The sequence below is a fragment of the Eublepharis macularius genome, chromosome 2 (genome assembly GCF_028583425.1).
Source record: "Eublepharis macularius isolate TG4126 chromosome 2, MPM_Emac_v1.0, whole genome shotgun sequence".
Taxonomy (NCBI): Eukaryota; Metazoa; Chordata; class Lepidosauria; order Squamata; family Eublepharidae; genus Eublepharis; species Eublepharis macularius.
In genome coordinates, this window is record NC_072791.1 from 232,088,553 (window position 1) to 232,160,641 (window position 72,089).

Consider the following 72,089-nt stretch of genomic DNA (forward strand, 5'->3'; position numbering starts at 1 on the left):
TGTCTCACATTGTCTATACCACTTGCTCTTTTGCATTGCTCATATTATCAGTGGAGCGCATACCTAGCATTTGCAAATACATCTTGGTCATTTTACTGCTGTGTAAGATGTTTTTATTGTTCCAAGGTGTTATGTTATCTTGAAGCACACATTCCAGATTTAGTTTGTCATTATTCTGCCTTAGCTTTGCTTCTGTTCTCTTGTCATTTGGGACCTTTCCCTTCTTTTTTGGCTTTACCTGGATGGGCAAATAACAGCACCAAAACATACAGGTTACGTCATATTTTTCTCCTGCAGGGCAAATTACAATTTGGAATGGTAGATAGCTTTGAGAACTAGAGATGGGCCAGAACCAAAATACTAACCAACGTTCAGCACGAACCAGGCTGTTTCATGGTTCGCGAACCAGCAGTTCGTCAGAGCCCATTTCCAATGAACCACCACGAACTTTAGGCCGGTTCATTTGGTCCATTTTTCAGTTCATCACTGCAGACAGCCTGGCGCCGATCAATCAGTTTCCTAGGCAATGGTGGATGGGCTTTCTGGAGACCTTCTGCTGACCCAGAAGTGACGATTTGCTGATCCAGAAGTGACATTTTCACGAACCAAACAAACTGGTTCGCAATCTGGGGTAGGTTCGTGAAAGTTCGTGGTCCATGAAATGCGATGAACCACGAACCGCCCAGTTCATTTCCCCCCCCGGTTCATGCCCATCTCTATTGAGAACACAACAGATGGAAGGTTTCCCCATCCCAACAGTGCAAACCTGGGTTGCTTCCACATGTCCTTAAAGGGATGGTCCACATGTCCTTAAAGGGATGGCCCACAGACAGCTCTTCCCCTTCCCTCCACACATTTGAGTTAGCAAAACGGGTGCAGGGCGTTTACCTATCATTTTTTAAGCGTTTCTTCTGTGAACAAACTTTCTCCAGTCTTTCCTTTCGCCGGGGCTTGACAGAGCACCTTTTCTTCATTCCTGGGCATGTGATTGGTAAAAGCGCTCCAAGGAAACCTCCAGTCGCCACCCGGCTCCTCCCCGCAAGCTCTCAGCATGCGATCATGCATGCTCAGACCAAAAACATTATTTGAAAGAAAAGGGGGGACACTGACAAGTGCCAGACCTCCCCTCCAAACCCGCTTTTTCTAGGAGCTGCTGAGGCTGCCTACAACCACAAAGCATTTTTGGGGAGTGTGTGTGTGGATGCTGAGTTTTCAGAGCGACTCAGCAAAGCACACCCAATAAGCTGGACAAGGGCGGCAGTGTGGAAACAGGCCTACTTTAAAACACTGTAACTTTCACCTAAGCTAACATTTTGTGACTATCTCCACCCACTAAGAAACTATTTTGTGACTCCCAAGTCTCTTGAAAAAATAAAGTTAAAATTAAATATCACCCAGAAATAAATCCAGAGGAGTTAGCCGTGTTAGTCTGTAGTAGCAAAATAGTAAAGAGTCCAGTAGCACCTTTAAGACTAACCAACTTTATTGTAGTATAAGCTTTCGAGAACCACAGCTCTCTTCGTCAGATGCGTCAGCTTTCAAGAACTACAGCTCTCTTTGTCAGATGCATCATCAGCTTTCAAGAGCCACATCTCTCTTTGTCAGATGCATCTGACGAAGAGAGCTGTGGCTCTCGAAAGCTTATGCTACAATAAAGTTGGTTGGTCTTAAAGGTGCTACTGGACCCTTTGCTATTTTCCCAGAAATAAAGTCTGCCTTCTTCTGCTATCATCTAGTCCAACTCCTTTGCTCAATGCACGGATTCCAAAGCTGGCACATTCCCAAAAGATGGTTAGTCAACCTCTGCTTGAAAACTTCCAGGGAAGGAAAACCTACCCCCTTTTAGGTAATTGATCCCATTTCAACCTTCTTTCATCATTACAAAGTTTTTCTAGTGTTCAAGCCAAATCTCCCCTCGTGTAAGGCAATTAGTGTTTGTCTTATTACCAGTTCCATACATCTGTCCGTGTCTGAGCAGAAACATAGAACTGGTTGTAAGATAAATAGCACACGCACACACACCCCGGCCCTTCTCTGCTTCTTACAGTGTATGGAGTAGAAGGAGAGAATGAAGACACTCCAGCTGCTTCCATATGCACACAGGAGCAGATTTATACACACACAAACACATATACACACGTGCCCCATTTTAAAGGAAAGCTTCAGGTCATACCATAGAAGCACAGGGCCTTGTTTGTGGCATTGGTGGATCTAACCTCAGCCTTTGACTCAGGGCCAAGCTAGAAGTGACAAATGACACTTGAACGGCAAGTGAACAGACTCTTGTGTATTCCTCCCTGTTCAATTGTGCTCCACTTGCGCTCCACTTGATCACGTAGAGGAGCGCAAGTGAACAGGGAGGAATACATGTGAGTCTGTTCACTTGCCATTCAAGTGTCATTCGTCACTTGTGGCTTGTCCCTCAGTCAACCAGAACTGCCTATAGGCAAAATTAGCAGGCACAAACATGAACAAACACTCCTGGTTCCTGTTTCGGGAATTCAATTGTGACATATTTGAGAGAATTAAGGTGGGCCCTTCTGGCTCTTTAATGGAGAGGTTCCAGTTACTTGGGGGGTTAAACAGGAGTGCTGTCAGATAAACCCCAGCATACCTGCCATGATTGTTTCTGTGCATAATACTCTGATCCTCTGAGAATGTGCAAAGGGAACTCAGTTGCTGCTTGGCTCTTTTTTGCTTTTGCTTTCCCGGCTGGCTTGAGAACGTGGCCTTGGAGTGTCGGCCGGAGCCAGCCCTCCCCGAGAACCACAATGAACTCATTCCTCCCTGCTCCCTGCTCCCCAGGCCTGGACCCTTCGCGCCAAAACTCTAACAGTCCCCCATTCCCAAGGGCGGGAACGTTCCCGTTCTCACTGCTCACCCACCTTGCGTCACTTCTGCCAATGACCCTGTCTGAGTACCTTGATACTGATACATCTCTTCAATAAAGTAACTTTAAACTCTTACACCTGAGTGTCTGCAGTGAAGTGCTTGAGGGATTTATCTGGCAAGACCTGACAAGTGCATTCTGGTCCCACTGCTTTTCAACTTGTATTTAAATGACATTGTTTCAAGTCCATCAGGCCCTGAATTCTTTCCGCCACCCTTGGGCAGTTGTAAAATATTGATCCTTTTATACGCAGACAATATGATCGCACTGTCCGTAACTTGCATTGGTTTAAGACAGCTGTTGCATAAACTGGGCCCCTTTTGTAAGGATGCTTTAGTGGTGTAATCCTAAGCAGCGTTGCTCCAGGATTGCTTAGGATTGCACTGTAACTTGGGGTAACTTTGAGTGAAACCCAGTTGTGGAAAGGTCATCTGGCAATAACAAGATCTCTTGTTCTGAGAAATATAGGTGCCACCGTAATTTTATAGTTCAAAAGGAGAATTTTTGATTGAGCCGGCCCTGAAATTATTCCAAAGCAAGGCCATTCCACAGTTCCTCTGCGGCACAGAGATCTGGGGCTGGAATGAGCATTAGATCTCAACCTTAGAACCCATTCAAGATCTCTTCTTAAGGGGAATCTTAGCTTGGTTTACCTTCAGTCAGAGCCCAGTTGCACTTGGCTTTATTTAGATTCTGCAAAAAGCAAAAGAACCTTTGTCGGTCCACTTTTAAAGCAAAGTGCAGTGTTGCCACCTGCAGATTCCACCTGCACAGCTGGCTTTAATAATCGCCATCTACCCCCACCCCACCCCCAGCAGACAACCTGTGGGGTCTTCCCTTGCCTGGTTATAATAATCGAGATCTTTCAGACTCATACCATGCTGGACAGAAACATAATCTCTTGCTCCAGATTCTCTCCTAGGTTCAAACTGTTTAAAAAGGACCATGGCAGAACTTCTTATCTGTCCAACATTACTTTTCCCAACCTCAGAATGGCCCTAACATCTGCGCGGTTTCTAAGAATGCCCTCTGCTTTTCTAGATGGTCGTCGCGTCCGTATGGGTGCTAGTGAGTGAGGCTGGTGTCCCAGCAAAGAACACACAACACACAGCATGAACAGATGTAATGGGCTGCAGCTTTATTGATTACAGCTATTGGAACATTGGCAAGGCAATAGGTTCACTGCACTGGATGGCCCACTGCAATTCGATGCCAAGTTCCCCCAGCACGCCCACTGGGCACCGCGGGATGTCTGTCTGTCTGTTGCAGTTCTGATTTTAACATAACTGAAGGCAAGTAGCAGGACTGAACCTTATGCATCTATATCCAGAGGAGTTAGCCGTGTTAGCCTGTAGTTGCAAAATAGTAAAGAGTCCGGTAGAACCTTTAAGACTAACCAACTTATTTGTAGCATAAGCTTTCGAGAACCACAGCTCTCTTCGTCAGATGCATCTGACGAAGAGAGCTGTGGTTCTCGAAAGCTTATGCTACAAGTAAGTTGGTTAGTCTTAAAGGTGCTACTGAACTCTTTACTATTATGCCTCTAGGTTTTTCATAATCAGCTCAGAAGAAAGCACCCAGTATAGAAAAAGAACCACTGTGTTTTAAAATCTAGCCCTCCCTTTGCTGCAGGCAAATGCCATGCCCCCGTGTTATCATCTGACTACCCAGATGGTGCCTGAGGCCATGCAGTGAAAGGACTTGCTGCTCTTATCTTTCTTACAGAGGTTTAATCAAGAACCAGTGATACCAAAAAAGTCAGTGAACCAGTCTCTCTGCTTCATCTATGACTTGGTCAGGACTTGATGAGTCAGCAAACCTCAACACAGCAGCCGCGTACACTCCTCCTCTTCCAAGCTCTCCAAGAGGTCTCCCCAAGGACTGACTTACAAATCAGTTGCTTTAGTGGTATGGGGAATTTGTTTCTGGGGGGAGTGGTAATATACAGGATTCAGAAGCTCTGGTTGAATCATTTTACAAACTGGGCAAAGATATCTAGCTAATCACTCACTTCATTTAATGTTGCACTATATTCTTCATAATACTAGGCCAACATTTTCTAAAAGCTGGATACTTTTCTAAGTATTACCATTCAAAGAGACAGAATCTTTTTTTAAAAAAAACTCTTTGCTGGCAAATTTGTGAGTTTTCAAACATTCTTTACACATTCTGTGTAAATTATAAAAACTAAGAGCATGATTCGTCGTAAGTCATCACAAAAGGTAAGCAATTCAGATGAAATGCAGATGGGCTAGAAAGGGATATGCAGCCATGCAGCGGAATTCAATTCTCTTTTTCTACTGTCCATTTCCTACGGTAACCTGTAGTTCTCATCCTTTAGACTGATAAAAGCTCCAAGACATGTCCAAGACATTCCAAGCTAGAATGTTCTTTCATTCTCCCCACAGTCAAGAATACATACACCATACATGTTCCTAGACTGGTCGCTAAGTCATCATGGCTCCCAAAAGCGGTACGTAGTGTAAGTCCTTGCTGGAGCACTCGGTTGACTGTTCCTTTTCTTTGGACTGTTCGCTTGCCAAGAAATCATGTTGTGATAGTCATTTCGAGGGAGCCTCATCTTCTTGTTTCTTAACTGCAAAGAGAAAATGGTAGGAAAATATTAGGAGTGGGGGGGTTCACCTCCTCCTGCAAGAGGGATGTGCACAGTAGAGGAGGAGAAAAACAGTCTAGGCAAATTACTGGCACACATCCTTTCCCTATACTTCTAGGTACTGTGCAAATGAGCAGCTTGCGCATCTCTCCGATGAGGAAATGCGCACGCTCCTTATGCATGTTCAGTTTGAGCACCTTTGTATATGGGGTGCTCCTTTGCACAATAACAAGAAGCATGGACAGCAGATGAGCAACTTGTTTATGTTCTATCTCCACTTCCTTGTAATGAGTGAAACAGCCAGGAAGTATCATTAACAAATCCATTATCAGTTTCAGGTTGACAACCATGTTGATCCGCCATAGAGCAGCAAGATTTGAGTCCAAGAGCACCTTTAGGACAAACAAGATTTTCAAGGTATGAGCTTTCAAGATTCAAAGCTCCCTTCATCAGATACCTGATGACATCTGATAAAGGGAGCTTTGACTCTTGAAAGCTCATACCCTGAAAATCTTGTTCGTTTTTCAGATGCTACCGGACTCAAATCTGGCATTATCAATTTGAGTTTGCAGAGGATGCCACTCTATTTATTTATTCTTAAAACACATCTGTGAAGGGCCTTTCTAAACAGTAAGAAAATCTAGGTATTAATCTCGTCATACTCAGTAGCCAAAATCCCATTGTGAAATGGTGCTCTGGATCACATCCGCACCCTGCCGTGGGAGCTTGCTTGGGCAGTCTCTCTCAGCCCCGCTTCCCTGACAGAGTTGTTGGGACAATAAAGTGTAGGGGGGGGGGGAGAATGTTGGAAGCCACGCTGGGTCCCCGTCAGGGAGAAAAGTGGGGTATAATTAAAGTAAATGAAATTCCCATTGAAAGAGAAGATAGCTTTTCACAAAGTGTGCAATTATCCAGGTATTCATTACTTTTTACAATGAAAGGTTGGACTTTCATTGAGTAATTCAGCACTTATTTCGTAGATCCAGAGGGTACAGTGTCATAAAATGTAAAAGACTAGGGAGGGCAAAAATCACATGTTAAATTTAAATGAAAAATACAGGACGAATGTTCCAGCGTTGCAATGGCACCCCAAGGAAGTATACAGCCTCAAGCACTGTAAACCTGGGCACAGTTACACCCTTGTAACTCCATAGAAGTTGATGGGCTTAGAAGGGTTTAACTCTACTTAGGATTGCTGTGTGGGTTTTTTACAGTGTCGGTTTCTAACTAGCAAACAGAGAGATTCCGTAGGAGTTTCACTTCCATCTCTATCACTGGAGGAGGCCGAAAGAGGCCGGTCCAGCTGCCCAGGTCTTGAAACAGCATTCATCCTCCAAAATCATAGCATTCCTTTGTGTTATCTCCCCTTTTCTTCTTGCCAGCCCCACCCAGCCTTCCTCTCTCATAATCTGGCCAGATTTGAGCTACAAAAAAGTTCAACTTCCACCGAAACAGGCCTGCTTGGGCATGGAACAAATTCCGCCAGCCATCAAAAATCATTAGCAAATCGTTCAAGAGGGTAGAAAGGGAGAGATTTGCTTCTCTTTGCAAATTTGACAGAATGTTACACCTCCACATCAAATTGTACCCAAGGTACATACTGGTGGGGGAGAAAGTGAGTGCTTCTTACCCGACAGTAGATTAAAACTGCTGCTACAGTGGCTACTACGCTGTAACCAGTGGCAACGGCAACAGCTGCTACCATGGCGTTGGAATGTTCTGGGGCTTGTGGCGGCTTCTGAGGTTCTGAGGATTTAAAAAACACAGCTGTAATTCATTCATTCATATTAATGTCTTTGATGAATGAGGCAAAAGAAATCAACAGAGGAGACTGGCTACTCAGGAAACAGCAAGGGAAGACATCTTGGTAAGCTACAGGACAGCTTACGTTAAATACTAATTGCAATAGAAGAGAGCAGGGCTTTTTTTCAGCGGGAACGCGGTGGAAAGGAGTTCCGGAACCTCTTGAAAATGGTCACATGGCTGGTGGCCCCGCCCCCTGATCTCCAGCTCAGCACAGAGGGCAACCTAAACTCCCCTCTGGCTGGAGATCAGGGGGTGAGGCCACCAGCCATGTGACCATTTTCTCCGAGGGCAACCCACTGAGCAGGGCTTGCAGCGCACCCCCTCTCCTGCAGGGCAGGCAAAAGGCAGAGCGGGGGGCTGCGGGGCTGCCTGCGCCATTCACCTGCCCCGCAGGACAGGGGGCGGCCAGCCACCCCCTGTCCTGCAGGGCAGGCGAATGGCGTGGGTGGCCACGCTGCCTTTTGCCTGCCCTGCAGGGCAGGGGGCGCGCAGCAAGCCGGCCTCCCCCTGTCCTGCGGGGCAGGCAAAAGCAGCGTGGAGGGCTGCGAGGCCACCCACGCCATTCGCCTGTGGGGAGGCGAATAGCTCGGGCTGCTTCCCAGCCCCGCACGCTGCCTCTGTTCCGCCCTGCATGGGGAGTACGCGAGAGAGAGGTGGCCGGCCAAGGGTTGCCCCAGGCGCGGGCAACCCTAGATCCAGCGCTGCCACTGAGTTCCACCACCTCTTTTCCCAGAAAAAAGCCCTGGAAACTATTATTGTATAGTTACAGTTGCCAGGCATGACCTGGCAATCAGTGGGAGAGGTGGAGAGGTGGGAACTTATCAGGGGGCATAATCATTGTCCTAGAAAGATAATGCAACGTCCAACATGACCTAGAAGCAATGGCGTCGCACCTGCTTTTGTACTCAGCCAACAACAGAGTTGGGGGGTGAAAAACTCTATATGTTTTTTTTTTGCTGAGTGCTAATGCGTCATTCCCAGTAAGACGCCACTATATCTAGGTTGCACTGGAAGTTGCATCATTGCATGGGGACAATGATTTCTCTCTCACACACACACACCATTTGGCTGGCCTGCTTCCACCTGTGATCAGCCAAGCATCAGTGGGCAGTAACCTTTGCCAGCCATAAGTGGGCAAACGGGGACCATATGTATAGTGTAACAATAACACCTCAGCTTCCTCTTGCTCAGTGATTCATTTTTAACAATGCCGAGAAATCCAGAAGTGACAACTTGATTTTAAGGGGGGGGGGGATATAACAAATATTTAAGTAAGACTCTTCCATCTAGGCCCATAACTTGTGTTTGAAGAGTTTGTGCAGGCCTGCCACTCAAACAACTTACCAGCCACAGAAGTGAGAGTGGGTTTTCTCCCATTCTCACACAAGGCCTGTAGAGATGAGGCCTTTTGGGTTATCCTGTTAAAGAAGCCAATGAAGAAAAGAGCAGAGCACTTGAGAGACAGGCACTGGTGTACAGTGGTTAGAGTAGGACCTGGGAGAACCAGGTTCGAATCCCTGCTCTGCCATGGAAGCTTGGAGAGGGATCTAGGTCCAGTCACACACTCTCCGCCTAACCTACCTCACAGATTTGTTGTGAGAATAAAATGGAGAAGAGAATTATGTAAGCCACCCTGGGTGCCTACTGGGGAGAAAGGTGGGGATATAAAGGAAGGAAGGAAGGAAGGAAGGAAGGATTTGGTCTGGAATGGAGTTAACTGACTCAGTTCTGGCCAAATTGCAGCTTCCTGTCCACCATTACTTCTAGGCAATCCAGACAAGTGCTGCATATTCTCCCTTATGACTTTTTAATGAAAAGAGTTTTTTTTGGGGGGGGGGGTAATTAAAGCTGATACAAGTCTTAACCAAGTTGTGAATCTACATCCTCTTCCCCTAGCAGCTAAGGGGTCTGCAAAATAACAGACCTGTGATAAGGTAAGTAGTCGCTCACTAGGCAGGCTTACCATTCCTCACCATTTCCCCACAGCCAGCGGGCAATTCCCACGACTACTCGGTGGCTAGCATGGGGGGAAATGGTGGGGAAAGGGAGAGTGTCTGCAGAATCCTAACACAGAGATGTCCTTCCCCATATGACTATAAGTGACATCAGCTCTATGCAGGGCTTTTTTTCTGGGGAAAGAGGTGGTGGAACTCAGTGGGTTGCCCTTGGAGAAAATGGTCACATGGCTGGTGGCCCCGCCCCCTGATCTCCAGACAGAGGGGAGTTGAGATGGCCCTCCGCCCCGCTCAGCGGCGCAGAGGGCCATCTCAACTCCCCTCTGTCGGGAGATCAGGGGGCGGGGCCACCAGCCATGTGACCATTTTCAAGAGGTTCCAGAACTCTGTTCCCCCGCGTTCCTGCTGAAAAAAAGCCCTGGCTCTATGGTTAAACACCAGAACTTCCCCGACATTTCCTGGTGATGTGACATCACTTGTGGGTGCACGGGAGTGACATCGGTTCATCACCAGCAACGTGATGATGTCACTGCAAACCCCCCATGAACCAGTAAGTCCCCCCTCCCATCTGTTGCCACGGAGTCCTGGCAAAATTATCCCTAGCAGAGGCAGGGCTTGGACATCTGCTCTGCTGGATCTTCAGGTGCTGAGCCATTCTATGGGTGACATCGGAATTTTCCCCGGCCTTCACATTTCTAAGCAGTGTGAGTGGTTTGACAATAAGCATGGAAGGGGGTTCGTGGTATGCTTGCTTTTTTACCTTCTTTCACGTGAAGGACAGTCCCGTTGCTCTCACCATGGTGATACGGCGCTGGGTACACAGCCTCAATTTTGCAAACGTAAATATCCGTCTGGTTCACGCTGAGGTTGTACAGGTTGAACATCACCCCTGTTGTGTTGACCTCTATACGGCATTTGATTCCGCTCTTGTTGTCATTGTGAGTGCTAGCGTTGCCATTCCAACTAACTGAGCACACTTCCACGGCTCTGGCTGTTCCTTTGAGCATTGAAGCTTTGAATGTCCGAGTCTCGGGACTCTTGCACACATAGCTGCAGAAGATGCTGGCATTTTTGTTCTCTGCTACCAGTAGTGGAGGCTGCGACACTGAAATGACCTTTTCTGTAGGGGTGAGGAGAGAAGCATGTTGCCGTCATCACTCACAGCACCAGGAAAACCAAAGTGGCTGGGGAAAGATGGGTGGCGTCCATTCCAGGAGCAGGAGAGAGCAAGGTTTCACATACTACGGGTCTCTATATTTCACAATAACATGGTGCTCCTAAATATATTTTCTCATACAAATAAGTTATAAAGGTTTCGGTAAGATTTTTTCCTGTGGGGAATTTCAGAATTTTAATCTTAAAATCAGACCGTATGTAAGGATTTTTTTTTTATTTAGATGCAATCTCTGAGTCCTGCTAAACTGAATGTCCTAAAGAGCCTCTTTCTTCTCCCATGGTTAATAAAACAGCCTCAGCAGCTACTTCAGGTGAAGAAAAGTCTTAAAATGCACGAAAGAAAATGACGTCTACTGGAAGCTGGAGAACGGAATGAGGATGTGACAGAGCATCGGCTTTGCACTCAAAGGGTCTCAGATTCATTCCCAGGAACCCCAGATTTAAAAGTTCAAGGTAGCCGATGTGAAAAACCATGAACTGTATTCAGGCCGTTTCCAGACGGCTTACCTGGCTCCGGAATGTTGCGCCATCTTGCAGGGAAAACGCGAAATATCAGTTCCCCTGGAGAAAATGGCTGCTTTGGAAGGTGGGGTCTATGGCATGGTACCTCACTAAGGTTCCTCTCCTCCTCAAACCCTGCTGTCCCCCTCGCCGCCCCCAAATCCCCAAGAATTTCCCAGCAGAGTCGGCAACCGTACCTGAAACCCAGAGATCCTTTGCCAATCAAACGATATGCTGCTAACCTTGACAAATCAGTGGTCTTATGCAACAGAAGCCAGTTTCATATGTTAATTGTGAAAAGGAGAATTTGACCAGATATAATCAGTCATTTCTGCAGAATTGTGATAATATCAGCAATGAAAAAACTTTCTAGGCCCCATTGGAATTGTGAATGTGTATTGAATGTGCACTGGCATTTCCCCCCTCAGGGCTAAACCAGGAGAACCGAGTGGCTTTCTAATCAGAGACTGAGGATTCCTTCCTAAATTTAGTCTGGAGAAAAAGAATAGCTTTTAAGAGATCTGAAAGTACTTTGGAAGAGGCTCTGTTTGCTGTGATGTTTACATTGTTGTTTTTTTCCTCTTTAGTTACCCACAGTGAAATGAGGCAAAGCATCTGAAACAACACAAAAACCTGCAAAAACTATTTCCTCGCTCTAAAGTCAGATGAACATACATCTCCCCCACTAGGACCAACAATTTGTTTCTTGCCCTAGCAAATCTGTGAAAATTCTACTTTTCTAAAGGATGATGAACAAGTGTGTTCTCTCTCTGACGAAGAGAGCTGTGGCTCTCGAAAGCTTATGCTACAATAAATTTAGTTAATCTTAAAGGTGCTACTGGACTCTTTACTATTTCACTACTATAGACTAATACAGCTAACTCCTCTGGATCAATGTAAAACCAGGAATTATACATTGTAATATCACAGTAGTGTGAATTTACTTGCTTAGAAAAGGTTTATGTCTCCTATCTAATGACATGCCCTTCATTCATGCTGGCATAAGAGCCAGATTTAAGTAGCACTGGATACACTTTGTAGGGACTTTGTTGTTTTCTCTGAGCTCTCTCTGACATCAGCAGAGCAGACAGTCATGCTGGCAAAGGAAGTTTAAAAATGGACACTCAGATCAGTGGAGAGCCCCCTTCCTACCTCCACCCAGTCCACAGCCACGATGGAGTAAAGGATAATACCAACAACAACTACTACGCTGTTGTTGAGAAGAGCCTGATCTCATCAGATCTCAGAAGCTAAGCAGGGTCAGCCTTGGTTAGTAATTGGATGGGATACCTCCAACGAAGACCAGGGTTGCAGAAGCAGGCAATGGCGAACTGCCTCTGTTAGTCTCTTGCCATGGAAACCCCACCAGGGGTCGCCATAAGTCTACTATGACTTGAGGGTAGGATTTCATTTTTTAAGACCAATTAGTGCCCCAATCAGAGCAATGAACAAAGTCAGCGTGCTGCAGCTCAGCACAAACCGTCTCCTACATGTTGTCTCCAAGTGATTGTTATCGGCTGAACATGACTGCTGGGAGGAATTGGCTGTGATCAGCAACCTTCTACAAGCAGAGTCGCTGTTCGTGTAGAAGGATTGCATGCACGGCCACATCCTCTGGCGTAACTCTACAACGAATCATGGTGTGACAACAGCACTATACAGAACTTTTGTTACCCAAATGGTCTGCACGTGTCTACCCCTCGGCAGAAGGAAGGTTCCTCTGAGGGAGTCAAGAGGTGAAAGCAAATACATTTATTCTAGCATCTTGTTGGACTTTGTGCAAGTGTCCTATGCTCAGTCAGGAAAAGAGTTAAATTGTTGTTCTGTTTGTTTAGTCAGATAGCTAGTTAGCATAGGACCACTTAGGCTTCGAGAGAAGTTCCCGCCAGAGAAAGTGGGAGCCTTTAGTCTTAATGAGGGAATCCAGGATTGTCTATTGGATGAGCCAGTTTATTGGGGGGGGCAATTAGCTAGCAACATGTACTAAGGTTTTATTGCTCTTTGTTCATTACTCCTACTCTACTAGACCATGCAGTCTAAATTCAGTCTACTCCTCTTTGCAATCTAAGCTTCTCTCTCTCTAGGACCTAGTTGAGACATCAAGATGTAGTCACAAACTGTTGTTTTTCCTACCAAATGTACCCTTTTTACCCTATTATGTAGTAAAGTATTTTTACAGCGCTAGAATCACAGAAGTCTGTCTACTTATTTCCATTGTGCTATTATCAAGCTCTGCTACTCTGCAAACTTGTATCTCATTGCTGTGCAGCCCCCAACAGATCTTTTGCCTGTTGTATACCTGGGTCCCACTTTAAGAGTTAGAGTGGGCTAGTTCATAGAAAGAAACGGACATGAATAAAACAAAACAGAGGTTTATTGCAATATGATAAATGAATAGGGGAATAGCAATGACCGGTGCTTTTTTTCTGGGAAAAGTGGTAGAACTCAGTGGGTTGCCAGCACAGCAGGCAACTCTTGGCAGGAGGTGGTGCCCCTGGTAACACATGTGCGTGTGCGAAGTGCACGCATGCTCCCAGGGCCACTGACGTCACTTTGGGTCAGCTGGAACAAGAGGGGAGCTTTTAAAAGTTTAAATCACCCTTGGTGAAAATGGTCACATGGCTGGTGGCCCCGCCCCCTGATCTCCAGACAGAGGGGAGTTGAGATTGCCCTCCGCACTGCTCCAGCAGCGCGGAGGGCGATCTCAACTCCCCTCTGTCTGGAGATCAGGGGGCGGGGCCACCAGCCATGTGACCATTTTCAAGAGGTTCCGGAACTCTGTTCCACCATGTTCCAGCTGAAAAAAGCCCTGGCAATGACACAAAGTAAAGAAGAGAGTCACTATGAAAATGCAGAAGAACAGTGAAATAATGGCGAAACCGCACTCTATTTCAAATAAAAAAGATGCATTGCTCAAAACACAGGTAGTCTACAATTTCCCACTGCATACTATCTAGTGCTTTCCTGATGACCTAAGGATGTAGAAAAGTGCATAATATAAACATACAATGCTGTTGTGAAGGTCAATGTTTCTGACGGCGAAAGCAGTGCCATGAAGTTCTGCGAAACGTGTGTTTTCTGACACTTAGTAAACAACTCATGACAGGAGTACAGACTCGTGTCACCCTAGAGTTGATTAGCGAGGACAGACCCTTTTGATTGGTTGTCTGGGGGGAGAGGCCGAGGAGCTGGAGGACGCCAAGACGGCCGCATGGTTGGGCAGCAGGACGATGCCGCCACTACGCTGCCAGAGGAGCAACGAGGAGGCTGCCGCTGAGCAGGAGGGCAGCCAGAGGCATGCCGCCGAGCAGGCCACAGCAGTGGCCCAGCCTGCCGCAGACTCAAAGGGTGTTGTGCTGGGCTTAACAGATGCCAGGGTAGCAGGCAGGCCTGGCAACCCTCAGGCAGGGCCTGAAGGCGTAACCCACGCCGCCCACCCCACCTGCCTGTTGGCCCAGGAGTGGCTTCAGAGTCACCAACGCGGCAGCCACAGCAGAGAGCACTCAGGCCACCCACTGTCAAGGGGCAGCCAGGCCCGCCCTGCAGGGTGACGAGGTAGGCTAGAGGAGAGGCCAAGGGCCGGCCCACACCCCAGTGGAGGCCGGCAAAGGCTGGCAGACTGGGCCATTGGGGCGAGGGGGCGGGGACTGCCCTGACAGGGTGAAGCCTGGGGGAAGGGCGGGAGCTACCTCCAGGAGGGCTATCTAAGGGGCAGAGCTAAGGATGGCCAGTGAGGGTAGGTGGGAGTGGACAGAGGCTGGAGAGTGTGAACGAGAGAGAGCGAACGAGTGAGTGTGACAAGCCAGAAAGAAGGGGAAGAGCAAACCAAGCCAACCTCATGGGGAGGAGAGAGGGAGCAAGGGGGATACAACCCCCCCCTCCTCTCTCCGTTTCTGAGACCAATCCTACACCACGCGGTACACAGAGACCACGCTGGAGGGCAGACCCCCACCCTTCAGGCTCCAACAACCTTGAAATGGAGCCTCACATTAGTGTACTCTTCCTTTCAAAAAAAACCCTTCCTAAATCGTACTAATCCTTTTTGGTTTATTTGTGTGGGAAAGAAGGAAACACAGGAAAAGAGGTAAATAAAGTTGTTTATTGAGGGAAGTATATATTTATCAGTTAGTGCAGAGGGCGAGACGGATCCTTTTGTGCAATTGAGACCATGAACACATCAAAACAGCTAAAGCGCATCTGGCGCTGTGAAATGAAAACATTGGGGGAAGTGGAGAGGAACGGCTTCCCTCTTTCCCATGGCTGAAGTTTGTGATGCTCTTTGATCTGGATCTTTGGCCGTTCACACAGGGCTGGCTTCCCCTTACTTCTCTGAGTAATATAAAAATCATAACTGCCTGCTTGATTCCTATGTTCAGGTGAGTCTGAATTAAGAAATAAAACAATACAAGGGGGTTTCTCCTTTCACAGGGCTATACTAGAGGCATCTGCTTCCATACCAGCATACCGATACAGTAACATGGCTTCTTGCTACACCTTGGAAAGGAACTCTTAACTCAGGTGATATGGCAAGTGGCTACGTGTGGTTATATTACTCTGGCCTTATGACCACTTTGATGATGGGAATTCTGGTGAAAAGGCACATTTAACACAAACCACAAGCTGTCTTGCCTGGCAGCAAATCCTGGGAGGGCATATTTCGCTTCTGTTGTTGCTTTTCCAGGCAATGATAAACCATTTTTCTGAAATGGGCCAGGGAAGGGTAGATGAGTGGTAGAGAAGCCCTGGCTTTGCATAGAGGCTTTCTCAGTAAAAGGGAGCTAGTTCATGCTCCATTTCAATGACAAACAGCCCAGGAAAGAGAAGGCTACCAACCCAGCTGTCCTCTTCACTGGAGTCCACAAGTTCTAGAGTAGGGACGGGCATGAAACGGGGGGGGGGGGGGATGAAACGAGAGTTTCTTGTTTCGTCACATTCCGTGAATCACAAAACACGAACTTCTATGAAATTCTCCCATTTCACGATACGATTTATTAGTTTCACGTTTCGTCAGAATCCAGGTCATTTCAACGGCCTCCTTCATACTCAAAGATGCCAAACTTGCAGGGAGACTTCGGCCGGCTCTCTTCCACTCACCCTCCCAATTTGGCCAAGACTGCAAAACGTTGACCGGAACCCACAAAGCTGGGCCCCAGAACCAGGCAGTGGCCCTGAGACTGGGCTTGGGGGGAGGGCCCCAAAACCACCACACAGACACTTGCCCAGGAGGGAGATGTGCGCAAAATATAACCAAAGAAAACAACAAGAGTGCGAGCCCTCAAAAGAGCAGAGAAAGAATTAAGAAGAAACAAAGACAAGCAAAGAAAAAATAAGAGAGGCCTCAGTCAAGCTAGGCCCCAGAGCCAGGCAAAGGCCTGAGACTAGGGGGGTGGGAAGGCACCCTCACCCAAAGACCTTCCCAGCAAGGACAAAGGAGGAAAATAAGAAAGGCTTTTCAGTCTCTTTTGAAGTAGTAGCAAATCCAGCCAAAAGCTCCCAACTCCACTCTCACTCCAAATCCCACTAACAGATCCTCCCTCTCTCTCTGTCTACTGGAACTAAAAGCACAAGGCAGAGAGAGGTGCCTTATATAACAAATGCTCACATAGAGCAGAACAGGAGGTCTGTGGTTGGCAGAAAGACCTGCCTAACTGGGTTTGGAGGGATGAGATTGGTGTTCCCATGGCTACAGAAGGCCTAGGGGATTAACCCTCCTGCTCCTCGCTGTATAGGGCAGAATGGAAGCTCTCCAGTTGGCAGGGAGAGCTGCCTACCAAGGTTATGTGGGCTAAGATTTGGGTTTTCAATGGCAACAAAAGGTCTGCAGACATTCCTGGCCCATGTTGCCTAGGGAATCAATGTATCAGTGCCAGCCTGTCTAGCATCACGAATTTAACGAATCGGGCCAAAAAGTCATGAATTTTGTGAAAACCGCAGCCTCACAAAACACGTTCCCCAAAACACAAATTGGCCTGATTCATCATGAAATTTGATTTGTATTTCGATTCAGGCCCATGTCTATTCTAGAGCCATGTCTACAGGAAGACTGAAAGAACCTGCAATACAAGGTTCTATTTTCCCTATAAAAATATCAGAATTCGGAGTGGTTATTACTATTATTTCATTTGCTATAGTCACGTTATGTAATATATATTCACCAGAGGCATGAAATGACAAACCAGAGAGAAAACATTATTGTGGGGTCAACTCTTTTATGTAATTATCCTAGTTATGACAACAGAAAAAAAAAACGGAATTACATTAGGATTTTGCCTGCCAAGGTATGGCAAGGCTGCAAAATTAGGGTTTCCAAACTGAAGTTGGGCATGGAGTTTTCCCAGAATTACAATTTATCTCCAGATTACGAAGCTCAATTCCCTGGAGGAAATGGCAGCGTCTAGGGTCGCCATCCTCCAGGTGGAGCCTGGCAATCTCCTGAAATTATGACTGATCTCCAGACAAAAGAGATCAGTTCCCCTAGAGGAAATCTCTGCTTTGGAGGGTGGACTCTATGACATCACACCCTACTGAGCATGCCCCAGGAGCCCCCCCCCCAAAACCCTGCCCTCCCTGGGCTCCACCTCCAAATCTCCAGGAATTTTCTGTTGGAAGAGGGGGACTCAACACTGTCCCTCTCCTCAGGTTTCAGAGGGGGACAAACCAGAGTTAGAAAAATAGAGAGGTCAGGGCACTCTGTTTACTGCTCTGACTGTCCTTTGATATGTAGATTGCTATTCTCAGGATTTCCTCCTCCTGACTTCCTCCCTCTCACTCCTTTACTTCCTGGCATTGTTCCAGGCAACACCTCTCTCCTTCTCCTCCCTCCATCTTGGCAGCATGGATGCAGGCCCTGTCCTGGCATCCCTGTCCATTATTAGACTGGATAGGTAGTTAGGATCTGTCTCTCCTCCTTTCCTATCAGAGCATGGAGTTCCTACTATCAAGAATTCTTATTTCCTTTCTAAATATAAATCAAGTGTATGATTTTATTATTTTCATACCTACACACACACCAGCCAGCATAACCAGCTCACGACCACCTATAATCACGCTTCCTATGTCAAACGATAGACTGCTATGGCACCGTACAGCCTGGGGAAAATGACAGAGTGGCTGCAGGAGATGGATGCTTCAAGCCTTCTGTTTCTCCTATGGTATTGTAACACACTTGTAAAGGAACAAATGTGAATAAAAGATTTCCAAGTAGTCTCCAACTAGGGTTGCCAGGTCGCCTTACCCTCTCAGCGAGGCAGGGGACACAGCACTTAATATTTGGATGTCCTCAAATGCACCCAAAGTGCATGCGTGCTCCTGGTACAACACTATGATGCCACTTCCAGGAATGACATCATTGCACAGGCCCTGGGAGCGCTCCCAGGATTCTTGCTGGGCCGTTTTGGGCCCCCGAACAGGCCAACTTGACCAGTGCGAAGCCCAGGAGCATTCCCGGGGCCTGTGGGACGATATCACTCCTTGGAGAGACGATGTCATGCCGTGCCAGGAGCATGCCCCAGGAGGCCCGGTCCCATGCCTTTTCTCCTGCCAGCCAGATAAGTGGTGGTGGGGAGAGGAGACCGGAAGGGGGGGGTCCCCTGGCCCCACCGGGGGAAACCGCAATTCTATCTCCAACACAGATCTTAAAAACAGTTGCTACAGTTAATGAGTCAACTTCCACAATACAAAAACAACCCAAACACTCAGATGTGGAACACCGTCACACACATTGGTAGGGATAGCTATTAACTATTACGGTATACTTTAATGATCCCGAGTCACTGACTGTCTGCCTGTAAAGACACTAAAGGCCGGAGGGTGGTTGGGGATTGAAAAGAACGGAACTGCTGTTGGCTGGAATCTTCCCCTGGGACTTCAGGTGAATTTTTTCCCCCTTAACACTGAGAAAAACCTGAAGAGGATTTTAACAGCCAATTTGGTGTAGTGGTTAAGAGTAGCAGGACTCTAATCTGGAGAGCCGGGTTTGATTCCCCACTCCTCCACTTGAAGCCAGCTGGGGGGCCTTGGCTCAGTCACAGCTCTCTCAGAGTTCTCTCAGCCCCAACCACCTCACAGGGTGATTGTCGTGTGAGGATAATAACATACTTTAAACCATTCTGAGTGGGTGTTAGGTTGTCCTGAAGGGCAGTATATAAATCGAATGTTGTTCTTGTGATTTAGAAGCTTTTTTTAAGGCTAAATGGAACGTAACTGGATAGCAGCCAGTTCTAATAGCACAAATATTTAGGAATCATGTGACATTTACTGAGCACATGCCTGTAGAAGCCTACAAGTGATGTAAGTTTGGAGAAAAGAGGAGGAGAGAAAATTAAATTTAAAATCTGGATTTAAGTTGAAGGAAGTGACCTCACAGGAAGGAGAAGAGTTGGAGGAACTGACCTTTGAACTGGACATTATCACATATTCACTGTACTTCCTCCCCTGCCCAGCTCTGCTCTCACCAAGCTCCACTCCCAAGTAATAAAAGTTGGAGGAAAAAATAATATAAAATAAAACATGCCAATGCACAGAACAAATCTAAGCCAATGTGCATGATTTGTGCAGGTCATAAAATTCTCCTACTTGTGTCACAGGATTTGGGTCACCATGGCCCAATATTTTCCCCACATAACGCATGCAGTTCTTGCAGCTGCCCACTTTGCCAAGCTGAAGTGTTTCTCCTTAGTGCTCGTGCCAGAAGATGGGGGCAAGGGTACAGTCTGAACCTGAATCCCTTGAACAGCATCTGTATCTGGGGTGCCAGACAGGTTAACAAAAGCACCCTAAATAAATATGACATTTTTTACAAAATGCAAATTACCAACGTACACATTGGAAAACATCTTACGGTAAATACAGTTTAGGACTTGGGAGTCATAAAGGAGTTCTTCCTCAGTCAGAGTAACCTTTTGTGTCTGTTAAATGCAGAAGAATCCTAAAGTATATTTACGGCCTACTCTCCAAGTCTTAAAAGCTAAAGCCATCCCCCCAGCTCCATCTCATTCTCTTTCCATGCATGTAGTCGGTGCACTCAAGTTTGTAATCTAAACACAAAGTACCTTTTGGGGCACTTACCCTCCCTTGGTGTAATATCTCTGCATTTATTTTTAGCTCAGGAGTTCGGGAACTTGCTGCCTTGGCCAGAACTCGAAGCCACCTAGTTCGTAAAACTGGCATCAAGTACTACAGATGGAAAAGAAGCATTGCCTGTCTGCAGAGTTTAAGCCTGCCAGGACAGGCGGCTTATATGTCCCATTCTCTTCCCACTCCGTTCCTCTTGAGTTAGTTCAAAAACAATAAAACAGATATAGCATCTATGAGGCCTTTCAAGACAGAAGTTCTTCAATGTGTTAGAGGAGGACTTCACATAAATTGAAATTTAAGGGCTTTTGCCCCATATACATCTAAAAGGTTCTCAGGCCATCTTATTTCCAAGCTCATATAGCAGCTATTATAAAGGACTCATTTAGGGTTCCCCAGGGCTTTTTTTCTGGGAAAAGAGGTGGTGGAGGGTTGCCCTTGGAGAAAATGGTCACATGGCTGGTGGCCCCGCCCCCCGATCTCCAGACGGAGGGGAGTTGAGATTGCCCTCCACGCTGCTGAGCGGCGTGGAGGGCAATCTACACTCCCCTCTGTCTGGAGATCAGGGGGCGGGGCCACCAGCCATGTGACCATTTTCAAGAGGTTCCAGAACTCCATTCCCCCGCATTCCAGCTGAAAAAAAGCCCTGCACACGATGCATATTTACACACAGACCAGATATGTGCATGCCCCTCACCCAGGGGGGTCGAGCTTGGCAAGCATCAACTGGCTGAAGTTTCTCATTTAGAGCTATTTTGTCACAAGTTGTTTGTGCAGCTGCAGAAACAATTCCACAAAGACAATTAACATGATATGTAAAAACATCAGTAGAGTGTTAGTGTGAAACCCGTGCAGCCTGTATCCTGTAACTGTTCGTGTCTACAAAGGACAAAACAGCAATAGTTTACCGTAAACGAGTATGCTGAAAATCAGCATTGGCCCTACTTCCAAGTCATACATTTCTGATTACTACACTGAAAATACACAGGGTTGCCCAACTAGGTGCTCCCCTTGAAAATCATGAGAACATACATTTACCAGCAACACGGAACGCACTTCTGGGCTGTGTTGTTTATTTGGTTGGGTTTTGCAGTTAGTACTATCAAAATGAAGAAAATCTGATTAGTCTATGCCGATCGTCACATTTGAGTCAGGAAGCAATTTTCCCCAGGCCAGTTTGGCTAGGGATCCTGATGATGTTTTGCCATCTTCTGGGCATGGAGCAAGGGTCACTGGGTGTGTGTGGGGGAAGGGGAGGTAGTTGTGAATTCCCTGCATTGTGCAGGGGGTTGGACTAGATGACCCTGGAGGTCCCCTCCAACCCTATGATTCTATTATTACACAGCAACGACCTTTATTGGCATAAATAATACAGACGGAACAGAAGAAATGCTGTAGAATAAGTTCATAGGGCAGCACAATCGTGTCCCCAGACAGCAAAATTATCTCGAGATACAGCACAGTCGTAGGAGGCTTTATAAAATATTACCCTTCCACACATAAGCCAAGAATTCAGCAACGGATAGAGTTATTGCTGGACTCTTGTCTGCTAAGAAAAATTTTAGATCCTTATCCAAAAAATCCCTCTGCGCAGGAAAAAGGGGACGAATCAATAAACTACGCATAACAGAATATTTGGGGCAGCGAAAAAGAATATGTGAGATTGAATCGGGTTCCCTCAGAGCACAGTCACACAGCCTATCCCTATACGGAATACCCCCGTATCTGCCTGTGGCCACTGCTGAGGGAAAGAGATTGAACCTCGCTAACATAAAAGCCCTCCTGAACACTGGGTTTATCAGATCAGCAATATACGCCGCCATGGTGGTATGCGAGGAATAGAGGGACAGTGAGTGAGGGGAGCAGACTCCGGAGCTGCCGGCGTTAATAGTCTGCGCCTCAATATCCCAAATTCTCCTCTTGACCACCTGCAGAACTGCCACCCCACCACTATTATATAAAGGCTCCAAGTCGATTAATTCTATTATTATAATATGGAGAGAAAAAGTGGAGGCACTACCGATTACCATCCAGGAACGCCACGGCACGTACGACTCAAAAAAAAAAATCCCCAAGCCATATCACAGAATGTGTCCAGTAAATTGCTGCCTCCCAATAGGAAATCAGAAAATAAAGTATAGGGGGAACTCTATACAACTGCTTCCAGTTTTTTGAGCAGAAGATTTGATGGCAATGTGGAGTACAATACTTAGATTATTGACTTTCCATTCCAAGGTTTCAGGAAATAAATCCTCACCCATATGCATGCAGACAGTTTCAGGTGGTTAGTCATGTCGGTCTGCAATCAAAAAGCAAGTACATGTGCACATACATGTCAGCAACTGAAAGTCTGCCCCAGCACTTATTTCATAGCAGCTGTTACTCAAGTTCATAAAATATATTTCTTTTTTAAAAAAAAATTGTATTGGGTGAGTAAAAATTAATATTACAGATTTTCAATTAAAACCCTCACTTCCATGTTCTCCCACCTTTTCCCCTCAAGTTCATAAAATATATTTCTTAACATTGGTTCTCTCAGAAATCATTTTGCCCTGTGGCATAAAGCATTGGCAATGGTGGAAAGCAGAGCTCATTTGGAGGGGAACGCGTTCCGGCCCCATTCCGGGCCCAAAACGGCCATTTTCAGCCATTTGGGGCCCATTTCCACCAGGATCAGGGCTGAAACGGCTTGGATCGGGGGGCATTTTGGGCCCATTTTGGCCTAGATTGGGGCCAAAATGGTCCTGATCAGGCCACTGCCAGGTATGGGAACACTCCTTCATCTGTCAACAAGCGAATCCCAGCCATTTTAGGGCCTGATCAAACGAATTATGCTAATGACACACTTCCGGTGATGGTGAGGGGGTATGGCATATGCTAATGAGGTATGCTAATGAGTTATGCTAATGAGTTCCTGCAGCTCTTTTTCTACGAAATTACCCCTGGTGGAAAGTACCGTTAAGTTATAGCCAACTTATAGCAACCTCTGCTTGGGTTATCAAGGCAAGAAACTAACAGAGGTGGTTCGCCATTGAGGTGGTAGCATCCCTCGTCTTCCTTAGAGGTCTCCCATCAAATTATTATCCAAGGCTGACTCCGCTTAGCTTCCAAGATCTGCAGAGATCAGGCTTGCCCAGGCTATCCTGGTCATACAAAGCATAAATAGCAGAAATGTGAATCTAACGGATTTTCAAGACTATAAATTTACACATTTCAGATTGTAGTAGTTGGAGAAAAGAAGTATTATATTATGTAGTTTTGTAGATTTTTTTCCCAAGTTTTTCCATTTCTTCCATCATATTTTTTTCTCCAAACTAAACTGGATTTTTCATAGAGAAGGTGCTCTTGATTATTTTAGCAGTTTTTAAATGCTTTTTCCAGTATAGTGTGTACTTTCTGAGATGAGGTAGCCAGAGTTGGAGACAGCATTTTAAATGTGACCATAATGTAAACGTATCCAAATCCACACAATGCTTGATTTTTCAAACCCTTTTCTAATCAGTTTCCAGGACTAAGTTTATATTCTCAGTGCTGAAGAGAATACAGACCTAGCAATTTTTGTTAGCTATCTACCATAAACCTAGAAACTCTTTGCTGACAGGACATGGCTAGTTCAGACTCGATCTGCGTATAATGTTAAGTCAGGATTTTTATATCCTTCCCTGTTTCTGCTCAGGTGCCGTATTGTGCTGTCTTTACCGCAACTCTGAATCAGGCTTGCTGGAAGTCACTAAGGAAATTTACTCATTGAGGAAAACATTATGATACTTGCCTGCCATACAAGGACTGAAAATTTTTCTGTACTTGATAATGTAGTGAAATATGTCGACTACCCCAAAGTCCTTTGGTCATCTATTTGGCTCAGAGCTGAATATGTCTCACAAGTGAGGAACTGTTTTGGTTGCATTTGATGAAAGATATCTGTGCTGCCATTCCAAAGTCACCTTCTTTTACCTGACAATGCCCTGAACATTAATATATCTAATTCCCAACATCGCCAAATCTGTGGTTACTTAAATAGAGACTGGAACTATGACCAGACAAGACGGATCTTTCTACAAACCTGAAAAACGCCCCAGGTACGCTGAAAAATCTGAACTCTTTATTAAAAAATGGGAGTTACCCCCGCCCCCAAAGCAGCACCTGTAGCTTTAAGAAACGAATGTCCTCAGCAGCCATTGCTAGACAACCACAGCAGTATTGCCAGCCTTCAAACCTTGGTTTCTGTCAGCAAAAGGCAGGAGCGTCAGGGCACTTTCCACAGCTGTTTTGGCCTTTGAAGGCGGGCTCAAGAGGGCTAGGCCCGGCATCCTCACTGTTCAACAGCAGCCATCACAGAAAAGCCAGCTTGGTGTAGTTTTTAGTAGTTTCAGACTAGGATCTGGGAGATCCAGGTTCCAATATCCAGTCTGCCATGGAAGCTCACTGGGTGACGTTGGGCAGTCACATACTCTCAGCCCACCTCACAGGGTTCTCGTGAGGATAAAATAGAGGAGAGGAGAAAGATGTAATCTGGCTTGGGTCCCCACTGCAGAGAAAGGCAGGGTATAAAGGAAGTAAATATATAATAAAAATAGGTGAAGGGAGGACAGATAAAAGGTAGTTTGGTTAGTAGGTGGGAAAGAGAAAAAGAAGCAAGGACAGGTGAGGGTTGCCAGCCTCCAGGTGGTAGGTGGAGATCTCCTGGAATTACAACTGATCTCTAGGCAACAGAGACAAGTTCCCCTGGAGAAAATGGCGCTCTGAAGAGTGAATTCTATGGCATTATACCCCACTGAGGCCCCTCCTCTCCTCAAACCCCTCCCTCTCCAGGCTCCACCCCCAAAATCTCCAGGACTTTCCTGACCTGGAGCTGGCATGGGGTTTGCCAAGAGGAAGAGGAAGAAAAGAGGAAATAGCATGGGGAGTGGCCTATAGGGAAAAGTAAGGTACTCCTTGCAAATCCTTGCAGGTTCTCCACCAATTAACTGGGCCCAGCCCAGCGTCCGACGCCACACAACTGGGCACAGCACAGCAGCTGTTACAGGCAGACTCTTCCCAGGGAGAGGCTGTTAGCAGCAAGGAAGGCGGGAAAGCTGAAGGCAGATAAAGGTGGGTGGGTGGGAAGGAGAGAAGGAAGCAGGGAAGGGGGAGAGGCTACGGAGGCTGCTGTGGGAAGGAAAGAGGAAATAGAGGGGAGGGAAGAATGAGGTGCCCCCATGCAAATCTTGTGGATCCCCCACTTGCTTTACTATAATTTGGGAAATGGCAGGCTGTTCCACCAGTCAAAGGAAGCCATGATGCGATACGTGCTTGCTTGTTTATCACATGGCCATATTTTCAGGGAGGAGGGAAACAGAATCAGTGATTCAGGGTGTTAAAAACAACAGAGAATTCTAATTTCTTAGAATTTAAGCCTTATCACTGTTACCTTACATTGTATATAGTATTGTTATTTGGTTATGGGTTGTGTTTTAGTTATCAATTGTTACTTGTTAATCTATGCTATCTTGTAATGTATTGTCTGCTTTTTATTAATAAAATTTTGTTTAATTAAAAAACAACAACGGAGAAATGCTTAAGCATTGGTTTTCACTGCCATTTCCCCATACAAAAAGCAAGTATTTTTTTAAAAAAAGAATTTGGGGGTTGGTAAGACATATTTGCAAGAAAGGTGTCATTTTCCCTTGCTCAACTCCCATCCAAATCAATACTGACAAAGAATCAGCGTGGCTTTGGAGACTGTTTTGGCTAACATGTACATAAAAGCATATACGTAACATGTACAGATTTGCACTCCTGTATTTTATCCCCCATCAAAGGCTCCTAAAATTTCTTACAATGCAGTCCTAAACAGAATCACACACACGCCCTCTCGCTTCAATGGATTTAGAAGAGCGTACCTGGACTGCCTTGCAAGATATGGAATAGTGGTCCTTTACAAACTAGTAAAGTGGCAGCAGTCCCAGTACAGACCCACGGAAAATTCCCCTGCGCTGCTCCATTATGAAATCTGCCCTTGTATTCCAGTCTTTTACTTTTTCTCATCAGAAGCTATGCTTCAGCTCACACAGGACTTTGCAGTATACACAGCACCAGGGCTTTTTTTCAGCGGGAACACAGGGGAACGGAGTTCCGGAACCTCTTGAAAATGGTCACATGGCTGGTGGCCCCGCCCCCTGATCTCCAGACAGAGGGGAGTTGAGATGGCCCTCCGCGCTGCTTGGCAGCGCGGAGGGCTATCTCAACTCCCCTCTGCCTGGAGATCAGGGGGCGGGGCCACCGGCCATGTGACCATTTTCTCCGAGGTCAACCCTCTGAGTTCCACCACCTCTTTTCCCAGAAAAAAAGCCCTGCACAGCACCATTTCTCATTCAGCAGGCACCTTGTTTCGACGGTATCACCAGCATTCAGGGGTGAACTTCCATTGCAACACAGGGAGGTGATGCTGGGAGAGAAACGGAAGGGAAGCGTCTTTCCTCCCAGCTGTTCAGCACCCATCACTGATGAAGAGGGGGCTTCACAAAACTAGCTTACAGGTTTAGTGCAACCTAAAAGCCATCATTTGGCTATCATTGACTTGAGTAGTGTTGAGGTTTTTTTAAGCTCACGCTGCTTTAAGTATTCTACAAGCATCCTGCCAAACGTACAGAGTTGGTTCACTCATAATGGCCATTAACACAGCCTTGAGCTCAAGGCAGTGTGGGGTGGTGGTTAGAGTGTCCGCCTAGGATCTGCGAGGTGCTGCTCCAGAGCTTTGCTCTGCCATGGAAGTTTGCTGGGTGAGCTCGGACCCGTTACTCACACCCAGAGGAGAATGATGCAAGCCATTTGGGGTCCCCACTGGGGCATAAATGAGGGGCATAAATGAAGTAAAGCGCTTTGTTTTCATCCTTCCCTTTGGGCATGAGGATTCCCTTCTTTCTTTACAAAACTTTGCAATTTACATGTGAAGTGGGAAAAGAAGAGTTTGCTTAGAAACTGGATCTACAAACCAGTTTGATCATGACTTGAAACTTTTTGCCAAGGGAATGAGTGGGGGGGGGGCAGGGGCTGCTGAGCACACATGAGGAGGGAAATGGAGTTGGTAGGGAGTCAGTCCGCAGCATATTTCTAAACTCCTAAACCATGATTTGAAGGATCGAGGATTTTTTGCCTGAAATCAGCCCAAAGGGTATGTCATTACTCAATGGTTGTTTTCAGCCTTATTAAAATTATCACTGTGGGTGACTGAGAAATATTAACAACTGTCATGCTTGTGAAATATAAAAAATATGGCAGCCACGTAAGGTGATTGTAATTAATATGCTATTACACTTATTATTACAAGTCATGCAGAAAGTGGTTAACTGTGCGGGACTCTAATCTGAAGAACCGGGTTTGATTCCCCACTCCTTCGCTTGAAGCCAGCTGGGTGACCTTGGGTCAGGGCTCTCTCAGCCCCACCTACCTCACAGGGTGATTATTGTTGTGGGGATAATAATGGCATACTTTGTAAACTGCTCTGAGTGGGCATTATGTTGTCCTGAAGGGCGGTATACAGATCTAATGTTGTTGTTGTTGTTATATTAGTCTGCACATGCACCCTTGTAATTGTTCCTTTTTACATGAAGAAGCTCTTGCTCACAAGTAGAGATGGGCACAAACAGCAATATGAACTAAAAAAACCCCACGAACAGCCCAATCTGCTGCTCGCGAACAAGCTGTTCGTGAAGCCCCATTCTAAACGAACAGATGGTCGTTGCAAGCCTCGTTCGTTGCTGTTCATTGCTGTTTGTCAAGCCAGACAATCTGGCACCTGCAATCAATTCCCATGGCAACTCAGGCAGGGATTGTCTGAACTCTATCTGAACTCCTGCTGTTGCCCTGGAAACCCCAATCTAAGCTCAATTTAGCTTGATAGGCAGATCTTCCTTTCAAGTGTAGAGCTCCAAATTTATTACAAGAGGAAAAGACCAGGGGGGAGGGGGGCTCCCAGCTCTGACTTTCAGGGAGAGACAGCTGCTGTTAGAGAGACAGGGCGAGCACATTGGAGCTTGAATTTTCTTTGTGTGGGGTGGGATAGGGATCCATCCCTTCAGGTTCCAGGGCTGCTGCCAGGCTCTGGGGCCAAGCTGTTATTTATTACTGGTACATTTCCTGCTGCCTGCTCAGGTAGGGTTTCTGGGAGTGGTGCAGTAGGGACCTTGATGGCTGGAGGAGAGCCTGCTGGCCCCCACGAACAACGAACAACGAACATGTTCATGAATGGGATCAAGTTCGTCAATGTTCATTGTTCATGGATGGCAACGAACAACAAACACCATACTCGGGGGTGTTTTCTGTTCATGCCCATGTCTACTCACAAGTAGGCAAAAGCTTCTGACCTTAAAAATAATTCAATGCGTGCACATCTGTTGTTAATGTTTCATACATAATAAATAATAGAGAGGCAACAGGACAGACAGACATGGCTGTTTGTGACAAGGACCTCGCTGGTTCTTTGGATCCTGGCCTGAAAATGCAGTCGGCTCCCACTGAGCCAAGAAGGATGGCTCTGGCCCTGCTCAAAGAACTTGAAGCAAGTACTTGATGGCATTGGGGTTGGAACTTGGGCCCAAGTCCATGTGCCAATCCACTTCGCCACAAAATCTCTCCTTCAGCCACATGATCATGCTGGTGGTGGTAGAAAGTACTTTCAAGTCATAGCTGACTTATAGTGACCCCTGCTGGGGTTTTCAAGGCAAGTGACTAACAGAGATGGTTTTCATTGCCTGCCTTTGCAAAGCCACCTTCTCCCATCAAATTACCAACTAAGGCCAGCCTTGCTTAGCTTCCAAGCTCTGATGTTATCAGGCTTGCCTGGGCTATCCAGGCCAGGTTTATACGATCATAGAACATTATCATTATTTTATGGAAATGGAGCTTATTCCCTCTCTGGAGGTGTAATCATGTGTTTATTGTACCTCACAGATAAACAGTGCCATCCTCAGAATACTTTCCTTGGAGTAAGCTCCACTGACTAGACCTGACTAGGATTCTAAGAGCCAAGCTACAAGGGACTTTTTTCACGTGGAGAACACTTGATTATTTTCGCAAGTTACCTGGGAACTGAAGTCTTTCCCCTCTCTGTTAGAATTGCTGCCTGAAGAGCCAGAGAAAGCCAGCAGCAGCAGCAGCTTTTGAAAATCGTTCCTCCAGTCACAAGCCTGCTGGACAAGAGGGCTCTCAATGATCGTTTGGGGGTGGGCAGCTGCTACTTTCTCCCTGGGTGTCCTGCTCCTGGGGAGCTGCTCTGGAGAAAGCCGCCGTGTCAGTGAAGCTTCAGCCACAGTGACAGCAGAAGAATCTCCAGAGCAGCTCCCCGGGAGAAGGACACCCAGGGAGAAAGTAGCAGCTGCCCACCCCCAAACGATCATTGAGAGCCCTCTTGTCCAGCAGGCTTGTGACTGGAGGAACGATTTGCAAAAGCTGCTGCTGCCGCCAACTTTCTCTGGTTCCTCAGGCAGCAATTCTAACAAAGAGGAGAAGGATACTAGGACTTCAGTTCCCAGGAAAACTTGCGAAAACAATCAAGAGTTCTCCACGTGAAAAAAGTCACATGTAGCTTGGCTCTAAGTAGACTTGCTTTGGAGTAGCCAGGAATTCTAACTCTGGGTAAGGATCATAAGCAGATACGCTGTTTAAAAATATGGATGATCAAACATAAATTCACACAAAACCCTTCACCAAGAGATAAGGAACTGAAGTGTGTTTGAGAGTCAAAACATTCAACCATCCTTTTCAAAAGCAATAGCTTTTAATAACATCGGCAGGGAAGAGCTTGACATTCTTTTTTCTTGTCAATATTTATATTATGCTGCCACTTGGAACAAATCTGAGAAGTGAAATTCACACATAGATGACTTGAGAAATTTAAAATGATATAAACACAATGTTTTGCATTCTAATGTGGCCTTAGTAACAGAGTGAACATTAAGGCAACACAACCGTCTATTGGAGAAGTGATAATAAGGGGGAGAAGCTAGTTGTGTGAATAAATCTGAATCTGAAAGAGGTTCCAAAATCTAACATTTCTCACATAGATCATGGCTTGGATCACTAGATCTAGTGGTGCATGGAGAGAAAGGAAGACGTATTTAGCATATAGTTCCACTTGTGCAAACAAGAGAACAAAGTCTGCAGCAATGCATAGCGCTTGAATATTATTTTTATGAATGGAGAATGAAGGAACATACAACAAACAGTTCACATGATTTAATTGTTTTTTAAAGTATATTACAATAGCTTGTGCTGTATCCTACGCACATAGGAAAGCAAACAGTACAGGAAAAACTTTATTCCTTCTTGCACAAGAAGTGTTATGTGCAGGGAACCCTGCAGACTCCACCTCATATCTGGTGCTCAGAATATGCTTTTTGATCTATGACCAATAAATAATTGGCATCATTACCTGGAAACTTTTGATCACATTTTACACCTACTGTAACCAAGCTACACACTCGATAATTGTCAGTTTCTCAAAACATGACTTCCTGCCAACGATAACACTTCCAATGGAAACTAAGACCTCTATTTAGCCGGTATTTTTATACAATTTTAATAATGGGGGTGCTCTTTATAAACTCTATAGCAAGGAGAGAAGAAGCCAGGACAGAAATATTATTAACAGAAAAAGAAGACAAAGACATTAGCTATGTGCCCACAAGTTCTTATATACCAAGGGAGTCCATTCCTATTGGTATATGAAATGGAGATATCTGAAGGAACAGTCAACGCTAAAACGTAAAAACTGAGGCTATCGTACTTTGGACACATCATGAGAAGACAAGATTCTCTGGAAAAGTCAATAATGCTAGGAAAACTGGAAGACCTAAAACGAGATGGCTTGACTCAGTAAAAGAAGCCACGTCCTCCAGTTTGCAGGACCTGAGCAAGTCTGTATATAATAGGGTTTTTTGGACATCTTTCATTCATAGGGTCGCCATAGGTTGGAAGCGACTTGACGGCACATAACACAACACAAAGGAATAGTCAAATGCAACCCATTTGAGATCTTCATGCTGCTACTTATGAATGTACTTTTTATACTTATTGGGACATCCCAGAGTTTTTGTGGGTGGGGATGGGTGAACAAGATTTCCTCCTGTCATGCCGCTATTCCCTTGTGCAAGCACACATAAATAAACCCTTCTAGAGGAAGGAGCAGCTCAGGCCTTTGAAGCCAAGTCAGTGCTGGGCTTCAAATGAAATGAGAATGTCACACCCTAGCCCAGTACTGTACAGTGTACACTACTACCCGCAATAAGTGGAAGATCACCAAGAGGTCTCTGCAAGCTGGAACCTTCTAAGGAAGGTTGCCTGGTCTTGGCGGGGCTGTATTGGATAAAGGTAGAGGCTGGCTAGACCTTAGCTAGATCAACTCGTATATGACTCCCATCCAAGCAGTTAAGATGCAGTTAAGCTGCTCTTCAAGCAGTTAAGCTATTCTTCAAGAATACTGAATGGAGATTAATGCAATCCAAGTTGTTTGTTGATATTCAGGGATAGCACACTTAATTTAAATCCCATGTTATATTTAGGTTAGATTGCCCTTCAATCCATTTGCAAGCACCCTGCTCCTATGCATAGTTACTCAGATGTAAGTTTCACTAATTTACGTGGTGCTTACATTGCAATCCTAAATAGGTCAATGGGCTTAGAAGGGTACAACTGTATAACTTGCACGGCTAGTTCTCAGCAGAATGACACTTGGAGAAGTTTTCTCCCCAAGAATGTCGCTGAAAAGAAATGATTTACCTGTTTGATGGGCCAGCTGAATGATGCTGAGAGCTGTGAGGATCCGAAGTATCATGATGGAAGAGGGGGGTCTAGAACGCCGGACTCCCCAGAACCGAGCAGAAGACGGCCACAGGGTAAAAACAAGCCTACCTGTCAGCTGAACAGTCTCCTCCTTCACACACCCTTTTCTTTCTCATCTTTTCCACTCTGAATGACATGAAACGCAAAAGCGTCAAAGAGCTGGGTTACAAACAGGAAGCAGAGCTCTCTTTTTTTGATGACTCTTATTTTATCTTTGTTTATTCTTCATTTTCTATAGCTCTGCTGTACAGGAAGAACCCCGTGTCTGTTTCAAGATCAAATAGCGCTATCACCTCCTAACATGATCCCATCCTGATCTTCACAGGGAGGAAATACCAGATCCTTGAACTGTTCTGAGTGTGTTTGGAACCCAGCTGGAAGAGAATATCGATCACCAAGGGGCTTGTCTGTATGACCACAGGCATTCACATGCCTCTGCTTAGTTGCATTTCCACTAGAGAAAAGATGCACTTGATGACACTCGGCTCAGACATATAATTTCAAGGGCATGGGTCTTCAACGTGGTGTCCCTAGGCACCCTGTGGCCTGCCAATACCTTTCCTGGCGCCTGCCAAGTGTTTTTCGAAAGTGGGTGGGGCCAGATGGAGCTTTTGTCCAGCAGGGCTTCTGGTCACTGGAGATCTGATTGGCTTTACAGATTTTTTAAAAAATATTGCTTTGGCAACAGCTGCCACCACAGTACTGCATGACTGAAGCTAAGCTGCATGTATGCAAGCATTTTTAAACCATATGTTCATTTTAAAAGATGTTGAAGAGTTACTATTAGAGTTAAGCATCACCTTGCTCCCTGATGTTTTGTGTTTGCTTCTGCCTCCTGTGGCAGCCATTTTGTAATTGCACCCACCACCCTGTGTCAGAATTCCAAAGTTGCCCACAGGCTCAAAAAGTTTGGGGACCCCTAGGGAGGGAACTGGACGCTGAAGAACTTGAGCATCTCAGAGTCTTTCTACACAGGACATCTTATACGAGGACACTCAAGTGTAGGGAGACATAATGAGCAGAATCACAAGTGACAAAAGGCACAGATTGGACACTTGTCAGCTTCCCTCAAGTTTTGATGGGAAATGTAGGCAGCTTGGCGGAATGTTGGACAAGTGAGTTGAAAAGTCCATTGGACAGCAGTCGGAGAGCGAAGCTGTGAGACCAGGATGCCTACATTTCCCATCAAAACTTGAGGGAAGCTGACAAGTGTCCAATCTGTGCCTTTTGTCACTTGTGGTTCTGCTCAATATTAGCTGGGAAGCATAGTTTTAAAAGACAGAGCTGGCAGAGATCACTCCTCAGAAGGTTTGTTAATTTCATCTTCACCTCCCCAAAGGGGAAGTGAAATTGACAGAGCCTTCAGGGAGGGGAAGATGAAATTAACAAACCCTCTGAGGAGTTACCTCTAGCTATGTCTTTTAAAACTACCCTCCTGTAGAGAGGTGAAATTGACGCTTCCCAGCTAACATTGCGTCTCCCTATACTTAAGCATCCCCATGAAAGATGTCTTGTATAGAGAGACTCTCACTATAACAAATATTTTTCAGAGGCCTTACCAAAAGCAAAAACTAAGGTTAAAACTGTTGGAATAATATGCAACATCGGGTGTATAAGAAGCTCCTGCAGGGGGCGACATACGATAGCTAGTCAGAGACCTTCCTCCTGCTGCTTAATGTCTTTTCCTTGTTTATCCCCAGGACATTTTTCTCAGGCAGTTTCCAGCTTCTTCTGCAGGGATAAATAAGTATCTAGAAGGAATAGGAACAAATAAGAAAAGGCACTGCCAGTAATATAATTTCTCCTTGCCTGTGCCACCCCTGCATTGGAATCTGCTGAATAAAAATTCATCAAGGAGTTTGATACCATCTGCCAAGGCCTTAATAAGGATTTGGGTTCTTCAGTGTAGCAAATTCATTCCAATTACTTCTCTTGTGAATGGTCTCTTGTCTTGATTATATTTGAATGCTACTCTGCAGGCAAAAATCCTTCCATCCGAGAAATGTACTGTTGGATCCAATCCATTGATTTCAATGGGCCTAAGGTAAAGGTAAAGGTAGTCCCCTGTGCAAGCACCGAGTCATTACTGACCCATGGGGGGATGTCGCATCACATTTGCTTGACAGACTTTTTGCGGGGTGGTTTGCCATTGCTTTCCCCAGTCATCTACACTTTATCCCCAGGAAACTGGGTACTCATTTTACCGACCTCGGAAGGATGGAAGGCTGAGTCATCCTCGAGCCGGGTACCTGAACTTGGCTTCCGCCAGGATCAAACTCAGGTCGTGAGCAGAGCTTGGGCTGCAGTACTGCCACTTACCACTCTGTGCCACGGGGCTCTGCGCCACGGGGCTCTGCTCATGACCTGAGTTCGATCCCAGCGGAAGCTGAGTTCAGGTAGCTGGCTCAAGGTTGACTCAGTCTTCCATCCTTCTGAGGTTGGTAAAATGAGTACCCAGTTTCCTGGGGGTAAAGTGTAGATGGCTGGGGAAGGCAATGGCAAACCACCCCGTAAAAAGTCAGCCAAGAAAACGTCATGATGTGACGTCCCCCCATGGGTCAGTAATGACTCGGTGCTTGCACAGGGGATTGACTACCTTTACCTCAATGGGCTTAGACTGGAGTAAATCTGACAGTCTTCTCCCTGGAATTCTCATAGCTGAGGGGAGTAGAGATCAAGTGGCAATGGCATTAGCAAAAAGATAAAGTGGCTTTGTGTGTTGTCTGGAAGCACTCCTTGTCTTTGTGGCAGCTTTTAAACTCTTTCTAAACATGAATACATTCCCCTAGCCCATCTCCCACCAGAAGCCTCTCCTTCCATTTTGGGGGGGGAGGGGGGGTTACCATGTTTTGTTCTATGGTTTATCCTAGATCAAACACCTGCAAATAATGCATGAAGTATCCAGAAAACTGCAACAATAGGAAACTTGGATTATTTAGAAAAAGAGAAGTGAAGTGAGCGTGCGTGCGTGCGTGCGTGCGTGATTGGGTGGGATGTAGGCAACCTGTGAGGCCTTGACAGTGACATACTGACATCACTGGCAAGAAGTTGGCATTAGCCAAAACTCTACAGTTTTGCTATTGTGCTATTGATGATGCTTTATTGTAACAGTAGATCTTATTCAGTATATGCTAGAAACAGCTGAACAACAAAACACAAGAGGCTTTCCCCAGTAATAACCGTCCCAATACACAAACTATACATGGGGGGAAAAATTGACAGTCACCTGAAAAAATAATATATACAAATGCAATTCTTTTTATAAATATTTTCACATAATTAAAGATGAAAAAATACCATTAAGATTATTGCTCATTACACCTGATGGAGGAAACAAACAGCTCAGTCCACAGCGTCCTACAGGTAGAGTCTCTAAGTTCCGTATTAATTTCACTTGGATGCTGAAGATATTGACAAATAACCACTTCTGGAATTGACCCTCTATATCCAGGAATGGGAACAATTTGTCACAAGCTGTCCTCCACTGACCAGAGGAACCAACAGTCAAGGTAAGTATGTTGAATAGTGACCCTCAAATGGTCCTTTTTGAATTGTATTTTCTCTTTTTTTGCAGATTGGTAGAACTACGAAGATGTAAAGGGTCTCCCGAAGGGGTCCCCCCGCCCTACAAGTCAGCTTGTTTCGTGTTCTGTCCACTTCCTCAGGGGCCAGATGTTTCTCCACCAAAGGAACACTTTTCAAAGAATCACCACATACAATCCCTCGTGCATTCTTATTTAGCGCACATCAAAATGGTCAGTGATATAGAGGGTCAATTCCAGAAGTGGTTATTTGTCAATATCATCAGCGTCCAAGTGAAATTAATACAGAACTTAGAGACTCTACCTGTAGGATGCTGTGGACTGAGCTGTTTGTTTCCTCCATCAGGTGTAATAAGCAATAATCTTAATGGTGTTTTTTCATCTTTAATTATGTGAAAATATTTATAAAAAGAACTGCATTTGTATATATTATTTTTTCAAGAAACAGCTGAACAGCAATATGTTAATCCATTGTAATAAAAGCAGCACTCCTTTTTAGTAGCCCATACCACACTTCTTTTTGTAGTCTGGCTTTAGATTTTTTTCATATCTTGCATATTATACAGTCCATCACATGTCAGCTATAATTAAAATGGAGCAGATCTGGAAATATTCAGCTAATTGCATTGAATTGTGTTTGTTTGTTTGTTCCCAGGTACAAGCTCACAAAAGATATCAGCTCTACAAACTTGTTAGTTTCTCTCAAGAATTGCATTTGAAATTCTGTCTCAGAAATCATATTATTAAGTATGATATTATGTCATACTGTCCATTGCATTGTTAGAAGGACTGCAGAAGAGGCAATGGGAACTAAGGATACAAAATTTCAGGAGCCCAAGTTGTCCTGGTGTCCAGGGCTTTTTTTCTGGGAAAAGAGGTGGTGGAACTCAGTGGGCTGTCCTTGGAGAAAATGGTCACATGGCCGGTGGCCCCGCCCCCTGATCTCCAGACAGAGGGCAGTTGAGATGGCCCTCCGTGCCGCCAAGCAGGGCCACCAGCCACGTGACCATTTTCAAGAGGTTCCGGAACTCTGTTCCACCGCGTTCCTCTTGAAGAAAAGCCCTGCTGGTATCCCAAGGAGCTCAGCATTCTGGTCCTAATCAGGCATCCTGTGTGTCCTCTTCCAGATGGGAGAATGCCTCAGAGGAAATCCTTGTCTGGGGGGGAGGGCAGCGAGCGCTCTGGCCAGCTCTGTTTTTTAGCCCTTCATTTTCATGTTACGTACAACTGAGCTCTTTGAAGAGTTGTGGCTTTGCCATTTTGTTGGACGCAGTTCACTGTTTTTCCTAACCAACTTTGTTGATGCATAAGCTTTCGAGAACCACAGCTGTCTTCGTCAGATGCATCTGACGACGAGAGCTGTGGTTCTCGAAAGTTTATGCCTCGATAATGTTGGTAAGTCTCAAAGGTCCTACTGGACTTTTTACTCTTTTGCAACTACAGATTAACATGGCTAACTCCTCTGGATCTTTCTCTGTTTTTCCTGTAAGAGAAAACCAGGAAACCTGATAAATCCATTACCCTTAGCCTACTAAGGGCAAAGTCTGTGGTTCACCATCTTTTCCTACACAGAGCCAAATGTTTCCAAAGCGTCCCCTTCTTTGGCCGCCAATGGGCTACCAGCCCACCAGAGTGCAGACTGCAGCCTGTCTCCCACCAGGGGAACTGTGGAAACACCTGCTGGCTTCTTTACCAATAGATGGCAGCACTGCTAAAAGCTTTTGTTAGGAAGACGACGCATTCATTCATGCCCAGAGTTCAGTGCTAGAACAGTTGCAGGCTCTAAAGTGCACATTCACATCTCCCCGCCAAGAAGTTCAAACTTCTGCAAATCGGGGGCCACAGGCTCCCAAGACAGTCAAATTAACCTGGCTGTTTGGCATGCCTCTGTTTGTCTGGAGAACAATGAATAACCTTTTCTGTTCAGCTTATTTGGATCGTAAAAGTACTGAACTTCCTTTGGTACAAAATAGGAAACAGATCATAGATATATACACACATTCAGGCTGGAGATTTAGTAGCGCTACTGTGTCAGCTTTTCATACCCAACAGCAGTTGAGCAGTTGTGTCCTAGTTAGACCTCGATCCTCCCACAAAGAAGTAACTGCCTGAGTTTGTACCAAACACAGGCGCACAGTTCCATGTACCTGAAGGTTCCCCTTGGCTTGCTGCATGCTGTATTAATTTACTCTGCTCTGGCTTCTGACGGTGCCTTGTTAGTAAACTAACCATAACTGCGTTCGCCTTTAAAAAAACAACTGGAATGCGTAAGCTCAGAGTGGATCCGGTTTTCCTTAGGATAGAAGAGCTGCAATTCAAGCCGTTGCAACGACATTAAATATCTGAATAAGGAGCTATGGAAGTGAAAGAACACACCATGTCATGTGCATTTACACATGTGTACACTAGAGAAAGAATTTTCAATTTTTCCCCTGGGAACCCTTTTCCCATCAAACTTATTTGCTGAAGAATTTCTGCCTGTTACAAGCATTCTGTAATGGATACTCAGCTTAGGCCAAATCACAGGCTGGCCTGTTGAGTCTTACCAGCCTCACTGCAAGACAAGTGGGAAGACACAGTAAGCAGTTACAAGGACGGGCATCTGGGGGTGTATCCCCCTTCTCATTGGCTTTGTCACTTGGTTGGCAAGAACACACAATGACTCACAATGTGGATACGCCATCCATCTCTCCACCTTTCAGCCTGATAGAGCGTCTCCACAGGACACCAGAGCCAAGCCAGCAGTACCCGTGCATAAAACAGGGGTGTCTACCATGCCAGCTACTTCCAGAGGGAAGACCCGGCCAGATCAGAAGCCTCCAGAATGAAAACCTCCGCTGCAGCAACATTCAGAGCGGAAGTCACATGCATAACGTCGTCGCGATTCTTCTACCCTTTCCACGAAGTGCTGCACCCACTGACCTCTTGTAGAGCTTTCAGAGGACAGCCTCTGGTGAAGCGGAAAGCTTTGCTTGTAGAGTACAAGGTGTGCTCCAAGTGTTGTGAGTCCACTCTTCACACAGCTGCTGCTTGTACAGCCAAGGTCACATGTTCCATGTGCAGCAGTGATTAGCACCCTTCCACTCTGCATCCGGACCCTGCTTCACCGCAGCCACCCACACCTGGATCTCCTTTGGTTGTGCCCCAGATTGAGCCACCAGGCCCAGCTGCACCTGTCAGTGTTCACTGTACTCAGGTTTGTGGCACCATGGACAGTCAACGTACCTGCCACCAGATTTGTCTGGCCACAGTCTTCCCTACCAGTCGCCCTGATCTCACTGCAAAGATGGACAAAGCAATCGGACAAAGCAATCAGACAAAGCAATCGGTCCTTGGCCAGCCCAGAATTCTTCAACCTCTTTGACGTACATGGAGATGCAGTACATCCTGAAGATGTGCACTGGGGTACAGCGCACGGTGGGGAGGAGAGCTGTCGGGTTCCAAATCCAGTCCCTTGACATCAGTGTTCAGTCTTCTCTGCCACCACTGTTGGAGTGTGATGCCTTACCGAATGACTGCACCCAGATTCCCACACCAGACATAGTGTTACACCATCCTCATCTAAGACCCATCGCAAGTCAACTTCCAGCATTAGACCCTGGTGCACAAATCTTGCTTTTGCTGGGCATGGATATCTCCGATCTGCTGGCATGCAACGAACTGCTCATGGGACCCCCTGGCACACCATACGCTCAGAGATTAAAGTTAGGATGCGTCGTCATGGGGAATGTAAGTGTAGATCGCTTACAGATACCAAAACAGACAAGCGTCTTCACAACAAATGTCTTAGACAATGGGAGAGCCTCACACTTGAAGCCATGTGAGAAACACTTCACTTGACATGAAAGGGACTTTTTCCTGGAAGATACAGTGTTCTAAACAACCAAAGATGACAACATGCTCGCTTCTTCTTTGGAAGACAAGCAGTTCTTGCAGCTGATGGAACAGGAACTTTGGCAAAATGACTTGGGGAGTTGGGTCACTCCACTTCCTTTCCACATGCCTCAACAATGCTTACCCAACAATCGGGAACAGGCTCTATCTAGGATCTTCACCTTGCACAAAACTCTAGCAAGGAAGCCTGAAATGAAGGCCCATTTCGTGGAATTCGTGGACAAGATGCTGCAGAACAAGCATGCAGAACTCACACCACCGCTGAAGGCAGGTGAAGAATGCTGGTACCTGCCATTCTTTGGAGTATACCATTCTCAAAAGCCTGGTCAGATCAGAGTGGTCTTTGACTCCAGCGCTCAGTTCCAAGGCGTCTCACTGAACAAGGTCCTCCTTAGGGGACCTGACCTGATCAACAGTCTACTCAGCATGCTTCTCCACTTCAGGAAGGAAGCTGTAGCCATAATGGCAGACATCCAGCAGATGTTTTACTCCTTCCTTGTCAGAGAAGACCACTGCAACCACTTGCGATACCTGTGGTTCAGCGATGAACAGCATTGCCAGACGATCACTGAGTATTGCATGAGAGTTCATATTTTTGGAAACGGACCATCCCCTGCGATAGCCATCTATGGGCTACACCAAACTGCACGCACTGGAGAGCTGCAGTATGGTCTGGATGCAAGACTATTCGTGGAATGGGACTTCTACGTGGATGAGGGGCTCAAGTCTGTAGCCACACCAGCAGAAGCCGTGGACCTGTTGAAGAGGACACAACTGATGCTGGCCACAGCAAACCTCAAGCTGCACGAAATTGCTTCCAACAGTGCACAGGTGTTAGCAGCCTTCTATCCAGAAGACCACGCTAAAGGCCTGCAGGATCTAGACTTAAGCAACAACACCCCACTCCTCCAACGGAGCCTTGGACTGAGTTGGGATTTGAGGAAGGACACCTTCACCTTCCAAGTGCCAGTCCCAGAGAAGCAGTTCACGAGATGAGGCATCCTGTCAACAGTGAACAGCCTGTTCGATCCCTTGGGGTTTGCAGCACCAGTGACCATCCAAGGGAAGCATCTCTTACGCACACTCTCCTTAGGTGCCAAGAATTGGGATGAACCGCTTCCTACAGAACAAAGACAGTACTGGGAAGCATGGAAGAACTCCCTTAGCAGCCTGCAAAGCATACACATACACCACACTGACGTACCAATCTCAGCTACCGCTGCCTTCTGTAGAGAGCTGCTCATCTTTTCAGACGCATCAAGCCAGGCGAGAGCAGCCATAGCATATATATGGGTTGATGGCAGGGAGAGCCACATCCACCTCGCATGTCATCAGGACGCTGGGCCGATTTTGCCAGATGAACAACACCGGGCTGAAAGGCTGATTCTATGCAGTATACAACATGAGTCCTACTTGGAAGAGCTCGAGTGTATCAAGAATGGATCAGCAATTCCAAAAGCCAGCACTCTCCTCAAGTTGACCCCCTATCTCGATGATGAGGGACTGCTCAGAGTAGGAGGATGCTTGAATCAGGCCGCCATGGGACCCACAGTGGCGAATCCAATCATCCTTCCAGCACATCAACATGTCACTATCCTGTTGGTACAACAGCACCACGAGTGAGTCCATTACCAAGGACAGAAGGAGCTGTCAGAGCAGCGGGTCTGTGGATCGTGGGAGCAAAATGCTGCATTGCTTCTGTCATCTGGAACTATGTTCAGTGTCGGAAGTTTAGAGGCCCTGATCCGAGCCCAAAAGGGCCCCAAAGGGCCGAAAATGGCCCTTTGGGGCCCTTTTGGGCCAGGATCGGGGCCAAAACAACTGGGGCCGGGTCACTGCTGAGTGGGGGAGGTTTCCCCCACCCGGCACCGACCCAATCCAGGCTGTTTTGGCCCAGATTCGGGCCATTTTGGCCCCAATCAAGGCCTAAACGGCCCTAAAGTCAGGTGGGCGGGGCCACCTGACTTGGGGGAACTGCCAGAATGCCGTTCCAGTGCGTTCCCCCTCGAAAGGAGCCCTGGAGATAATGATTTATCAGGCACAAGACCCAGAAAATAGAGGCTGTCCCTGGTAAATAGGGGGCATTGGACAATATGTCTTCAGGTGGTTCTTGGGCCAATCTGTTGCTGCAAGATAAAAAGTTGGATCCGGGTTAAATTTTCCAGTAGCAGAAAGGAACATTCCTGCCTCCCTCTTCCCCCACTGACCCGGTCAGTTACCACCCAGTTTCAAACCTCCCGCTCCTGGGTAAGGTGATTGAGCAGGCAGTGGAGGAACAGCTGCAGGGATTTCTGAAGGATGCCTCAGCACCAGATCCCTTTCAGTTTGGTTTCTGACCAGGACATGGGATGGAGACACTGTTGGTCACCCTCACAGATGATCTTTGCAAGCACCTGGATCGAGGTGGATCAGCACTGCTGATATTATTAGATCTTTCAGCAGCATTCAATACGGATGTTTATGACCTTCTGACCCACCGCTTTGCTGATGTGGGAATATGAGGCCTTACAGTGGCTTGTCTCTTTTCTCCATGGTCAGGGACCGAGGGTGGCGCTGGGCAAGAAGTTGTCATCCCGCCACCCGCTGGTGTGCGGTATCCCACAGGGGGCAATACTCTCCCCACTATTGTTTAATATCTATATGCGCCCCCCTGCCCAGCTCGTGCAAAGTTTCGGACGTGGGTGTCACCAATATGCAGATGACACCCAATTGTATCTGCTGATGGATGGACGGCCTGGCTCGGCCCCAGATGTCCTGGAGCATGCTTTTGAAGCCGTGACTGGATGTTTGAAACAGAGTCAGCTGAAATTAAATCCTACAAAGACGGAGGTCCCGTACTTGAATCGCAGGTACGTAGGTTCAGGACTCCGGCTTCCAGCCTTCAATGGGGCGTTACTTACACCTGTTCTGAGGGTCAGGAGTCTGGGGGTGATCTTAGTCGCATCCCTGAAAATGGAGGCTCAGGTCGCAGCGCTTGCCAGGTCCTCTTTTTTCCATCTGTGGCAGACCAGGCAACTTGTACCTTACATTTTGACCCACGATTTAACTAGAGTAATCCAGGTAATGGTCACCGCTAGGCTGGATTACTGTTATGCGCCCTATGCGGGGCTTCCCCTGGGTCGGATTCGGTGATTGCACCTGGTTCAAAATGCAGCGGCGTGTCATCAAGTGGTACCCGTGTCAATTGGTACGCATATAACACCGGTATTGTGTCAGCTGCATTGGCTGCCAGTGGAGTACCAAATCAGATTCAAGGTTTTGGTACTAACCTATAAAGCCCTATGTGGATTTGGACCAGTGTATCCGCGAGATCGCCTCTCCCCATATGTGGCCCAGAGGGTGCTCCAATCAGGAGATAAACAACTACTGGTGGTCCCTGACCCCAGGGAGGCCCACTTAGCCTCAACCAGAGCCGGGGCCTTTTCAGTCCTGGCTCCAACCTGGTGGAACTCTCTGTCTAGTGAGACCAGGGCCTGGCAGGATTTACTGTCTTTCCGCTGGGCATATAAAACAGAGATGTTCTGCCAGGCATATGGTTGGGGCTAGACTAGGCCTCCACCAGCCTGGACAGAGGAGGAGAAGGGAAGATCGGAACGCTCCCTATTAAAGGCATCCACCATCCAGTAAGTAAAATGGCAGATGGATTGCGTCCAATTAGCTGATTGCTGCTATCTTGTATATTTTAAATTTATACTGTGCTGTTATGCTGCCCATTGATTTTAAACTGTTTTAAGATGTAACTTTTATTATAAAAGTTTTTACCTGATGTAATCCACCCCTGGGCCTGCTTGTGTGGGAAGGGCGGAATAAAAATCGAAAGTAATAAAATAAATAAATAAATAAATCCTCAAAATTATCCCAGCAAAAGAGCAATGTTCTTTCAAAAATAAGCAATATGTAGTCAATTGTTTAGTATATAGGAAACTATTCATTTTGTAGATATTAATAAATGCTGAAATACTAAAATATAGAATGTGCAATTTTCTAGCTATTTATGACTAGTGCGTTCCGTAGGCCTAGCCAAAACTGGCTGAGATCTGACTTCAACAACCTTCTGCTTGAAGGACACCCATTTTCTCAAATTTCCAAACCCCAACGCTACAGTTTTTGCCAAATACTATAGGGAACAGATGCTTCATTGTAGTTCTATGAAGGAAAAGTACTGAGTCATCACAAACCGTTTTTTTCTGAACTGGGATATGAAAACACTGTAAATGTTCTGACAACCCTTTCAGACATTTGCACAATCAGAGAGAGAAATTCCAAGTCCTGATTATTAAAAAAGAAGGGGGGAAATCACCAGAATTGCCAGATAGCTATCATTTCCTTGGATGAATTCATTGAAATAAGTACCCTTAAATCAAGAGGATTCCCCTATGTCAAGAATGAAAAACTCAAAGAAATATCAAAGAAAAAAGCTTAATACTTCCCAAATATTACAAAACCCAGATGTGAAAGCTTCATTGATTACTGCAAGTAATCAGGGCTTTTTTTTCTGGGAAAAGAGGTGGTGGAACTCAGTGGGTTGCCCTTGGAGAAAATGGTCACATGGCTGGTGGCCCCGCCCCCTGATCTCCAGACAGAGGGGAGTTGAGATTGCCCTCCGTGCCACTGAGCAGTGCGGAGGGCAATCTCAACTCCCCTCTGTCTGGAGATCAGGGGGCGGGGCCACCAGCCATGGGACCATTTTCAAGAGGTTCCGGAACTCCGTTCCACTGCGTTCCTGCTGAAAAAAAGCCCTGCAAGTAATTACATTGAAACAAGTGTTAATTGGCTGTTTCTCTCAATCAAATAAATTAAAGGCCTATTGGTATAACCCATGGGGAAGTTTTCCTATATAAACTCCACTAAAATTAACAGGAATTGCAAAAAAGCCCCACCAATTCCAGAGAAGTGTGCTAAAGAGACAACTTAAAAATATTTTAAATAGATAAATATATCAAAACTTCAACGAGATTTGAGCACAGATTTTGTTATTTTCCCTATTATTCTTGTGCTTTTTATTTTACTGTATCACCACGATGGAAGGAATGTCTATCAGTGATTACTAGCAGTGGTCGTTAAATGGAAAAGGCAATATACCTAGGGTTGCTCAACAGGGGGAGACGTGTTTTCCTCGTGACCTGCTCGTGAGCTTTCCAAAGGCCGCTGGAAAGAGTAAACTGGACTCAGTGGCCTTTGGGATGAATCTCTTGATTGTTGCTGTTTGGAAGATGTCTTTACGTTGTGAATGCTTCTGTTTAATTATTGTTTTTCCATATTATTTATATAAATGGATGAAAGTGCCATTGTCTTTTTTGTTCCTATAGAAACTGTGCTAAAACACACACACAGTACAAGAAACAAATTACACGCTGGAAGAAAATACAAGTCTGCAAAGCCACAAATCTGAGCACAATTATATGAGAGGAAATTAGTTATTTTCCTTCTTGCCCTTATGAGGAAAGGCAGGTTTCCTTAAAAAGAGTACTTCCTGTTCAAGAGAGGGCAGTCATAGAAGCAATTGACATTTTACATGTAATACCTCTTATTCGTAAAAAATGTTGAACTCAGTAACAGTCAATGTTCCAGCAACATGAAATTCAGGTGGGAGGAAATGACCTTGGTACTCTTTTAACTGATGATGAGTAATAGGATGTTTCACAAACAGAAACCAGCACTTTGGAAGGCAGCAGGCTTCAGAGTCTCCACTTTAATAGGGGGACAGGGTTCCTACTGTAAATTTCCACTGGCTGACCTTTGTCCAAAGAGTGCTAACATTTGCTCCAGGATTACTAGCCTCGGTCAACTCTTCCTATTCTCACTAACACTGAGCTTCGGATTAACTATTGCCACCAAGTTATTATTTCTGATTTTATCGTTTTTGATTCCTGCCCAACCCCAAGAACACATACTGATAAAGCAGGGAGTGGAGACCAGTGAACAAAGTTTCAGGGGCCCCATTATTGCACAGTTAAACATATTTTTAAATTAAATTTGATTAAGAATTTATAAAAGCAAAAGATAAAAATTAACAAGAAAATTTATATTTATTATTTTTATTAATTTATCTCCCCGCGAACAGCCTCAGGGCGGGGTACAATAAAATGCTCAATGAGCATTTAAAATAAATATACATATATAAATAGATTTTAAAATGCAGAAATCATAAATACATAAATACCTAAAACAGCATATCAGATGGCGGCCCCCTCCAATTTTCCCAGTCTGAACATAAACAAACCAAGAGGAGAGAGTGGGGGCCATAGTGTGATAATATTCTGGTGACAGCGCTTACAGGGGGCAGATGACTTTGTCACACACACACACACACCCGCTAGGAGACCAGTAGGGATGCTCCTAAGCAATCAAAACGTCAAAGACCGGCCTCAACCATATGCCTGGTGGAACAACTCTGTCTTACAGGCCTGCTGAAAGGACATAAGGTCTTGGTAGGCCCAGGTGTCCTCCAACAGAGAGTTCCACCAGGGCCGTTTCCAGACGGCTTACCTGGCTCCGGAACGTTGCGCCATCTTGCGGGGAAAACGCGAAATATCGCGTTTTCTCGCGCGAGTTTTGCACGACGTCGCTCGCGCAAGAAAACGTGATATTTCGCATTTTCCCCGCAAGACGGCGCAACGTTCCGGAGCCAGGTAAGCCGTCTGGAAACAGCCCTCGTTAGGGCCAGGACTGAAAAAGCCCTGGCCCTGGTCGAGGCCAGCTGGGCCTCCCTGGAGCTGGGCACCACCAGCAAGTTCTTATTTGCCGATCTTAATGCTCTCTGGGGTACATATGGGGAGAGACGGTCCCGCAGGTATGTTGGACTTTAAAAGTTAAAACCAAAACCTTGAACCTAATCTGGAACTCCACACAGAGCCAGTGCAGCTGATGCAAGATGGGAGTAATTATTGAGAGTATGGTGTGCCCATCAGGACATGTGCAGCAGTGTTCTGGACCTGCTGTAATTTCCAAGTTAAGCCCAAGGGAAGTCCTGCATAGAGCGAGTTACAGTAGTCTATTCTGGAGGTGACTGTTGCGTGGATCACTTGTAGTTAGGTCGTGGGTCGACAGACAGGGTGCAAGCTGCCTGGCCTATCGAAGATGGAAGAACGCAGACTGGGCAGTTGCCGTGACCTGGCCCTCCATCGATAAGGAGGAATCCAGTATCACTCCAAGACTCTGGACCGATGAGACAGGCACTAATGGTGCCCCATCAAAGCTTGGGACTCGGGAGCCAGATTCCCAAATCTGGCAATCCCCAGCCCAAGTACAAGACCTCCATATTTACCAGGTTCAACTTCAGCCAGCTGTGCTTTACCCATCCAGCCACAGCCTCCAAAGCTCTCACTATATGTGTGCATGGTATACACTGTCCGGGGTCTGGCTCCCAGCCCCCAGACTTGGTAGGAGGGAACAGCACGTCAGCCGGGCTGACGGGCAAACAGAGGGGGCAGCCAGCAGCCAGCAGGTCAACTGGTCAGCCAGCTGACAGCAGGTCAACTGGTCAGCCAGCTGACAGCAGGTCAACCGGTCTGACTGGCAGGCAGAGGGGGCAGCTGGGGGACAGCAGGTCAACCCCTCCCACAGGCAAATGGAGCCAGGACCTGCCGGTGCCAGGGGCAAGGGGCAAAAGCCCAGGGCCTCAGGAGGCAGGGGGAGACAGAGAGAGGCCAGCGAGTCCCACTCCCCTAGGGAGGGAAAGGGGGCTAGGCAAGGCGGAAGGGGGCAAGGGCAGAGGGATTGGAAGCCCAGCAGTCACCCACCCAAAGACCTTACCTGAGGAGGAGAAGCAGCAGCAGCCCCAACAACCCAAAGCCACGCCCCAGCTAGAAAATAGTAGCCTGGCCCAGGAGTTGCCAAAAGCCAAGCCACTCCAGGTGGGACTATTGGAGGCACTCTGCAGGAAGCCCTGGGCAACCAGCCAAGGAGCCGCAGCTGGACCCACCTTCAGCCATCAGCTCAGCCAGGGAGGCCGGGCTGCTAGCCAGGGGACTGCAGCTGGACATGCCTTCAGCAATCAGCCAAGGCAGGGAGGCTGGGCAGCCAGAGAACAAGGCACAGCTGGTGCTGGTCAGTGGGGCCAGATCAGCTACCCCAGCCGCAACTGCTTGGTGCAGCCAAAGGCCAGGCTGGAAGAGGGGTGGGGCAGTAGAAGGAAGCCCTATAAAAGCTGGCTGGGAAGAGCCCTGGGGTGGTGGGTGTGAGTGAGGAGTGATGATGTGGAGTGAGAGCAGTAAGAAGCAAGGGTGGAGGCTTGGAGGAGAGTCCTGGAAGGAGGAGATGAAGGAGGATGCAGGGGGTAAGCAGGCCAGGTTGAGCAGGCCAGCGAGTGGACTGAGAGGGAGTTTGGGTGAGGTATACCGCCCCTCCTTCCACAGAGCAGGGTCCTGCAGAATCCCTGGCCCCCCTGTGATGTCAGGAGCAGACCGCCCAGTGCCACGCCCAGCGGCAGCGGCGGCAAGCCCTGACATACACACTGAAAAATACATTTATTAAAATATTTACAAAAGTACAACATACCCATCAAAAGGTTTGGCTGATGTGTTCATCTGATATTTGAGGGTGGATCCTGAGGAGAAAGAAGTTTGGAGAGGGGAGGGACCCTATTGGGGCATAATGCCACACCCTCTGAAACAGCCATTTTCTCCATGGCCTGGAGATCAGATGTAATACTAGGAGACCTCCAGGCCCTACCTGGGAGCTGGCAACCCTAGTTCATCGGGGGTCAGCCTTAAACACGCAGAATCACAGGGATCGAGCATTACAACCAGTATATAAAAATGTCAAGCCAAGTCTGGCCTGTACATTATAAAGTAATAATAAACCTTATCCTCAAAGCTTTTTGTATATAATGCAAATGAAAAATAATGACTCAGCAACACAAAAAAACCTTTAAACCTCCTATGTCAGACTTGTCTCCAGAGAGACATTCCTTCCAAGATCCCAAGTGAAATTTCCCAAGTGAAATTCTAACCACTGATAAAGATATTTGTTGAAATGTGGTTTTTTAATCTTGTTTGCTTGCCATAATTAAAGGTGCATTTTATGTATTGTGCATGCATATAAATTTAAAGTACTTAGCTGTCGCGCCCCCGGGCGCCCCCTAGAGGTAACGCCGGGTATGGGTCCGAGAGAGACATCTGAGGCGGGTCCATCCTGGGTGGCCTAGGCGGGGCTGCCTGGTTGGCCTGGGCCGGGGTGTGGTCCGGGCCTGTGATGGCTCCCCCTTTAGGCCTCAGAATGGGTGTGCCGGTGACTGAGCTGGCTTGGCTCTCCTGCACCAGGCTCCACCCTTCAGCACCAAGGACAGACTGACCTTCTCCTCCCTGGCCTGGGTGTGGAGCCCTCCATAAATAACTCCCTCCCTTAGGGCCAGCTCCACCCCTTCTCCCACGACCCTGCCCCGAAGGCTACCCGCACCACCTGGGCCAGGTGTGGCCACACCCATTTGCCCCACCTGCCCCCAGGTGGTTGGCTATCCTACCTGGGTTCTTCCCCCTTCCTCCCACTGTCACCCTCCCCTTGCCTGATGGGCAGGTGGGCCCACCTCTCCTCGGCGAGGCTGGGCTGGGCTGCCTCTGGCTGACGAGGGAGCCAGGCTGCCCCGCCCCTGCCTCCCCAGTGGGCCCTCTGGCGGTTGATGCCTGCCCTGCCCCTGGGCACCTGCGCCGGTGTCCCATTGTGGTGCGGCGCCTCCTGCGGCTCTTTCCGGGCTTCTCTCCGTCCCCTCCCTTCGGTGTGGGGCCGCGTCGGCGGCGGGGCCGGGTGCCGGGCTGTCGGTGTGGCCGTCACCCGGCCGCACCGCCGCTCTTCTCCACTCCGGTGGCTGGCCATGGGGCCGCAGCGGCCACAGCGGCAAGCTCCAGCCGCACTGGCGGGCCTGCAGCTTGATCGCCAGGCACCGCAGCAGCTCCTCCTCGTCCCCCGTTGTTCATGTAATCTTTGGGTTTAGTCTGGGTGGCATTGGGGAGAGAGAGGAATCGCCACAGGCTGGGTCTGTCCCTGTCAGCTCTTGGATGCAGTGAGAAAATTCTGCCTCCTCCACAATGCAGCTCAGAACTATGGCTTCTAGATGAAGTATTTTCAGAACACATCTGGGGTCCTCTCAGGGCTGGTGCCAGGGTTTCTGGTGCCCAAGGCAAGATACCTACTTGTGCCCCTTGCCCTGTGCGCATGCGAAGCACATGTCACTTGTGCTGTCATTGCGCAGGAGCGTCCCCCTCACCTGAGGCGGGCGGCAGCGACGAAGGGGCAGGGAGGCAGCCCGCTTCCCCGCTCACTTCCCCACTTGCTGTCAAGCTGCCTGGGCACCCGCCTCACCGGGAGCTGAGCCGAGGCAAGCAGCAGCAGCAAAGGGGCAGAGAGGCAAGCGGGGACGTGGCTCGCTTCCAGGTTGGGGGGGTCATCAGAGGCCGGTACAGCACCTCCTTCAGAGTTCAGCGCTTGAGGAGGCTGCTGACACCGCCTCCATGGACGCGCCAGGCCTGGGTCCTCTGCTTCCCAGTGAATTCTGGGCAGGGAGGCTTACATAATTTTTGCTGACCTTCTCTTCCCTGGAGGTCTTCGAACACTGGTTAAGTCCTGGAACATGTATGATTTTTTTTTAATCCCACCACCACCACCACACACACACAGAAACACTTCTATTCTGTGGAGAAGTGATCCCTTAAGGGAAAAAAAAATAATTAAAAAAATTGACCTTTTTGTTTCCCTGGATGTTTGTCATTGCTGTTAGAGCAGAGCTGTTCCTGAATTTTATTGTGAAGACAGAGGGGAGAGGGGAATGACACATAATGACACACTTCTTTAAACTTTTTACATCATAACTTTTCTCATTTCAGCTTTTACCAGTTTCACCCTTCCTTGAGAGTTTTACCACAAGTGAGGGCTAAACTAAACACCACACAAACATCCTTCCTCATGTGGGAGAAAAGTGTCAGAGATGACATCGCATGAGAAAGTATGACAGGGAATGGGGAAAGTTAACTTCTCCTTATCCACAGTCCCTTTTTGATATCAAAAAATTACACTCCCAATCCTGCTTTATATGTGATTGGTGCAGCCAGATTTACCAACAAGCTTGGAGGAAAATGTCTTGTTCCTTTAATAGGAACTTTGTGAATGAAAATGGGCAGGTAAAGTTTTTCTTGGCATAAAGGTAAATAACATTACCTGGTAAATAAATCTCATTAAGACTCCCCCCCCCAATAGCTGGCAACCCAAGGTACTCCACATAAATAAATAAATATGGCTGCCCACATAACATCTGCTTTGGCCCTGAGTGCATTGTTTTCCACCTCTCCTTCTACCTGCTCTGGGTCCTATTGATTCCTCTTAGCATTAGAAGTTTATTAGACAAAGAAATGATCCCCACAGCTGTCTTGTGGTCGGCTTAGTTGAGGGAGAATAAAGACTGCCACCTCTCAAAGAACTAATTATCTCTTTGACTGCGCTAAGTACTACTGAATAAGAAAAGCGATTGTGCTTAATGTGGATTCGTCTCTTATAATGAGGTCCTATTCTATTCTAAATGGTCCTTGGCATCACCTTTCAGCACTTTCTTTAATATTTTAGTCACAAAAATATAGACTATGGTTGGCAACAAGAGCATGGGGCATCCCCTGGAGATCTGAGGATGGCACCTAGAGAGGGTGGGATCTCAGATGGGCATAAAGCCATAGAGTCTACCCTCCAAAGCAGCCATTTCCTCCAGGGGAACTGATCTCTGTCGTCTGGAGATCAGTTCTAATTCTGGGAGAGCTCCAGACCCCACCAGGAGGTCTGCAGCTCTCCCGTTCCTTTCTGTGGGGAAAGAGCGGACTAACAATTTTGGCCTCAAACGGCCTACAGTGAAGCACAGGAGTGCTCTTGCATTAAGTACCTTCTCCCTTGCATTGCATTAAGTATCTTCTCCCTTGTCACTTCTCTGCTAAAAGATTTTATTTTTTAAAAATCAGGACTTCTTGACAAACCTATGCATATACCAACCAGTTTAATCCTGAGTGCAAAATACAAGCATGCCCCATGAAGTGTGAAAAGCAGTTCCTTTTAAAAACTGAAAAGCAATGGAGTCATCCTGTTCCAGATGTAACTTCCATTAATGCATATTAGACCAGGCCATCCGTAATTCTTCTATACTTAACCAGATTTGTTGTTGTTGTTGTTATTCAAATATTTGAGAATAATTTCTTTTTTCAACAAGTTTATCTTGTGGAATCACTGCAAACTAAAATAACTTAAGAAAACAAGTTTAATACCAGAAGACGGTCAGGACAGAGGCATAAAGATCCTAAACAAAGTCCCTTGTAAGTCCATTGATGTGCATGGGTTTAGACGAGTGGAACTCTGTTTAGCCTTGTGTAACCCCTATACGCTGGTTGGTTTCGCCCAGCAGGGCAGAGTCAGTAGCTAGAGCCAGGCGGCTGAGGAAGAAGCTGGTCGCTGAGGAGCTTGATAATAATTAATGTGCTCTTATCACCGTGAATAAGGTAATTAGAAATGCTGTATGTGAACAATATGACTTAAAGTGGTGTATGTGTATTGTGTTTGGTTGGTGTTATTCCTGGGGTTGTATTGTTCTGGCAGGGCTGTAATTCCCCAAGAAGAGGACAGAAGCCTGGGTTCCAACTTCCAACTGCTTCATAATCGGAAGGATCGTGGCAAAGGACTCTTATCATTTGGTGGAATCCGATAAGTTGAACTATTTACCTTGAGTAGTTTTCAAAGATATTGTTAGTTAAAAAAAGTTTCTTTATGGTTGCACTTTGGAGTTTGTTTTTTCAAAAAGCTGTGTTGTATTAATTAACGGGTTTGGAAAAAAAATCTTAACTTAGATTTGTGTGAAAGTTTGCTTCCTAAGCCCCATAGAACTCATACAAAGAGAGGTTATAAGAGTCCTACAAAGTCACGTTATTACAAGAGGAAATGCCTTTCATTCATTCTCACGAGTAACATTGACCTTCTGAGCCTTATCATCAATCTGTCAGATACACCCCAGTATATCTGCCATGTTTGTTTCTATGTATAATGTTCTGATCTTCTAAGAATGTGTAAAAGGAACTTAATTGCTACTTGGCTCTTAGCTGCTTACCTTGCAGGTGTTTTGCTTTTGCTTTCCCGGCTGGCTTGAGAACGTGGCCTTGGAGTGTCGGCCGGAGCCAGCCCTCCCTGAGAACAGTGATGAACTCATTCCTGCCTGCTCCCTTCTCCCCCAGGCCTGGACCCTTCGTGCCAAAACTCTAACGGTCCCCCATTCCCAGGGGCGGGAACGTTCCCGTTCTCACTGCTCACCCACCTTGCATCACTTCTGCCAATGACCCTGTCTGAGTACCTTGATACTGATATCTCTCTTCAATAAAGTAACTTTAAACTTTCACACCTGAGTGCCTGCAGTGAAGTGCTTGAGGGATTTATCTGGCATTATGACAATGAGGGACAAACAGTAGTAAGTGGCAACCATTATACACGTCTCACTTCTCTAAATAATAGGTGTTGTGAACTGTTGTGCGCTCTGAAGTTTTTGAAGGAATAAATATGGGCTTGTGGCTTTCAGCTCAGGGCTGAGATTTGAGAAGTCTGTGTTCTGTTTTCAGCTCCGCCACAGGCTTCCTGTCACACTGCACCAGTCAAAGGAGCTCTCCGCAGTTCACTCCCCTCCCACCCGTCGGTTTTCTCAATGGGGATGATTGTTATCTATCATATCAATGCATCCAATACCCCACACTGTGTTTTTATAAAGCTGCTGAAACAGGAGCTGAGATTAAGGCATTTCCCATTGTTTATGGAGCTTGTAAATAATGGAAAGAAGAGATTAATGCAGGGAAACAGTAGAGGTCTATTCCTGGCCATTTTAAGGCCAAAATCACAATGGTATGCAAGTCATTTGAGACCCGGAGTCCTTTAGGAATAAAATATACATACTGACTGGCTTGGAAGAGTGGCAGAGTCAGCCTCTGCAAGCAATAATTAATTTTTTTTTAAAAAAAAAATCTATTTTTAATTTTTTAAACAGATAAAGGGGTACAGAAAAGGGAAAGGGGAACGAAATTTGAAAAGATTACTAACTATTTGCTACAAGGACTATCAGAATACAATGACCATATATTATTTAAAATATGTTTTTCCAAATAAACAACACAAAAAAACCTCAAGTGTAATTAACTTTTTATATGCTGTTTCAATAACAGAAAAAATCTGCCCATCACCTAACAATAAAATCTGACAGGTGGTCCAAGTACAAGAGAGGATCCCCACCAGCTTTTAAGCAAAGGCCATATGCACTACTTGGATCATCGGTTCTGACCTGGGAAATTCTTGGAGATTTGGGTGCATTGTTTGGGGAAAGGGGAATTTAGAGGGGGGAGTTCAGCGGGGATGAGATGGCATAGAATCGGGACCTAACTGCACAGTACATTTTCTCCTGAGACGTCCCTGGGTCAGATCAGGTCAAGAGATGTGTTCTGGAGTCCTGCATTTCCCAGGTGCATGCAGGCACAATTTGGACTGCATTGTGGGGAACAGGGTAACTTTAGACCGACCTCCCACCATTTTTCCGACCTGAAACAGCTCTAGGGAGCCACTTTTGCCTAATTTGGGAAGTGTAAGATGAAGTCTGCCTTGACCGGGATGGCCCAGGTGAGCCTGATCTCGTCAAATCGTGAGCCTGATCTTGTGAGCTCCCCCTCACTGGCAGTTTTCAAGAAGAGGCTGGATGAATACTTGTCAGAGATGCTTTAGGCTGATCCTGCACTGGGCAGGGGGTTGGACTAGATGGTCTGTATGGCCCCTTCCAACTCTATGATTCTATGAAATCTATGAGTTAAGCAGAGTTGTCCCTGGTTAGTAATCGGATCAGAGATCTCCAAGACTAAGGTTGCTAGGCAAAGGCAAAATAGTAAAGAGTCCAGTAGCACTAACCAACTTTATTGTAGCATAAGCTTTCGAGAACCACAGCTCTCTTCGTCAGATGCATCTGGACTCTTTACTATTTTGTGACTACAGACTAACATGGCTAACTCCTCTGGATCTATGCAGAGGCAGACAATGGCAAACCGCCCCTGAATGTCTCTTGCCTTGAAAACCCTACAGAATAGCCGTAAGTCAGCTGCAATTTGATGGCACTTTCCAGCACCAACACGTCGCCCATTAGAAGGTGAAGTCCACAACTACGGCTGCTAGCCTAGCGCTGGCAACTGGTGAGAGACTAGGGGGACAACCCTATTAACTTGTTATTATCTGAAGGCAGGTCTAATGATATCGGTACAGGTATTATCATCTGCAATTCCATTCATTCACACAGACGACACAGGCCTTTATTGATTGACTGTTATCGAATAATTAACTTGGAATATTTTTCCAGAGAGATACATTTATTTGAAATATTTATCCCTCCACATTTTCCCCAGTCCGGCCCTTGGCCTCGCTTCCAGAACTGATGCAGCCTTATATTGTTGCAAAGATCCTGAACTGGCTCTGTTTGTGCACGGCTGCAAGCTGCATTAATCACTCTGTGATTAATTACCAGGGAAGCTGGATGAAGATGTAAACATTTGACCAGGTCTGTACAACTGGAAGTTTTCCTCAGCGCCTCTCCATTTCTATCGAAGAGTCTTAAGAGGTTTAAAAGATATCGCACTGCTGCCAATACAAAGCATTACATACTTTCTGGCGCTCTGGGAAAGTACTGATAAATGATAAAAATGTGTACTCCCCTAACCCATAGCTATATATTTTATAACAATTTGCTGTTGTGAAGTGTACAAACAGCCTGATCAGATTATAAACAACCCCTAAACATTCCAGCTACTTGCTCATATTTGTGGGCCATTTCCTGTTCTACTCCCACATATTTTCCAAGTCAGAGTCAACAGGGTTTTCTTTTTGAGAAAAACTGGGCTCCAGTCTATCTTCCTAAGGATGCTCAATCCTTCTGGCCCTGATCCAGAGAAAGTCAATTACACCAAGGTCTTTGAAAAACAACAGAAGTTCAGTTAGTCATGGGTAAAGCCTTGTTCCCATCGCTTGGGCTACTTTACTTGAGAATGAAGCTGGTCAACAGGATTCCCAACAGCTTTGGCAAATGCTGGGAGATTTGGGGAGTGGGGTCGAGGAAGAGCAGGGTTTGGGGAGGATGTGATGTCACTTCCCCGTAGTTTTGCCAGCTCCAAGTTGGGAAATTCTTGGCGATTTGGGGGTTGAAATCTCAGCGGGGTATAATGCCATAGAGTCCACCACTTTCTCCAGAGGAACTGTTCTCTGTCAGCAGGAGATCAGTTCTAATTCCAGGAGATCTCCAGCCACCACCTGGAGGTCGGCAACCCTACTTTCAGGTAATACTCTAGGAGGCCTTCTTACTCTCTATGGGCTTTACCACTGTGACTAGGGGAGATTCCTAAAGTAAAGACTATTTTCCCCTGAGGAATTGAAGCTGGTTTTTTTTTTATTCCTGTTTCTTGGGGACAGAAATTAATAGGTAGTTCCCCAACCTGGGTAAATGGGAGACCTACCAAGTACCCACGTAATAGAATGCCCCTCCACCCAAAAACCGTTTACCACTTAAAAACATCCTTGCTTTCTAGACAGAGCAAAAAATTGTATGGAGCCCTCACTTGCACAGTAAAATGGTCCATGTAAAGGTACCCCTTTACATGATGCTGCAGGCTACATACCCCCTGCTATATTTATTGAGTCTGCAATAGCCAGCCCTCCCTTGATTAAAATTAAAGGAAGGCAATGGCACGTGTGTGCTTCTATGTATGTGCCCTAGAGACAAGATGCATCCCGCCTCCAAGACATGACATCTAGAAACTCTGAAGGGGAAGCCAAACTCTGAAGACTGATAATCCTGTAAATCACACATTAAAAAATTAGCATACCTAGGCGTGGACTGCTCTTTGACTGTTCCTGGTAGGCTTCTGGTCTGAAGGGCACCTCATGGACAGAAGCAAGCTCAGCCAAGCAGCCTCAATGTTGGGCAAGCCCTTTGGGGGCTCTGTAGTGTGCTTTATCAGTTCCAGTGTGAGTTTTCTACCAGCATCTTTCTAGGTGTCTTCCAGCCCTCTTTAGGTCACCTGGCTCAGAGGTAAACCACAGGGTTGGCTTCCATCCCAAGTGTCGGAGAGGTCAGCTAGGAGCAGTGTTGTCAGTAGCTTCAAGGAGCTTTGCATTCCAAGCTCCTGCCGCAGCCTCAATCGAGCACGGGTCTGGAACCGTAAAATCCCCCAAGGCATTTTCAAATCAGTAAGGATCCCTGCACCTTTGCGGGTAAATCACTTGAATGGGTCTCCCTTTCTGCGGCCTGTTGGGGCCATATTCATTTCTGCCTTCAGTAGATGATGGTCATACATAGTTCCGATCAAATCTCCAATCCTGAGACAAGACTTCCCTTCAAAGGCTCAGTGCAAAACATTAAGTCCAAGATGTGACTTCTTTTGTTTGTGGGACGTCTCACTATTTGAGAGAGGCCCAGGGCTGCCAGGGAAGCCATGAATTCTGGGGCTGGCCCCCCTGACACAGAGCATTCAATATGGATGTTGAAGTCCCTCAGAACGATCGGTCTAGGGGCCATTCTGCACGGCATACTTTAAGCTGGTGCTGAAACAGCTTGGGGTCCCATCATTCTTCACTGGACGACCTCAAGGCGATTTGGTGTCTGCTGATGAGTTAAGATGTGTTTGTTTGGAGCCGCATTTTGTGGGGGCTGGAGCTGACATCGAGGGTTTTTTTTGCATGCACGGTAATGCTGCAATGTTGGAACCCATCCCCCGCCCTCATATTTGCTCATTGGGCTGTCCCATGCCCACTGGAGAGGCAATTGGTGGAGTTCTGGGAGGGAAACGTATTTTTCCTTTTTGTTCCACTCTCTCTTTTTTAAAAAACCAAGCCAGGAAAGAGTTAAAATGCTACTGCTTCATTCCTTCCCAGGCTTTTTAAAAATTATTCTTTGGCATTAGGAGAAGAAACCGGGAATTAGAGGAAAGCAGCCATTTAACCCTTTTCTCACATAGGGTAAGCCTCCCCAGATAAAAAAGCTGAAACAACAAGTGGGAAACCACAATCCAGGGAATAGAATACTCACTGAAAATTAACAAATTAATTAATGCCTTATATTAATTATATTAGTGTAAAGTGTACAAGTGCAGAATCAATATAAACAATATTAATGTCTTATTCCAACTACTATACAAAATACATTCATACACAAATACTTTTATACAAAAATACATGCTATAAATAGTACTCTGTTCCACTATTGGCAACGGCCAGGCAAGAGATGACCAAAAGTCCAACAACACTATGGGTTGTAAGGTAAGGTAAAGTTTATTGCATTAGGCCAAAGGCCGTTACAAACAATAAAACAGTAACAAAAATATGAGCGACGATGCAGAGTTGTATGTTCTGTTCTCTTATAGGTGTGTGGATCCGTGGTGCTCCATGTAAAAGTCCAACAGGTAAGTGAGGGACAGATCAAAGACCAAAAACCAAACTGAACTTCCACTGAATCTTTTTCCTTCTGGGCATGGATCCAGAGGTGTCAAGACTTTTACTTGGAGCACCACAGGGCAAGAAGCAGAAGAGGAGTTTTTGATTCTGCACATAACATGCGTAAGCAACGACTGGGCAGCGGCTTCAAAAAAATCACGGAATAGGCACAGAGGGGGGGAAACGGGGAAAAGACAGACAAAAAACATTTCTGCTTCCCAAGACTCCCTTGCAGGTGCAGAACTATGAAGAACATGCAAAGCAGAATAGATTCTGAAATGCTGTAAAGTGACCGTGCAGAAAACACCTAGTTGCCTGAAACACCACATCTGAAAGCACCTCTTCCAACTCAGAAAGGGGACTTATTGGGAAGCTGGCTGGTTGGTAAACAAGCAGAATACCTAATCTATCTTGAGTTCCCCATGAAAGGAGCATGCAGTCAATGTCAGCTATAATTTCTACGAGAAGTCTGTGTAAGTTGAAGGACTCGGAAAGAATAACAGCAACCCCTTCTCCCCAGCCACCATTGTGAGGTTGGTGTAGGACCGCATAGCCAGGCAGAGTTGGGACAGACATACCATATCATTTTCCTCCAATCATTTCTCTGTAAAATTAGCGATGTCTACTTCCTCTTCCTGCAACAACCCAGTAATGCATACAACTTGGTTCCTTATAGATCTAGTATTTGCATAACATTAGTGTAGCAGTTGGGGGGTAGCGGCCCTTGCATTGTCGACTCTTTGGATGCTAGAGAGGTTAGATAACAGTGGCATCTTTGCCTGATACTGGCCATCCTTGATAAATCTCACCCCCGTATCTACCAGCTCACATCTGTGCTGGAATAGTACATTCCCCATACAACCTGCACTGGGTAGAGAAAGCTCAAAAATACACCCCTCCCCCAAAACCACATATTCACATATAGAACATGCAGGTGGCCTCAACTCAAACAGCAATCCAGGACTGCAGTCACGGCGTACTGATGTAAGCATTGTTCAACAGGTGATGGGAATTCACCAGGTACCAGAAAACAGCAAACATCCCAGGTAAATAGATCCAGAGGAGTTAGCCGTGTTAGTCTGTAGTAGCAAAATAAAAAAGAGTCCAGTAGCACCTTTAAGACTAACCAATTTTATTGTAGCATAAGCTTTCGAGAATCACGTTCTCTCTTCGTCAGATGCACGGAGGGCAGAAGGAAATTGGTCAAATATAGAGGAGGAGAGGGGAGGGGAAGGGGGGAGGAGAAGGGGGATGTAAACAACTCCTTTGATATGGAGATGCAGACAGCTCCTTTTGGTGTGGGGATCAGTTTGCTTGTGTAAAGGTTCAAACGAGTTTGCCGTGTTAGTCTGTAGTAGCAAAATCAAAAAGAATTCAGCAGCACCCCTAGACTATCCAATTCCACTGCAGCACAAGCCTTCGATAACCACAGTCCTCCCCGCCAGATGCATCTGACAAAGAGAACTGTGGTCCTCAAAAGCCCACGCCAGGTGCCGCTGGACTCCCCCTGACCCCGCCTCTGTAAAGGAAATCAGTTACCTGTAATCAGACTGTAATCAGTAAGTAACTCTGCTACCAAATGAATTATAAATATTTCTAATAAATACATGGTCTGAAGAAGGGAGCTCTGACTCTCGAAAGCTTACTCTCTGAAAATCTTGTTGGTCTCTAAGGTGCCTCTGGACTCAAACCCTGCTGTTCTACTGCAAACCAACACAGTTACCCACCTAAACAATGCTTTCAAGGTGAGTTACATGGATCCTACCTGAAACAAGTCAGGTTGGTCATGTACTCATGTCCTGACTTGGGTCACGCGTCTGGTGATTTTTCACTCTCAGAAAGGCTTCTTCGGCCTTATTTCTGTTCTCTACAAGCGTTCCTGTTACAGGCACAGAAGTTCACTAGACCTGCTTGCAAAATGTAGACATCTTCTGGATTGCTACTATCGAAGTTACGTTATGATTAAACATGTCCAGTTCTTCCTTCTTTTGAGAGAGAGGTTTAAGGGAAGGCCTCTCTCTCCCCAGTTCTCCCCAGTTCTGTTCTTATGTTTTCAGGTGGAAAAGTGAACAATGGGAGGGATCTTTTTTGCACTCCCCAAGTGCTTCATCAAGCAATATCTTCAGTACAGTGGGCTAGAAGTGTTAGGGCCCGTAAACATAGCCTTACAGGGCTATGTTTACAGGGATATGAATCAATCAATAATAAATAATATGTGGATTGAGTATTCATAGTAAAATTATATATGGTAGGAATGGTTCGTGTGCCTTTGTTAAATCCTTGAAAGACAGCATCTGGAGAAACATACATACCCTCTGCAGCTTTTCTGAAAATGACGTGGCCGCTGGGGTGTACAGCGCATCCCTGTGATCAGCTGCAGGAACATTTCTTCTATCCAGGGGAGATGGGGTGGGGAAGCTTTCTTGGGAGAATGATGACATCACTTTCTATCACCATTTATACCCCTCCCCAATTTAATGCTGTGAACTGTCAGGGAAACCACAGGAATGATATATTGTATGCGCCACACGTTCTTTACATTTGGAGTTCCACAAGGAACCACGGGGCAGAGAGGGAGAGCAGTTTTGTTGTTAGAACTGCGTTCTCACGGAAACATTTTCTGACTGTTGTTAAGGTTCCATTTCTATTAAGAAAACCAAGGGAATTCACAGATGTTACCACATTCATTTCCTTCTACTCAAAAGCAGTCTCAAACAGACTCTCCCCGGCTTTAAATATTGCTCCGCATACATGGGCTGGTTGTTGTTGATTAAGCTTGTTAGTTTAGATTCATTTTTTTCTTCTGGCTCAGATAAATTCTATCTTTATAAAAATTATAACAAATTATAAGTCATTATGGTAAAATATTCTGCTGTGCTGAATGGCTTTTCCTTTATTTCCCTCTCTTTTTTTTTTGCTTTGCGGTACGTGTTGATTAGACGTTTTAGTGATCATTGTTTCAGAATTTCTTTCTGTTGCTATGACAACCCTTGTGTAGTTTCTCAGGCCTTCCGCAAACAGAAGAGCTTTATGATAACTGACTCCTGCGTATGCTTAAGACCCAGATAGCACTAGGCAGCAAAATGTTGCATGCCATAGTCGAGTAAAGTAAAAACGAGTGAAAATAACAATGGTTTTGTTTCCATTCTTGCTACTGATAAGAGTTGCCAATCTCCAGGTGGAGCCTGGAGTTCTGGAATTACAATTCATCTCCAGACTAATGAGATCAGGTTATCCTGGACAAAATGGCAGCTTTGGAGGATGGACTGTATGGCACCACATCCCGCCCTCCGCCCCCGAGCTTCTTCCCATCTCCAAACTCTATCCTACCCAGGCTCCACCTCCAAATCTCCCAGAATTTCCCATCATGGACCTGGCAACGCTGGTACTGAGCGGATTGCATAACCATGAGTAATCTTCATACATATCAGTCCATGTCCTATATTTCACCAGACTAAACTCAATATTATAAAAGGAAAGACAATAGAAAATCCACATAAATATAAATGTTTTAATGGCCTTTTCAGATGTTATGGCCATGTGTATGGGGAGGCCAGCTACCACACGTATCAACGATGTGGTGCTCCTGATACATGGAGTCACCATGTTGTCTGAACAGGGGCATACCCACAAACTGACCACTGGAATTTCCAGGGCTCTGGTTCCAGCATACTGAAGATATGCATAATACAAGTGGTGCTTTTGCATATGCAAAACACAAGTGGTGCTTCTGTCCAGACAATGTGCCAACGATACATCTCAAGAGCAGCATATTCCCAATATGCATGGTTGCCAGCTAGCCTCTACATTCAGGAACAACATCTGAAAGGCGCTAATGTATGTCAGAAACGTGGTGAATCTTGACGTTCCTATGTGAGTGCTGGCGATCACAGAGATATAACCGTTCTTGAGCATCACCTAAATGTGATTGCATCCTCTAGTTTCTCTGATAAAATTGATCAGTAGTCACAAATGATGGGGGCAGGTACCAAAAGTACCAGACAGGATATGCATGGTTTGACTGACAGCATTAACAAATATTTCACTTTCTAAAATGTATAGACTTTTGTGTGAGGGCCTCTTTCTTAATTTTACATACTTTATTGTTTTATTAATAAAAGTAAAAGCCCAATAAAAAGTGCAGAGAAAAAGGGGGGAAAGACAAACGTAAGAGGGGGGAAAAGAATAGAAAAGAGAAAGAAGAAAAAAGAAAAGAACAAAAAAATGTAAAAAGCAAAGAAAAATAATACAGTGGATAGTACTGAAATATGAACACGTGTATTCCTGGTTCCTGTTGTAATGCAGACAAGCCCTTTCTGGGAGACAGCTCTCTCTGCTTTGCATGTCCTCCAGTCTTCACCCAGCAGGGTTCCTTCTGCGAACTGGTGGCTGCTGGGGGGCGGGGGGGGGGACAGAGAGGCTCACTGAAAAGCAGGCTAAGCCAGAGTGAGAGCCAAATAAAAACCTGTTTATTTTATACAAAGCGGGTGTGCGCCGGTGTCCAAGATACTACAGTTCCTTGTAAGGTTGCCAGGTGGTGACTGGAGGTCTCCCAGAATTACAACTCATCTCCAGATAACACAGCTCAGTTCCCCTGGAGAAAATGGCTGCTTTGGGGGGGTGGACTCTATGGCATTATAGCCAGCTGAAGTCCCTCCCCTCCCCAAACCCCACCCTCTCCAGGCTCCACCCCCACCCCACCCCAATCTCCAGGAATTTCCCAACCTGGACCTGGCAGCCCTAGTTCCTTGCTACTTTCTATACTTTAAATTACCACAAATGGCTGTGTGAACATTAACATACATAAAGAGTTTGGATATGAAAGTAAGCAAAAAATAGAAGATGGGCATGCCCCCCCCCCCCACAAGCTGAGCTTCTGCTCCTTTAAAAGCTCTCAGGCATAGCATCATCCATCCAGTATAGTTTCTTTTCTTTTCAACGGAGCGCTGACAAAAATCCCTAAACTTTAATATGGCTCAAGAGTGCCACCTGGAGGGTCTGGTATCTTGGACTTCAGGGGTCTACCTCAGAATAACCCCTTCATTCACATTCCACACTGGACCAGCTTGCCAAACCAGTTTGGACAGGGCCAACTGTTTGCCATGGTAGCTCGGACTGATTAACAGCAGTTTGGCAAGAGGAACTGTCATTCTGGTAATTTTCTGATTGGGTTAACTTCAGACATTGGAGGTCAGGGCTTTCTGTCGGATGGGCTAAATCAGCGGGTTGCTCTCAGAAAGGAGGGTGGCTTAGACCTAATTCTATTGCCCATAAATACCTGAGGTTTGGAGGATTCTGCCTTGCGGCCATGGGAATCATGTAAAATCTGGTGGCCACAAGATCTTATTACTGAAAGGAACTCTGTACATGCTCTGAGGAATCTAGTATAACCTAGGTAATGTAACTAGCTAAGTTAGACCAACTTCAGTGCTTTTATTTGGAAATCTGTGTGCTGTGATACTGTGTGCTCTTCTCTATAAGTTTTGTTTTGTCCTCTTTTCAACCACTTTTGGAATCTAACCACCTTTTCTGTTTTATAATAAGTCTTCTTTTTATAACGACATTTTTGGGCTTTGATTAGTACAGTATATTTCTCTGGTATACTTCTCCCAATCTCTTCTCTATACGTCAGTCTTTCTTTCTTTCTTTCTTTCTTTCTTTCTTTCTTTCTTTCTTTCTTTCTTTCTTTCTTTCTTTCTTCTTTTGACCTATGAGTCTTAAGGAGTGTTCATCAAACATAACACATGCTGGTTTGCACGGATGCTACAAATTTTCTATAAGGTAATCAGCTTAAGGAAACCCAGACATATAAAACACCTTAAGGTGGTGTTGGATGAGAAATTTTATTCTAAAAGAATCAAGACTGCAACAAGACCAAAATATTTTAATAACGTTGTTGTTGTTGTTGTTGTTGTTGTGATTATTAACATTTAATTTATATACCACCCTTCAGAACAACTTAATGCCCACTCAGAGCAGTTTACAAAGTATGTTATAATTATCCCCACAACAATCACCCTGTGAGGTGGGTGTGGCTGAAAGAGCTCTGAGAGCGCTGTGACTGACCCAGGGTCACCCAGCTGGCTTCAAGTGGAGGAGTGGGGAATCAAACCCAGCTCTCCAGATTAGAGTCCCACGCTCTTAACCACTACACCAAACTGGCTTTTCAGGGCAATGGGATCTGATACTCCATTTTTAAGAAGAAAATTCTTTTAGAAATCTTTTTAGGAGGGATGTCTCTCTGATCTTTATCTAAGCAATTATTATCATCTTGATCTCCCATTATTTTTCTAAGTGTTCAGTTGAAACTACTGTCTGTCATTCTCATTTCCATCATTAAATCCTCTCAGATTTTTGTATCCCCTCACTGTATAATTTATTATTATACAAGCTTTTTCACAAGCAGAATTGCGAAATGTATTAATTAATCATTAGGAGGAGAAAAGGGGAAAGATTAGGGGGTGATGGATATAGATTTGGAGGTTTTTTATATACTTATTTTTATATACTAAACCTATGCTTTTTCAGTATTACATGCTTTGCACTTTTTCTATGCTCAGGAGCCAAAGTAGTACTTGTAATGTAACCTGGGCCGATTCCAGACGGCCCTCCCCATCCCGAAACGTCGCGCGTCGTCGCGCGGAAAACGCAAAATATTGCGTTTTCTCGCGCGAGTTTTGCGCGACGTCACACAAAACTCGTGCGAGAAAACGCGATATTCCGCATTTTCTGCACGACGACGCGCAACGTTTCGGGATGGGGAGGGCCGTCTGGAATCGGCCCTGTAAGAATTTGAAACTTGAAACAAGACTTGAAACTCTGTAAGAACTGATATACTGCTTTTAGGGCTGCACTTATATTATATATTATTCTATAGATTCCAATAGAAATCAGTACCAGAGAGCCTTTTGTAGAAAACTGATTTGACGCAGCAAGCTGGTTTTGGCCACCTGTGGTATTATCTTCCTTAAAGCTGAGAAGAAACTGGGGAAAAGGGCACGAATAGGAAAACATCCCTTCCTATCCACCAGATTGAGACTCATTGGCGCCCTTGAAAGTATTATGCCCAGAAGAAAGTAGGTAAAAGGTTAGATAGTGTCCTTCCAAAATGAGGGCAGAGGAAAAAAAAACTGTGAAGACTGGAATTCCCCCAAATAGAGGGGCCAGCCCAGAATTGCATCTTCAAATCAGAACTGACCCTAGATATGTTACGAGCCAATAAGATATCAAATATTAGAATATTGTAATATTGTTATGATTATCTGAAAGTATTAATTGCCTGTGTTTCTATTGTAATTTTTATGAGCTCTGGACACAAGGAGACCACCTACTCCTGTGAAAATGGGCTCCTCCATTGTTTAAATTAAACAATCATATATTGCTTCATTCTACAGGACTCTGTGGTGTGTGTGTCTCTTATTGTGATTGGTGAGAGGGACACCTAAGGCACAAGTTTGTGCATAACAGGGGGAAATGTCAAGGTGTAAACTACTTTCGTAACCATCAGAGAGCTGTTGAGCATCATTTTTTCAATTAAATACAAAATTCATTCATTTCCCTTTAATTTAAATCATGCCTTCATTGGTTTATACAAGCATATGTGAGGGCCTATCCCGTTTTTAAAATTTTGCTGTGGCATGTTTTTATAGAAATCAGTGAAATTACCAGGGCTTTTTTCAGCTGGAATGAGGTGGAACGGCATTCAGTCACCTCTAGAAAATGGTCACATGGCTAGTGACCATTAAACTTTAAAATCTCCCTCTTGCTCCAGCTGACTGGCACCAGTCAGCTGGAGCAAGGGGGGAGTTTAGATCATCAGTGGTGCAGAGGGCAATTTAAAATCCCCCCCCCTTTGCAGGAGCACTCCTGGGGGTGGCTAGGCTCTTTGTGATGATATTACTTCCAGGAATTGATGTTATTACGAGGTCCTGGGAGTGTGTGCATGCTTTGTGTGCATGCATGTGGTACCAGGGGCACCACCTCCTGCCGGGATTTGCCCCGTGTGCTGCCAACACACTGAGTTCCACCAAATCTTTTCACAGGAAAAAAGCCCACAGAAGCTAAACTAACTGCTGGTCTCAAGGTAGTCTTTTCACAAAGGACTTAGTCAAATTTGTAGTGGATGGGTTGACCGAAAGGCAAACTGAGACATAGCAGTGCAAGGGAGTGAGCAGTATACAAGGTCAGAAGCACTGAAAGTTTCTACAGTCCGTTAGATAAGGCACCTGCAGCTTCAATAAGCCTGTGAAAGCAAGCAGTTACGGCACTGGCAATATGACATCAAGTTATAGCATGAAACATTGGTTCAGAACAACAGGTCAGCATCAAATAGTGGCATGGATGGGGTAAAGACATGACACCTCCCTCCACCACCACTCACTTGGCCAGCAGGGGGGAAGGCACAGGAACAGGCCCCCTGGGGTGTACGCCTAGTGTGGCACAATGATGTCACTCCCAGGAGTGACATCATCAAATAGGCCCCAGGAGTGCTCTCAGGCTTCGTGCCAGGTCAATTCGACCTGTTTGGGGGCCCAAATCAGCTCACCATGAAGCCCAGGAGCACTCCCTAGTCCTGTGTGATGACATCACTCCTGGAAGTGATATGATCGCACCGGCCTGGGAGTGCACATGCTTTTACATGAGTGTGAGAAGAAACTCAAGGTAAGTGCCAGGTTTCCCCCACACAGATACACCACCAGGAGGATAAGGGGACCTGGCAACCCTACACAGCAGCCATTTTCGCCAGGGGAAGTGATCTCTGTTGTCTGGAATTCTGGGAGATCTCTGGGCCCCATCTGGAGGCTAGCACCCATTCAGGAGCTCATAAAGTGTGACGCAGGTCATGATGTAAGAACTAAGCCCTGCGCCTAAAATGTTGGATTTTAATATTTATATCCGCCATTTGAGAAATTTTATTGCACATGGAATAATATTTTAAATATTTATTTATGTTTTTATTGTTTTAAACTGTATGTTATAAATTGTATGTTGTTACACCGCCCTGAGCCCGTCCAACGGGGAGGGCGGTCTAGAAATGTAATGTAATAAATAAATAAATAAATAAATAAATAGCAACCCTAGCAGGAAGGCAATTGCACCACCATAATTGGAAAATCAGTAGAAAATAAAGGAGCAGTTAACTAATCAGATAAAAATTCTTAATGGACAAACAGATCCATAGCAAATATTAAATGTTATGGGATCAATTTATTACATACACCGTATCAAAAATTATCTTGTCATATCAAAAATTTTGAGAGAGAGGACATGATGTCTGCTGAGTTAATCTTACCCCTGCTTATACTGATCATCTGTAAAAGAAATATCAAACCATAATTTATCCCGTGTTTTTAAAGTGCATAATTTTCTTACACGTAATTCATGTCTTGATTGTATTTTTATTTGTGTGGTTATTTATTGTTGTTGATTTCTTGTTGGGGGGTTTTAAAGCGGAAAGATGTTGTTGTTGTTCATGAACATTTTAATTAACTCCAGTGTCTATATCCAGGGTCAGTGACTGTACATGCTTATGAAATAATTTCAGTTTTTAAAAAATGTTTTTAAATATTTAAATGAGAGAAAAATCAAGCTCGATATTTTAAACTGCCTCCAGATGTTTTTAGGATTTGATTTAATTGACAGGGCTACATGTTCAATGGAGTCAAGCAAGAAGAACATTTGCTGGGAATATTTCCCTCCCACCCCCACGGACTGGGTTGGCCTTTCTATCCTGTGTGTTTATAACTCTCTCTCTCATACGCACACACATGAAATTGAAGGTAATATGATATAGCACTTACATTGGCAAAGTGGCTTTTTATGACTCCAGGCCTCCCGGCAGAGGTTTACAGAGGTTGATGTCATCAAGCGACATGTATTCTGGTTCTCCCAGATTCTGTAATTTGAACATAATGACTGGATAGGGCTGGAGTGGGTGAGCCTGACAAACAACTGTGTCATTTTTCACTCAGTAACATCTGTTCACTGCGCTCAGTTATAAGCCTGAACTTCAAATGAGTAGGTCTCAGTTGGCCCTCAACTTATTTTTGAAGCTTCCCTGAACAGTCTCAGTATCATCCCAAAATTTATTTTTATAATGAATTAGGCTGGAGTGTAAACTGTAGAAATGCTATCTCAGTATTCACAGCTTTCAGATGAATATTATACAAGGTATGAGAAATATAATGAAAAACACATATAAATTCTCCAATTTAACCCAGAAGAAAGCCGAGGGGAAGAGATCAGACAGAGAATGGATCCCAACTAAATTTTCCATCAGCAAAATGGGACTTTCCTACCACCCCTGTCTCGTTGCAGCCAACTGATGCCACCAAGGAATGAAGGGGGGGCATAGGGAAGGGAGAATTGATGGAAATTGCTCCCCCCCCCACTTTTGTTAATGGAAAATTTAGGCTGAATCCAAACCAGAAATTGAATAATAGAGCTCTCTCACTGTTCCAACTTCTTCAGATTAAAAGCTTCGTTCAAGTTAAACAGCTAGCTATTTTTAGACCTTTAAACACTTTTGAACAAATATTAGCCCCATCTTCAGGGCAGAGATGATGGCAAAAATATATTCTGCCTTGATGGATTTAAAATTTTAAAAAACATCGTCTAAGAATAAACGGGATTTAGATTTGTCACAGGAAAGCTCAAAACAAACCTGGCTTAAAAGTCACTGTGATATTGTTGTACTTTGATAAATATGTTGGAACTAGCTTGATACCTGTGCTTCGCTACAGTTTTTAACTACTTTAAATCCAGATATAATATTTATGAGTATGAAACATTTTTTGGTTTGTGGGTTATTTTTTAAATTGGTTTTGTAGTATAATAGCATAGTACCTGAGCTTCACAAAGGTGTTTGAATAAAGCAAAGTGTGTTGATGCTGAAAACTGATGAAGTGAATTTCAAAATATAACATTTGTCGAAGAGATTTTAAAAGGAAAAGATTGTAGTGCAATAAATAGAAAAATACGTACAACCTTTTTTTTCCTACTGAAGGACCTCTTTGTACACCTCATTGGTGGTTCCCCCCTCAGGTGCTAGGATCACCAGGCTGCTGGGTGAGCTCACTCTGGAGCAGGCCACGTAGAACTGCCCGTATGAGAAGCAGTCCTCCCTCAAGTCAATTCCTGCCACTTTCAGTGTCTGCCCCTGGGACTTGTTGATCATCATAGCAAAGCAGGCCTTGAGGGGGAACTGCAGTCTCTTGAATTTGAAGGGATTATCTGATGTTAGTGGTATGCATGGTGTGAACACCGACCCTCCCTCCCAGCACTGCCGGTGAACAATGTGGCCTTGATGACGTTCCTGTGGAGGGCTTTCACTCACAGTCTGGTGCCATTGCAGAGTTTGGGTTGGTTGAAGTTCCGGAGCAGCATCACTGGAGCCCCCACTTTGAGGAGAAGCTTGTGGGCTGGGAAGCCAGGAGTTGACTGTGTTGAGGAAATCTATGGGGTAGTGGATTGCATCATCCATTGACAACATTGAGTCCACAGATCTGTACTCCATTTCTGCTCCTTCAAGGGAGTTAAGTTGTGTTTCATTAATGATGGCAGCCTTGTCATTCTTAGGGGTCAGAATGGCACGCTTGCACAGCCCGTCCATGGACTTCTCCATGATAGTGGTGATATCAGGGTATATCGTGGCTGTTAGGTCTGCCAGGGTTGTCACTGCTGTGCCCTGGCCTGCAGGGATGGTCACCTTTCCCTTGGACTTGGGATACTCTCTGTTCCCTATTTTTAGTAGGAGTTCAGAGAATTCCCCAGAGGACACCTCGCCTCTCAAGTGGACCCTCATATTCTTTCTTAGTGAGAGTTTCCTGATAAGGGGCCACAAATTCGACGCCTTGACACACACAGCAACCTCGTCAGCTCGAGTTCCCCTTGGGACTACTGGCAGAGTCTGCTGCAAGTCTCCAGCCAGCAGCCCATCACTCTCTCGTTGCCCCTGACATCTTTGAGGGCGCCAGTCAGCTGGAGCAAGAGGGAGATTTTAAAGATTAATGGTGACCGGCCATGTGACCATTTTCTTTGAGGGTTATGCTCAGTGTCTCAAAACACCCCTTGTGTGCCATGGTGCTCTCATCCCAAACAATGAGCTTACAGTTTCACAGCACTTGGGCCATGTTGCTTTGTTTTGAGATGCTGAACAGGGGTGTTTCTGCATGGATAAGGTTAAGAGGCAGCTTGAAGGTAGTGAAGAATCATATGCCATGCCTGAGTGAGCCTTGACCTTCCATGGGAGTGAACGCCTCTCTACTCATCTTCCAGGATTGCTTTGCTCATAGAGAGAGTCTGCCGCTCTGTGCACCTCAGGGTGATCTTGCTGGTACTTGGCCACTGCTGCTCGGTGCATCGCAGGAGTACAGTGTGCATATTTCTTTGCTGCATCTCTAAGTTGCTTCCTCCTTTTAGCGTCGGTGTATCTTTCACGATGTCTGCCGGAAGGCTTTTGGGGGGCAGTAAGAAGTGATGGCTGCAAGAGGTGTGAGGTGGAGTTGGGAGTGAGGGAGGGGTGGTGTGGTGGGCACTTTGGCAGGTTCATGTGTGAGGTTTGCATTGAAATGGCCCCTAGAAAGGTTGTGTACCATCTCCCCATGAACATTTAAAAACTCAGTTGCCATACTGACTTTTATATAAAATCCCTATTCAGGAGTCTTGTACCATCTTTCTTCAACTATGAAGTTTCCTTGACCTTATTTTTACATCAGAACACAGAGTTCCACAGCTGACCAATAAGAGAGGGGGGGGGGGGTAAAAGCAGGCAGGAGCCTGCCAGCCACACAGGAAAGCTAGGTCCCACAGGGAGATTGGAAATCCTATAGGGGAAGACTGGGAGGTGCATTTTACCTCAGGACACATTCAATGACTCCCAATAGCAACTGCATACTGTTTAGAATGTTGGGTGAGGACCAATCAGACCACATATGCAAATGACCTTGAAAGCTAGCCCAATCAGGGAAGAGTGGCCAAGCTGGCAGTGGGTAGCAGGGGGAAAGCAGGCTGCAGTAATTTCTTATAATCCCTTCTTAGTGAGCCCCTACACCACAAAAGGAATGTCCTTCCCAAATTTCACGCTTCTAGGTCCAGAGGTTTGGGCTGGGCGTTGATGAGTCAGTCAGGACACTTGTCTTTATATATATAGATAAGGGGCGACAGTTTAAAGCTTATGTACAGATGGTATCATATATGCCACTAGTGTTCTTAAGATGACAGATATGGGTTCCAATTCTTGCTAGCGCTGTTTCAGCATAAAAAAGACCTCTCATCTATATATGGTGAGAATTTCCTGTGGCTAAAAAAATATTGGCATGACATTTATAAAATTATGAGATTCAGAATTTCACTGTGGCTTGTGACCCAATACTGATTTTGTTCAGTCAAGCACAGGAAGTAAGGAAAAGGACACACAGATATTTATGGAGAAATGTCATCATGGCAGCAACAACTTTACTCACAAAACATTGGACTCAGAGTGGTCTTGGGCATATGACTCTGCCTTGTATCAACCCAGGCCATTAGTCCATTTGAACCAATAGTGTCTACAACTCAGGTTGATACCAATTCTTCAAGGGATTCTCAGAGGGTACACGAAGGTACAAAATTGCTCAGAAAGACTCCTTGGAAAATGTTATCAACCCAAGCAGTAGACAAGGATTGCTTTTCTACTACCTAACACAAGGTCTCAAGTTCAATGAAGCAATTAGAGAGATCTTAAAGATCCTATTAATTTATTTGATTGAACTGGAGACCTTCAGTATGCAATGCTCATAGGACTGAATCTAGCCAGCTATTTCACAGTCTCGTGCAATTCCCCTTTCTATTACATCCTCCATGCCACATCTTTTGTAAATGCAGGTCCTGTGATTCTCAGTGTAGCCTCTTTTGGTGGTTAGAGAGGAACCTTCCTTCCTTTTTCACCTGTAGAAAAACTGGCTGGATCCAACCCAGTCTACTACTTCATTACTGAGCCTGCTTGCAGGGAGAGCGGACAATAAATTAAATAGAATAAATAAAAATAAATACTGCCGCTCCCAGTGAAAATGAAATCCTGCCCTCAAGTCATAACTGACTTATGGCAACCCCTGGTGGAGTTTTTAAAGCAAGAGACTAACAGAGGTGGCCTGCCATTGCCTACCTCTGCAACCCTGGTCTTCGTTGGAGGTCTCCCATCCAATTACTAGCCAAAGCCAACCCTGCTTAGCTTCTGAGATTTGATGAGATCAGGCTCTCCTGGGCTATGTTAGGGTGATTCATGGAAGGCTTTCTAAAGTCTCTTAAGCAACATACCAATGAATGCAAGGAGTTTCTTCCTATCTTAAGGGGCAGCTTGTTGTGAGGGTGGAAGTGTGTGA

General features: G+C 45.7%; 1 protein-coding gene across 1 annotated transcript; it reads right to left on the minus strand.

Annotated features, from left to right (window-relative positions):
- Nucleotides 1–4,430: 4,430 nt before the first annotated feature.
- On the minus strand, nucleotides 4,431–31,863 carry CD28 (CD28 molecule). Its single transcript, XM_054972369.1, has 4 exons — nucleotides 31,772–31,863; nucleotides 10,026–10,385; nucleotides 7,135–7,250; nucleotides 4,431–5,486 (listed from the first exon to the last, which is right to left on the minus strand). Exons 1-4 carry the CDS (start codon nucleotides 31,824–31,826, stop codon nucleotides 5,346–5,348), a joined length of 672 nt encoding a protein of 223 aa, XP_054828344.1. The 5' UTR covers nucleotides 31,827–31,863; the 3' UTR covers nucleotides 4,431–5,345.
- Between the last annotated feature and the right edge of the window lie 40,226 nt (nucleotides 31,864–72,089).

What these genes read in the sequence shown, in the direction of transcription:
- CD28 (XM_054972369.1), bottom strand. Translation starts at nt 31,826, where the DNA reads ATGATACTTCGGATCCTCACAGCTCTCAGCATCATTCAGCTGGCCCAT. An exon ending in TCAGCTGGCCCATCAAACAG is followed by an intron (nt 10,386 to 31,771) that starts GTAAATCATTTC and finishes TCACCCCTACAG; the next exon opens with AAAAGGTCATTTCAGTGTCG. An exon ending in TGTCCTTCACGTGAAAGAAG is followed by an intron (nt 7,251 to 10,025) that starts GTAAAAAAGCAA and finishes TTAAATCCTCAG; the next exon opens with AACCTCAGAAGCCGCCACAA.